Raw genomic sequence first — 71,347 nt, forward strand, 5'->3', positions numbered from 1 at the left:
CATAGATTGATTCAAAAGTTGATGACAGAACCAAGGCAGTGAGCATATAGTGATTTGCCTGAGGAGAACCCAGGCCCTTAACTCTAGACATTTTATACTATGGAGAATTCACAGTTCTGGACTTCCTTACCTTGAGGGTCATTACCTCTCATGGTTTGGGAGCAAATAAAATAAATGAGAAAATAAAAATGTTGCCTAGGCCATGACAGCCTAATTTATTTCTAACCAATTACCCAGGCACAAGAAAGAGTTGATGGTGACAACATTCAACTTTACCTGAGCTCAGAAAACAGTGACATTAAATCTCTCCAACCTTTTTTAAAAAAAATTTTTAACGTTTAGTTATTTTTGAGAGACAGAGATAGAACATGAGCAGAGAAGAGGCAGAGAGAGAGAGAGAGAGAGAGGTACAGAATCTGAAGCAGACTCCAGGCTCTGAACTGACAGCACAGAGCCTGACGTGGGGCTTAAACCCACAAACCACGAGGTCATGACCTGAGCCCAAGTTGGGTGCCCCACCGACTGAGCCACCCAGGTGCCCCCCTCTCCAACCTTTTGTTTTTTGAAATCCCCCACCCTTTTATGTTCTGGAAAAGAGTTTATCCAAAAGCATCACCCCTCTCTAAGTGACTTAAACAAGATTAACTATTGACCCTCAATTCTCCCTTGTTCACCTGTGACAGGGCCCAACACATCTTTTCCCTTTTTTTTTTATAGTTTACTTATTTTTGAGACAGAGAGAGACAGAGCATGAATGAGGGGAGGGGCAGAGAGAGAGGGAGACCCAGAATCTAAAGCAGACTTCAGGCTCTGAGCTGTCAGCAGAGCCCGATGCAGGACTCAAACCCACGAACCATGAGATCATGACCTGAGCTGAAGTCAGACGCTGAACCGACTGAGCCACCCAGGCGCCTCAGCTTCATTGCTTCTTAAGTCCCGCTGCCTATATTAGAATGCACTCATTTTGAGCCACGAGTCCAAGCGACGCTCAGTGGCACAAAAGAAGAGACAGCTGTGCCTTGGACACAAGAGAGCACCATGTCTCTCTGGGCTGCTTTCCCTGTCTTTACATGATGGAGTACGTCTGGAGGAGGAAGGAGACAGGGAACAGGAGAGGAGGGAGAGGCAGGATAAAGGGAGGAGGGGGAAGAGAGAGAAAAAAGAGGAAGGGGGAGAAAGGGTGCAGGGGTAGGCAGGACAGGGAGAGGTGCAGGAAGGGCGGTAGGAGGAGGAGTCTCCTGAGAGCAGGTTAAATTGGAAACTGCTATGGTACTTTCTAGTACAAGTTTAGAAGAGTAATTCAAAATGGCAGCAATAACAAGGTCATGTGTTTTTATCTCAGGGATGACATCCTTAGCTAGGACAGGTTCAGGAAGGGCAGGCGAGCAGGGCTCTGGCTCCACGCAATGGCTACTACAACTTCTGCTCGGAGGAAGAGGGACCTTCACCTAGATCTCTTTCTTGGAAGTGAAGAAACCTTTTCCCAGAAGCTTCCCTACAGCCTTCCCCTCTGATGTCTCAGGCCAGAATGAGATTAGATTAGGCTAGGTTAGATTAGCTTAGATTAGATTAGATACCCATTACTAAAGCTCTCACAGGCAGAGGATAGGATTATCACAAATAAACCATTCATATTAAGTGGGGTCTACCTTTGGAAATGGGGATGGGATCACCTTCCCTGAGTCAGGGGAGGGGAGGGATACACACAGAAGCACTACTTATTGTGGAGCATGGGTTGTGTGGTGCACAATGAGGGGGGTTGGGGAGCCTTCACCTTCACTCATTGCCACTTGTAAGGTTATTATGATCAATTTTCAGCAGATGGCAGTAAAGGGCTTGGGGAAAGGTTGTCTTTTTTCATTCACACAAAGTCATGGTGAGCTGACAAGTTTGGTAACTAACAAAAAATCAAGCTTAGTTAGAAGGAAGGCAGGGGTGAAGGTGGGAAATGAGTGCTTAGTAGATACTGCAGATTTCTGTAACATAAGGGAAATAATCAAATCTGCTGAAAACCTTTGAAAATTACACAGTAAATTCCATTTTCATGAAATAATCCATTCCAGGCTTCAGAAAAAATTTTCAAATCTTTATTCAGTTTCATTATAGTTGCTCTGAAAAAAAAAAAGATACTAGACAGATATTCTAAGCTGAAATCACTAGGTACAAAACGCAGTCAATACCAATAAAATGTTTAAAATAAGCTGTCAAGATTGATTTGTACAAGAGCAGCAGCATTTATACAGCAAAGACCCTACCCACCCTCCACCCACCCCCATCATATCACATGATTAAGGTAGACAGGAAATAACTACACCTTGAGAAAAAATACCAATTGAATGGATGAAATATTATCACTGAAGAGTAAAAGTAATCACATTATAAGGCGTGATTCATTTGAAGAAATCTGAGATTTAAAGAAAGCATTACGGTTCCTTCACATTCCTGTCATGTGTCCACAGAAAGGAAATATGACCAGAACTGAACAGGAAGGCAAAGTTGGGAAAACAGAGTGATATGTCAGGAGATATTTTTTAAGTGAGACTGGGTGATCAATTTTCTTGTCACTATAATCTTGCCAGCTTCTCTTAATATCAAGGCACAACTGTATAAATGATTATGGGATATAAAAATGCAAGGAGTTTTCTTTGAATCAGTTTACACTTTGGATCAGTAATAAATGCAACGTGTGTGATGAAAAGGAATTCCCTTCATATCTTCCCTGTGGTCCCGGGCGTAGTCCCACAAGTAATAATCCAGAAGAATGGAATTGATCTCTCCACTGGTTTTTTCACCCTTCTTTTCAAGAAGCTCCAGAAGACAATCCCGGATCAGCTCAACACACCAAAGTGAGCACCCTCTGATTTCCACCTCTTGCCTATTCCCATACGGAAGCATTTCTCCTGCAAGAGGGGAAAAACAGAGCAGGAAGTACTAAGTCAGTGATATAAAATCTACTCAGATTTACACCACTTCTAAAATAGGCATTGATTCAAAATTATAAGTTCTACAAGGGAAGGGGCCATGTCTGGCTTGTCCCAATACTCCTGGGACCTAGCATAGCACTTTGCACATGCGAGCTCCCCAATAAATATTTGCTAAGTGAATATGGGGTAATCATAAATTTAAAAATATGATGGCAAGATTATTAACATCTTGAAACCAAAGGGTCTAAAATTGGGTTTGATAGCCAGGGGAAAAAATTGCAAAATTTAAAGGATTCCAAGGGTACCAAAACCACAATACCACCTTCTCCTCCTTGAAAATTGAACATTGTTAGGGCATCTGGGTGGCTCAGTCAGTTAAGCGTCTGACTTCAGCTCATATCATGAGCTCACAGCTTGTGAGTTCGAGCCCCACCACTGGGAATCTGTGCTGACAGCTCAGAGCCTGGAACCTGCTTTGGATTCTGTGTCTCCTTCTCTCTCTGAGCCCCTCCCACTCCACTCCTTCACATTCTCTCTCGTGCACGCGAGTGCTCTCTCTCAAAAATGAATAAATATTTAAAAATAAACCAAAACAAAAAAAACCCCACTGTTGAGTCCAAACAAAACACATCTACGGGTTACATTTGGCCTCTGGCCACCACCTGGCTCAGAGCTTCAGAGTACCGAAAAAGCCCTGTGATCCACTGAAAAGTAGGATAATGCCCCAGACCCACTAGGTTCCACTCTGTCACCTACGGTCTCAAATGGTATTACTTAGGGATTGCGTGGGTGGCTCAGTCGTTTTAAGTATCTGACTTCGGCTCAGGTCATGATCTCACAGGTTCGTGAGTTTGAGCCTCATGTTGGGCTCTGTGCTGATAGCTCAGAGCCTGGAGCCTGCTTCGGATTCTCTGTTTTCCTCTCTCTCTGCCCCACCCCTGCTTGTACTCTGTTTCTCAAAAATGAATAAACGTTTTTTAAAAAATGGTGTTACTTATGTCCACTCCATTCAATAAATAACTATGTTGAACTGTGTCCCCCAAAAAGTCACATTCAAGTCTTAACTCCTGGTAGTGTGAATGTGCCCTTACTTGTAAATAGGATCTTTGCAGATGGAATCAGGTTAAGACAAGGTCATACTGGATTAGGGTGGGCCTTAAATACCATTACTGGTATCAGCCCCAGAATCATAGTGAAGCATCTAAGTTTAGCCAAGTTGCACTATCAGTATTTATAATTGGTTAAAAAACATGCCTTTGATGAGGAGGGGTTAAAGATAAAATGGACAGAAAAAACATCTAAATTCATACTAAAATAAAAGTGAAGAGACTACATTTATTAAAAAAGAAAAAAAGATAAAATGGACAGAAATCTGGGTAGGTGTTCCAAGGGCTGTCCTGGAGATATCAGAAGAAAACAGAGGAAAAACAATATAAGTGTGTAGCACAGCTCAAATTTGGAAGAAGTATTATTGAAGGCCAGTTAAGGAAGGTTCTACCTCACCTAGTCAAGCTACCTGGTTCTAGATTTCACTTAAGATCCTTCTTAAAACTTAGTGTACTCTACTAGCATGTACTCCTTTAAGTGTATAGTCTGTTTCTCCTCTAGTTTGCTAGTAAAGGACTTTTTGAAACAAATCCAACTTTGCTTAAGTAAACTAAGAGGCAGAGAAATTAGTCCGTGCTGTGTCTGACTGGCTAAGGAAGAAAGAACAGCCTGACAGAAGCTGGGCAGCTGCAGCTGGACGCCTGGGAACCAGCCTCAGGAGTGGAAGCAGCTGCTGTTCCACGATGCCGGGGATCCCTCCTCACCAGGGGTTTCCTCACTGTAGCAGGGACAACTGGGTGCTACAAACACTCAGAAGGAGATGGGCGAATCATGAAGAGCTGGGAAAAGCTTGGCGGTGGAGGCAGCCTTTGAGCTAAGCCTCTAGAGGTGTGTAGGATTTGAACTGGAAAAAAGAGAATTTGGGTGAGGGAAACCAGTAAAGAGAATGTTTACGGGTAGGGCCAAGCAGCGTACACACCAAAAAAAAGATCAGCTGCATATGGCTGCGTGGAAAAGCAGCCGTGAATGCTTGGCTGTTTAAAGTATCCAGCAATTAATGATCCAGGACGTGAGCATTAGGACATAAAATAGCTTGTGATGTTTCAAATGAAGAAACAGAGGGACAAAATGGGTGGCCCAAGGAAGCATAAAACACTGGTAGAAACAACCACAGCAAAAACGGTATCTTGATATTCTGTTTCCTGTTTTGGGGGATTGACATTTACTTCACAAGAGAAAATTAGTCAGGCATAAAAACTACTTGCTTTTAAAAATAAGGGTAGCTGAAAATACTGCACCCCAAAGAGAGAAATTAATATGAAAATTATATAATTATGTAATTATTTTTCTTACACAAAGAAATGCTTAAGACACAAAAAGCTGGGGTACCACTGGGTGCCTTAGTTAACCATTCAACTTCGGCTCAAGTCATGATCTCACGGCTCATGAGTTTGAGCCCCACATTGGGCTCTCTGCTGTCAGTGTAGAGCCTGCTTCAGATCCTCTATCCCCCTCTCTCTCTGTCCTTCCCCCATCCTCACTCTCTCTCACTCTCTCAAAAATAAATAAACATTTAGGGGTGCCTGGGTGGCTCAGTCAGTTAAGCATCCGGCTTCGGCTCAGGTCATGATCTCGCAGTTTGTGGGTTCAAGCCCCGCGTCGGGCTCTGTGCTGACAGCTAGCTCAGGGCCTGGAGCCTGTCTTCCCATTCCGTGTCTCCCTCTCTTTCTGTCCCTCTCTTGCTCATGCTGTCTCTCTCTCTCTCTCTCAAAAATAAATAAAACATAAAAAAATTTTTTTAATAAATACTTGAAAAAGTTTAAAAACCCAAAAAACTAATTTTCACACAAACACAATTATCTATACTCATCTATTATACTAAGGCTCCCACTCTTGAGAATGGATAATCAAATCCAATACTGGTAAATAAATGAGCGTAGAAAAGTGAGTGACTCGTGCAAGGTAACCCAGTGGCAGACCCTGGAGCCTCCTCACGTGAAATCCACTGCATACCACCTATCTCTCAGCCCACCTCATACTTCACATGTAGTGTGCTCTTCACCGCCTAACTAACGCTCTTCAAATACCGCACCTGATGGACGTCAGTGTTGCACACCTCCACGTCACAGAAATTTGGGCTTCATTTTACTGCGAGGCCCTGAAATTACAATGTCCAAACAGCACAATTTCCTACCACATCCATATTCCGCAGTGTAAACAAAAAGCAATTTTCTCTATATTTCAATTACCCTGGCATTTTTCTTTCTATGTGCTTTTAGCAGTAAGCAGTGCTTTTTTTTTTTTTTTAAGGAGAGGAGAACTTCTATGAAAGAAACTAGATAACAAAGAATGTCTTAACTATGGCAAACCTTTGAGAAGCTTCTCCAGTAGTTCCTCGGAGTACTTCAGGGCTCCCAGGTGAACAAGAACCTGAGGTAATCTATAGTCAGCAAACATGGTGATACTGGAGATGTCCGTAAAGCAGCCGTCTCCTTTTCCCTCTAACACACTCCACGTATCTGCCACGAGGATTTGGGCCCGTTTGTAAAAAGAAATTTTTTTCCCCTGATGAATGAAAAGAATATAAATGCTACCTGGGTATCTGAAAGCTTTCTGTATGCAATAAAAAAAATTGAAAACATTTTTCAAGGGTGTAATAATATTACTGTTGGTAAGAATTTATAGGCCTTTCCTAGAAAAAAAAAGGGAGTCTAATAAATATTAAATTATCTCTTTCACTCCAAATTTTACTTCCTATATTTTTCAAGGCACATAAAATATAATTGCAGTAATTGTAGTATTATTTAGTGTTCTTTTTCAATGACATTACTTCATATTCATATTTCTGTGTCACTGTAACACACCTTATTCTTTTTAATGGCTAAACAGTACTTACTTAGGTACTTTCTTAAATTTTTCTGATTGGAACAGAAATGTAAATTCACATTAATTGTGTAAAATACAGAAGAGTATAAAGAAGAAAATAACCATCCTTAAACTCACCTCTGATAAGAATCACAAGAGTCATTATATTTTGACTGTTACCTTTCATGTAATAAGATTAACTACTTCAGAGATAAAGACATAAATGCTCAACAGCCAGAATTGATCAAGCCTACCTTTCTGGAAATAGTCAAAATCAGTATGTAAGACCAAAGAACAAAATTAACTTCTAATTATATTTATACACGAAAGAAACAAATTTAACCATGCATTTTAGGATACTGGGTTATAATTTAACTAAAAGAGTCTCTATAAAAGTACAAATACAGATCAGCATAAACTATGAAAAAACACAGATAACTAAAATCTACTCCTAGTCCTAGTACCAAAGGTAATAATCTCAAATCATCTTTTATAACTGCTTGTCTGCTAAAGGAAAATAATCAGTATTACTGGCTCCCAAAATTTGTCCTGATCACCTTGGAGAATGTTTTAATAAGTAAATGAGGTAAGCAAATAATGAAATTAAATTCTTCAAGGAAGGGCTCCCTAGGATGATAATATAGATTCCTTTAATTATAAGCAAAACAAAACAAAACCAAAAAACACTTTGTCCCAAACACCAAACACCAAAAAATACTTTGTCCCAGTGAGAGATAACTTAACATCGCCTAACCTTATGGTATACCCACTGCAATCAGTCCAGACCTACTTTTACTAATTGTTTACGGCCACCTTTAACAAAGTCACTATTTTGTTTTCCAGGGCAAACACATATGCTCATTTTTTGGCATGATATAAAGTCTGTAAATTAAATTAAATGCTGGGGGGAACAAATCACCATTAAGAAGTATCCCTACATCATTTGGAATAACATTCCCAAACCTATCAAAAGATGACAGGCTGTCAATTGCTGGACTGGACTTACATTTGGGAACTAGATTTATAATTAAGTCTAGTGTATCAATGAGCAAGATCTAAAACTTAATATACAAAATATAATTGTGGGGGTACCTGGGTGGCTCAGTTGGTTAAGCATCTGACTCTTGGTCTCAGGTCATGATTTCACAGTTTGTGAGATTGAACCCTGCACTGGGGTCTGTACTGACAGTGTGGAGCCTGCTTGGGACTCTCACTCTCCCTTTCTCTGCCCCTCCCTCACTTGTGCACACATCTGCAAAATAAAAAACATTTAAAAAAATGTAAAAACAAAACAAAATCCAAAATAAAATTGTGTATCAGACATAATTATTATATCATGTTTTCTGTAATAGATAGAAGCTTTTATCTGCTATTTTTAACAGGATTCATAGATCAAACTAGGAAAAATACAAGAACCAGACTTATGTAACAAAAGTGGTGCTAGTATCTAACAAAACATAAATTGTCACGTCATGACCACTGTTTCCATGGTAGCCAACTAGGATATCACAAAGATTAGATTACAATACCCTTAAATTGAAAAAAAAAAAAAAAAACATAAAAAACCCACAAAAAATAATATTCAAGCAAGGAATCTAAAAATAAATTCAAGTCATTGATAAGAGATTTTCTTAAAAAGCTGATATGGTTTTATAACCAAATGATTTTAGTAATCAAATTCTTCATCTCTAAAATATTAACTGATATCACTAAAAACACCAGCAAATCCAAAATAACAATTCCCTATGTGTTCTATAATATTTCTTTGTGAATATTTTTAAAATAGTAACTTCATAAAAAATTATCAATGAAAAAAAAATCCATGACCGGGAGTTGATTTTCTTCAACAAATTTATCATGAACAAATTAGAAAGGTGAAGAATCACAAATGCTTACAAGCAACACAAAATGTTATTGATTAAAGTATCAAAAAAGCTCTTGTTTTCATGTATATTTTTCAGTATGTCAGAGTAAAGACCATCAGCTAAGGAAGGCAATTTCTTCATTAGGACTTTTACACAGTTACCACATACGCTAAATCAGAGTTGCTTTGGAAGTACGTACACAGTATTTGAATTGTAAAGCTTCTTGTCTGATTCTGGAATACAGCCAGGTTGGGAAAACACTGATCTAAATCTGTCTGCATTTAAATTTTCTAACTTTTTCAGTTTGTTTATAACGTTTAAAAACACAAATGGTAATCTCAGTAAATAAATAAATATACACAAAAAACAATTATGACTATTTTATGCAATTTGTTAAAGACTTAAAAATATAGCAACCAATACCATAACCATGTTATAAAGAGGCTGGGAAAGAGGACTCTCATATGCTGCTGCTGATCATCTTTGTTATTATCTTTCTGGAGAACCGTTAGCATTTTTATGTATTACATTCTGAAAATCCAGGCCATGCTCTGCCTCAGCAAGTTGACTACTAGGATTCCATTCTAAGAAAATAATTACAAGTGTTAAATTATTGTGTAGTATTGCTTATTATCACATACAACTGAAAACAACAAGAGACATACACAATTTAAACAACAAAACTGTATCCAATACAATTACTGCGATAAAACAGTTGGGCATATCAATATGGGATTGGACATCCATTCAGTGGAATACTGTGAAGTCATTAAAAATGGTACTATGCGGGGTGCCTGGGTGGCTCAGTGGGTTAAGCATTCAACTTCAGCTCAGTTCATGATCTCACGGTTTGTGGGTTCAAGTCCCACATCGGGCTCCCTGCTAACAGCAGGGAGCTTGCTTGGGATTATCTCTCTTTTCCCTCTCTCTCTGCCCCTCCCCCACTCACGCTTTTCTCTCTCCTCTCTGTCTTAAAAACATATTTTAAAAAACGGAAAAAAATTGTGCTGTGGAAGAATTATTCACATAGGAAAGATGTTCATATGTTGAATTTTAAAAGTTTATACAGTATGATCTTAACTGTCCCCAGCCCATAGGTACAGACATTCATACACACACACATACATAGAAAGACCAAACTGTGAATGAACAGTGATCACCTCTTGGTAGAAGAGAGACTTCTCTGTACTTTTCAAGTGCTATAGTTCCTCCAAAATTCCTCCAGATTTGGAGTTAACTTCCCAAAGTACTTCAATTATTTATGTATCTTTTATTTAATTAATTAACTTTTGAAGATTTTACTTTTAAGTAATCACCACACCCAATGAGGGGCTCAAACTTACAACTCCAAGATCAAGGATTACACGCCCCAGGGATCCCTTATTATTTATGCATCGTTTATTTTTTTATGTTACTTATTATCTATTTTTACTTTAGAAGGAGCAAGCGAGTACAAGTGGACAAGAGGGACAGAGGCAGAGAGAGAAAATCTTAAGTACGCTCCACGCCCAGCACCAAGCACAACATGGGGCTCCATATCATGACCCTTGGATCATGACCTGAGTTGAAATCAAGAGTTCAATACTTAGTTAAGTGTCAGAGTTCAGCTCATGTCATAATCTCATGGTTTGTGAGTTTGAGCCCCGTGTCAGGCTCTGTGCTGACAGCTTGGAGTCTGGATCTTGCTTCAGATTCTGTCTCACTTTTCTCTCTGCACCTCCCCTGCTCATGGTATCTTTCTCTCTCTTAAAAAAAAAAAAAAAAAAAGAGTTGGAGGCTCAACTGAGACACCCAGTCGACCTTATTTATGTATCTTTTAAACATATAAAGGTAACTGTAAAATGGACTAATCAAAGCATTTAGTGAGCGCCCACTATGTGCTCAGCATCATGTTAGAAATCATAGGAAATATGTTGCTTCTGGGTAACACTAATGACAATCTTTAGAAAAAAACAAATGAAAAGGTATAATACTCCTTTAAGAAAGTGTCAAAATCCTTAAGTATGATTTTTGTTACATTTTGGAATTTTTCTATAAGAATATTTTTTTAACTTTTTTATAATTTTTTAAATGTTTATTTATTTTCTAGAGAGAGACAGAGTGCGAGCAAGGGAGGAGCAGAGAGAGAGACACACACAGAATCCAAAGCAAGCTCCAGGCTCTGAGCTGCCAGCACAGAGCCCAATGCGGAGCTCTAATCTTCGAACCAGGAGATTATGATCTGAGCCGAAGTTGGACACAAGTGACTGAGCCACCCGGGAGCTCCTATAAGAATATATTTTAGAAGTACTGATAGGAAATGGTTCAGGTACCAATATTCATTTAAAATATATCAGCCTTAAAATTAATCCATATCCTGGTACAATTTTTAAAAACTGAGGAGCACCTCGGTGGTTCAGTCAGTTGATCGTCAGTCTCTTGATTTTAGCTCAGGTCATGATCTCACAGTTCATGGATGGCTCTGGGCTGACAGCATGGAACCTGCTTAGGATTGTCCCCTTCTCCCTCTGCTCCTCCCCCGCTGGTGCATATGTATGAGTGCTCCTGCGCTTGTACTCTCTCTCTCTCTCTCTCTCTCAAAATAAATAAATAAACTTTTAAAAAATTTTTGAACTTTTGGGGTGCCTGAGTGGCTCAGTTGGTTAAACGTCAGTTCATGATCTCACAGTTCAAGAGTTCAAGCCCCATGTTGGACTCTGTGCTGACAGCTCAGAGCCTGAAGTCTGCTTCAGATTCTAAGTGAGTGTCTGTCTCCCCTCTCCTCCCCCACTTGTTCATGTGCATGCTCGCTCTCTCTCTCTCAAAAATAATATCTAAAAAAGAATTTTACAAAAACAGACTCTAGGTGTACACTGGGAGGGTATACCAAATGTTAACCATTTTTAAAGTACACTATTTAAAGGGAATAAAGAAAATAACTCTTAATGTACTCTGTGTGTGAAAAAGAAAACACACAGTATGTGTATATATTAGGAACACACAAAAAAAATTTTATTAAAGAGAATTTAGAGAGGCACCTGGGTGGCTCAGTCAGTTAAGCATTCAACTTCGGCTCAGGTCATGATCTCACAGTTCATGGGTTTGAGCCCCGCATCAGGCTCTGTGCTGACTGCCAGCTCAGAGCCTGGAGTCTGTTTCAGATTCTGTCTCCCTCTCTCTCTGACCCTCTCCTGTTCATGCTGTTTCTTTCTCTCTCTTTCTCTCTCTCTCTCAGAAATAAATAAAACATAAAAAAAATTTAGAGAGAATTTAGAAATACTTTCTGATTTTCATCCAATGAACTAAATTTTTGGAAGTTCTAGAATGACCTCATTATTCCTGAGTAGCAACATCATATTGAAGGTCCAGTGTTTTTTAGGTTTGAAACATTTTATAAAGAAAAAAGAACAAAAGAATAAAGGAAACATACTAATTAGAAAACATTTAAAAAAAAAACCTCTTTGAAACACTACTTAACAATTTTGTGCCTGTTCGTTGTCCACAAGGAAGGAACCTCAACTTTTAAGTGTTTATTCTCAAAAGTGTTTTTGATCAAGAGCACAAGAGTTAACTATGAAAAGATAATTAAGAATTCTAAAATCTCCAACAGAAGCAACTCACCTCATACTGAGTCACATCTCTATAAGAAGGAAAGCTTTCAACTACCAGGTGCATTAACTTCTGCGCGCTTTTTTCACTTTTTCGGACACAGTTAAGAAAAGAGCCTTCAAACTTCTCAAGCAGAATTTTCCCGGTTTCGTTAAGAATCCGATGCCTCTCTTCTATCAAAGGCATGGGAACATCCGTGTCAGAACGGAGTATGTGCTTAACCTGATCCAGGGTCACTGAGGCATAGTAGGAAGCACTAGTTATCGGTATCCCTTCGGGAGAAGAGAAAATGCAGAGGAACAATGTCATACTTTTATATTCATTAGACCCTCGCTTGTACAACATACAATAATAGGAGAGCAAATGAGCGTTACAGGAACGCACGAAAAGTGGATGAAGAATTTAAAAATCAGAAGCATACCCTTCATTTTTAATTTACTCATCTGTATTTATTCATCCCTTTCTAACCATTGTCATACTACCTCAGATGTATCTTGGCTGCATAAAATGTTATAATACGTCTCCCTTGGTTCTTCGGATGTCATCCAAGTGGCATTCTTTAGAAAACTGACTTTTATACTTAGTTGTGCTGGTGATAAGCATTGGGATCATAGTTCTCACTAAGGACTTATCGCCAGCCTCTTCTCACCCTTTTATTTTAAGCAGAGAAAAACGACTTCGCTTTAAGCAACGAAGAACTTCAAGTTCCCCGCATTAACCCAGACGCCGGACTCGCTCCTCGGGACCCTCCCGCTGAACCGAAACCTCACAGGCTGCAGGTCTGACAAGGGGCACCAACCTTCGTCGAGGGCTCTGTTGACCGCGGCGCACAGGGACCAGTACCCGCTGTACGTTTTTCCCTTGTACCTCACCAGACATTTGTGCTCCTCGCGCTCCGACCAGAAAGAGAAGTTGAGCGTGTCTGTCACGAACACCCAGTTGACCGCGGCCTCGTCTGCTGCCCTGGGATTCAGCTCGTGAAGGGCCTTCCAACCCTCCAGGCGCAGCTCGGGCCCCGAGGCCTTGGCGAGCAGCAGCTTGGCCACCCTCTGCACGCCTCCGCCGTCAATGAACACGTCCCGACTGTTCTCTGCAATGAATTTTGCAGACTCCCTGGGAGGAAGGGGCCCGTCCATCCTGTCGCTCCCTCTGGGGCTGGGGAACTTCTCTTTCACCCGCCGGCTGGCCAAACTCGCTTCCCTCCCTGAGCCGGGAAAGAGCGCGGGTCCCTCTGCAGCTCTCCTTCCCCACCACCGTGGAATCGCTGCCCTAACGGGGTACCGGCCCCACCCGGCTGCACTGAAAGCCCACAGCTCGGCCGAGGTCTCAGCCCACTCCCTCCAGGGCGCCCCGGCCGGGACCGCAGGCACTTCCTGGAGAGCGGCCCCGCCCACTCTCACCCGGGCGCGCGCCTGGGACCCGTTTCCGGTTCCGAAGATCGGGGAGCTCCCTGGAGGGTCCGGCGGGAGCAGGCGTACGTCCCCGCCATTTTGTGCACGTTTGCACCCTCTCTTCGGGCGCGTGATACTGAGGCTTGCCGCCGTGCGAACGCAGTGCAGCTTTGCCTCCACCTCGGCTCCGGCCCCTCAGCTCTCCCCGGTGGGCGAAGTGTGGGCAAGACGCCCTCGGCGACGCCGTCGGCGACGCCCGGCATCCGGGTTCCTGGGCCGCTACGAGCACGACGGCGCCAGTCTGGTTGCAGGGGGCCGAGCCGCCGCCAGGCTGCGACACGGGTTGGCGGGTCCCCCACAGCTGTATTTCCCAGGCAGGCCTCTTGTGCTAAGTTCCAGGCTCATTTGGAGACCCTATGGGCGTTTAGGATTAGTTGGGAAGTTTGGAGAAATGGATGAGAAAACAAGTGTATTAAGTTGTTAAATTAACATTGTATGCCTGGAATTGTGCTTACTTACTGAATCCCGTCTAATCCTGGCTGTGACAAAAGCGGTGGCTGTGTTCCTTGCTTTGGGAGACCTGCGTGGTTCAGTCGTTAGTCCCTGGTGAGAGCAGTGGTCTGGGTTGAGATTCAAACCTTTATTCATCAATCCCCAAGTCTCGGGCACCAGACTGAATGCCAACCATTCGGGTCAAGTAGTGACTATGTTAGTGGCCCTCCTGAGAAGACATTATTGGAGGAAGGAAGTATCACCTTACAGCCCCAAACTTAAAAAAATACTTTTGGGGGCACCTGGGTGGTTTAGTCGGTTAAGCATCCAACTCGCGATTTCGGGTCATGATCTCACGGTTTATGAGATCAACCCACGTAATGGGGTCTCTCTCAGAGGGCACCGCAGAGCCCGTTTGGGATCTTCTTTCTCTCTCTCTGCCTGTTCCCTGTGCTCCTCCCCTGATCATTCTCTCTTTCTCTTTTCTCTCTCTCTCAAAATAAATGAACATTAAAAAAGAGAGAAGGAAAAGAAACAGTGGGTTAAGAGGTACTCTGGAGGAAAAGTTGCAAAAGTTGGCTAGAGCACCAGATGGACAGTAGACATTGCTAGAGAGGAGGCTGTAGTTTTCATACATACGGAAGGAGGAATGTAAAATGGATTTTTGAAGATAGGACATCTCTATTATTTTCATTTCTCCTGACTCAACTAAAGTGATCAATAAACTACAGCCCCAAGAATGCTTAGCAGAAAAGAGATATGGTCCACTAATACATAAATTTCTTGTTTCTTTTCTTTTTGATTAATCCAGTTAAAGCATTTAAAATTGACCACTTCCTTGAAATTCACTCTTGGCTCCTCAGGCATTTTATTATCCTGGTTTTCTTAATACCATTCAAAGCTCTTTCTCTTCCTCTTCTCTTCTTACTGTGTGTAAAATGTTCCATCTATAGGTTTTGGCTTAGGAACAGAGTAAACCCTTTCTGGTGAACACTATGACCCCTAATTCAGTTTCTGTTTTAAAATATTTAGTTATAGGGGCACCTGGGTGGCTAAGTTGGTTGAGTGTCTTGATTTCGGCTCACATCATGATCTCATGGTGGTGAGATCGGATCGAGCCCCACACGGAATTCAGCACTGAAAATGGATCCTGCTTGGGCTTCTCTCTCTCTCTTTCCCAACCCTGCTCTCTCTCTTAGAGAGAGAGAGATAAATATTTAAAAGGGGCGCCTCGGTGGTTCAGTCGGTTGGCATCCGACTTTGGCTCAGGTCATGATCCCATGGTTCGTGGGTTCGAGCCCCACGTCTGTGCTGACAGCCAGCCCAGAGCCTGGAGCTTGTTTCAGATTCTCTCTCTCTCTCTCTCTCTCTCTCTCTCTCTCTCTCTCTCTCTCTCAAAAATAAATAAAAAATTTTAAAAAATAAACATTAAAAAACATTTAGTTATAATAGATTAAGTATATCATCTTTATGATATATCATTAACATTATTACTACAATTCAAAACCAATTTAGAATTTTGAACCATGGGTTGCTTTTAACAAGTGAAATGTGTATTTCCTACTTAGGAGAAAGAATTCAACATCATAAACACCAGTGCAGAGCTGCCAGTTGATGAACATTTAGAAATTAGGGGGGATGGGGCGCCTGTGTGGCTCAGTCGGTTGAGCATCGGACTTCAGCTCAGGTCATGATCTCAGGGTCGGTAGGTTCGAGCCCCACCTCAGGCTCTGTGCTGAACGTTTGCTCAGAGCCTGGAGCCCACTTTGGATTCTGTGTCTCCTTCTCTCTCTGCCCCTCCACTGCTCATGCTCTTACTCTGTCTCACAAAAGTAAATAATTGTAAAAAAAAATTTTTTTTGTAGAGATTCAGGTAGAATGACATGCTCTGAAAGCACAGAAGCTCTGTGCTCCTCTCCACATTACTTGCCTTAGATGTCTCTTCTATCTGGTTGCTCCTGAGCTATGTATCCTTTTATAATGAAGCAGTAATCTATTGTTTCCCTTGGTGTCTAAACAAACCACACAGTCCTTGAGAGGTTCTCTGAATTCCATTAATGTTCCTTTACAAGGCTATGCACTATGCACAAGACTTAAATGTCATCAAAGAGGTGACTTGAGTAATGTTGGTAATCCTCAGTTTTCTGCCTGACTGTCTTGTGCCACAACCCAAACTTGGTGTGTGCACTGCTTGACAAATGACTTCTCTTTGAATAATCTTGAACTCACTACTTCAGGATATAATGTGAAATATTGATCAAATAGTCACCTTCTCTAGCTCAGAGTTGCTAGAAGCTGAAGCTGCGCTGGCAGTGGAATGGGTTCTGGAAGTTGTCAAGCGAGAGGCTTTGTACAGACAGCTGAAGAAATTTCCAGAACCCAAATTCAAATATGTGGAAGAGGAGCAGCAGGCCTTCTAGTAATTTTATTTCTGGGAAACAGAAGTAGATAGATTGCCTGGTGTATTTCTATTGAGGATCACACAAGTGTGTTTCCCTTGCACACTTTGATCTGGAGAATTGGTGCCAGTTGGCAATAAATCACCCAGCTAGACTGTAGGGTAAAAATAGTGAGCAGAGCAGGGCGGTGGGGAGGAGGGGACCCTCAACAATAATAAATGTGAAAACCTGCTTTTTAAAAACACAAAAAAGCAAACAGATACAAAGGAATATTTATCTTGAAGAGGGGCAGGATTTACCTGAGGCAGGGATTAAGTGCTGATGTTTTATCTATGAGGTACAATCTGAGGACATTGACAGTGAAGGAAAGGAAAAAGGAAGGTTCAGATGGAAAGTACAATATGGGGATGTGGTGTTGTGCTAGCCACTGCTTTGTGGTGAGCCTCGGAGAGACATGGCTAGTCTTAGTGGAGGAGTGTGGCCACAGTCCACGTTACATTGGACCAACTATATGGAGAAACGGCCTCAGAGCAGTTTATGAGAGAGAGAGAGAGAAAAAAGAGAGGAATTTCCTATCTGTCTGTTTCTGTGTCTCTCCCTCTTTTTACATATTTTAGGATTTCAATGTCCTTCACACATTCAACATAAAATACTGACCATGGATAAACAATACGGGAGAAGACTCTTAAGCAAAGATCTTCCAGAACTCACAGTATCATTCTGGTGAAACACTATCAAGAGAACAAAGGATAAGGAAGTTTGACAGAATTTGAGTTCAATGGCTTACCTAATTTTTAAAAAAAAAAATTATTCTTGAGAGAGAGAGAACGAGTGGGAGATGGGCAGAGAGAGAGGAAGACCCAGAATCTGAAGCAGACTCCAGGCTCCGACCTGTCAGCACAGAGCCTGACGTGGAGCTCAAACTCATGAACCGAACCACTAGATCATGGCCTGAGCCGAAGTCAGAGCCTCAACCAACTGAGCCATCTGGGAGCCCCTCAGTGGCTTAACTAAAACGTAAAGAACCGACCATCCAACCGTCTCTTCTACCCATTGGAAGGAAAGCAAAAGTGAATTGGAGAACTTCTAAATCATTTTTGTGAAGCAGCTTAAAAGGTGTGGGGAGGGGAAGGACCACAACTGTTGCTAAGGTAATGTTATAATGCACAATGTCAAGGACGCTGAGAACTGTATTCTTAGAAATCTAAATGCACAGGGGTGCATGAGTGGCTCAGTCAGTTAAGCATCTGACTTCAGCTCAGGTCATGATCTCACAGTCTCACAGTCTCACATGAGCTCAAGCCCTGCATCAGGCTCTGTGCTGTCAGCTCAGAGCCTGAAGCCTGCTTTGGATTCTGTGTCTCCCTCTCTCTGCCCCTCCCCCACTCATGCTCTGTCTCTCTGTGCTTCAAACATAAATAAACATTAAGAAAAAATTTTTAAAAAAGAAATATAAATGGATAAAGGTATAAACTACTTGGTATTAAAAACAGATTTTGCTATATAAAAATATGTCTCTTTTATCTTTATGAGAATAACAGGATAAAGAAAGATCCCCAGTTTGCCGTTTAGTTTAGGACACCTAAACAACACACAGTCAGTGTAGACTTGAATTAACAGATGTAGAACCCAGGAGACCCCACTATGTCATTTTGGAAAGGATCAAAATTCAGTACCCAGAGGACCCCAGTCACCCTCTGTGCTGTGTCTTTGTGTGTCTCTGCAAGCAATTAATTGCAATTTGAATAATTAAGTCCACAGATAAGTTTGAATACTGGGATCTACTTAGAAAAAGTAGCAACAAGGACACCATTAAAAAAAAAAAGACAACATAAGCTAGATTTTATTAGCAAAGCAAGAGGAAGATTCTCTTAAATGTTTCCAGTTCAAGTCAGAATTAAGGTGTCTGTTAAGTCCCACCAACTTTGCAGAGCTGTGAATGTTTTCTTGTTGTTCTTTGAAAAAAGAAGACTCCATAATAAAATTTTCATTCAAGAAAAATACCATGTTTGTTAACTTTTTGTAGCCATTCCCAAGTAGCTTTAAATTTTGTAGCTTGTTCAAGGGCAGAGTATATATTAGTTAAGATATGTTCATAGCTGATTCATCTCCAAAGAATTTTTCATGAAGCGTGCCAGATTCTGAACACCTTCTATCCCGTCAGCCTTATACAGAAAGACCGGATGCCTCCCACAGACCCACACCCTTTCAAGGAGATCACACTGGGTTCAAGAGCTTTAGCGCGTAATCTTTTTTTCTAAAGCATTGTCTCCTTTGGCATTGCCAATGCAGAATGGAATATTCGTCTTGCTTCTATTCTGGGATCCACTGAATATACACAGAATCCTTGAGACCTATCAATAATATCATAAATCATTTGTGCTTTGATGGAGATGAACTTCCTCATGGCTGCTACACCACCGCTGTTCTTAATCATTTCAGGACCAAGCCCATGACATAGATGCTGAAACACAGAAGTGTGTTGGATGTGGAGTTGTTTTGGGCCTATACTTTGTATTCTAGGACCGAGGGGTACTCCATTCTCTGAGGGTGAAACCCAGCGGGTTATTGCCAAGGATCGCAAATGTGATCCCTTCTGAGCCACCATTCTAAGAACCAGCAAAAATCACACCAAACTAGGAAACATCCACCAGCTTGGATAGGAAGTTTGAGGGCATGTGACAAATCGGCTCTGCTCCCTTGACATCGGGAATCAAGGCAAACTCTACTCTGTGCACGGTCTTGTTGGGGCAGTGATGCACATAGGAGGTTCCAGGGGCTTAGATCTGGAATTTTCGCATGACTCCCTAGTTTAGAGTAGGCAATATTCACATCCCTAAACTTTTAGTCTTCTTCTGCTGCCTTAGCTAACCAAGCTCCTATCATCTCCTATGTAGCACACCTTCTTGATTTTCCAACCAATCAGGTTTAAGAGGACAGCAGTGACCTGGCCTTCACATGGCTCTTTGCACAAAAATAACTTTACAGTTGCCACACAAGATTTTCTGTGTTGTTAATAATCTTAGCAAAGACTGATGGCCTGTGGCTCATTTCAAGAACACCACTGCTAACTCCAATTGTATGCTAATAATTCTTCTTGTGTCTCTAAAAACACTGAGCATGACAGCTTGGTGGCTGGGGCAAAACTGACCACCTGCCTGGGGCAGTCCTTGGGCATCTGATCCACTGGGCGAGTTGGCCAAAGGTGACCGATCACCCGGCAGCGCATCTCTCTCCTTGCTCTCATTTCCCTTCGGTCAGTGTTCTCCCCTCCAGAGTTGACTCCTCTTTCATTCCAGATCGCATCATCCAGCCCCTTTGGTAGCTGGTCCAGAAGTCAGTTCCCTTCTCTGTGACATGTGGCATTGTATCCAAGTCTGAAAGGGGAGGAAAAGCCAGAAACTTGAGGCATGTTATTGTGCTGGATGTTCAGTGGCAGCTTTGAGAGAGAGCCTGGCAGTGATTGTTTTATGTCCCAGATGGCAAAACTGTGAAGGCCCAAGTGACACTGGTTGGCAGCAGTGGCAGCTGAAACCCATGCTTTTTATTGGCGCCCCCTACCGCCCCCCACGAAATTAGCAGTGCTGCTTGTACAAGATAAGCCTCTTGACTGATGGACAGCATGTAACAGCAATTGTCAAATTAATTTAAGCAAAAATAATGTTTTGAAAAGTCATGAGAAATTAGAAGGGAAGGATGGAAAAGAGAAGGCTGGGGAACCAGTTCAAGAAACTGCCCAGTTTTCTTCTACTAGTGCTGCTGAAAAAAACTCACCATGATCATTGTAACTTGGCTTGCAATCGATCGTTCTGCTCCAGATTCAAATTCGCAAGTCAGGCAAGCCTTGGTCAAATGCCTCTTCTCTTGGTGTGATAAGGACTCTCCCAAGGACCAGGATATAAACAGCTGGGAGAGAAAACTCCAGAAGCAAAGCTGGGTCCTATTAGAAAAGTCAAAGTGAAGCTGTGCTGTTTAACAAAAAGGTCCATTATAATTTATTCCTATGGCTATTCAGTATCCAAATACTTTTGTTTGCATACGTACACTTTCAAGAATACTGCTAACAGAATGCAGTTACTCTTCATAAAAAATTCTCATCCCTTCCCACAAAGGACATAAATCAATGTCTCCTTACTAGTATACTGCATCAAAGTCTAAGTCTAGAATGTCTCAGTGATGTAAATTTCTGCTCTTGCTCCAGCTCAACTGTCTTAGACCAAGTCTCTAGAAACAGAACCCTGGTCAGGAATTCTAGTGCAAGTGGCTCACTGGAGAAAGGTTCTCAGATGAAAGGAAGCCAGGGAAGCAAGCAAAGGAATCATGAATAAAGCCATGACGGCTGGAGATTAGAGTTAGCTCGCTCCCACAGAGTTCTGGAGTCTGAATTGTACACAAAATTGAAACACAGGTATGGATAAATGATCTAGATGAAGCTACCTGATCTACCAAATAAAAGCCCCACCCCACTAAGGCTACCTCCACCTAGAACTTACGGTTTGATTGTATTTGCCTTACTTTTCTTGCTTTTTACTTCTTGACTTCCAGGGCTCTCAAACTCCCATATGCCCTCTTTCTCTATATGTTCCCATTCCCATTGATGGTAGAAAAACACACACATAAACTTGCCAAATTAAATGTAAGCTGATCTTTTCCAGTTTTAAATGGTCTAATTTAAGGGAAATACTTATTCAGTTAACTTAAAGGTCAGACCCCTTTTTAGGGCTGTTTTTTCTTAAAAATTTTTTTTTTTTTCCTGAGAGAGAGAGGGAGACACAAAATCTGAAACAGGCTCCACGCTCTGAGTTGTCAGCACAGAGCCTGACACGGGGCTCGAACCCACAAGCCGCGAAATCATGACCTGAACCGAAGTAGGATGCTTAACCAACTGAGCCACCCAGGCGCCCCTAGGGCTGTTTTTTCTAAAAGATTTTTTCACTCCACCTTTCCAAGACCTCCCAGAGGTCTTCTGGGTGCAAAGGATAGGTGTTCTGATAAAAGGAGTAAAGAGCCTTTAGCATCAAGCGGTCTCTACTCAAGCTGAGGTATAGGTCTTTTTTGTTGGGGTCTTCTGGTGTCTGAATTCAGATACCACTGACTGACTGACGCTAGTCTTAGCTGGTGGTCTGGTTTCTCAGCACTCGGCCTAGCTTTCTTCTTTGACTAACTTGGTATCACTTTGGCTTTCATCACTAGTACTGACAATCTTTTGAGATTTTGCTGTTTCTGTCCAACCTCTGATAAGGCCATCAGTCTTACAGACTTCCACTTCACCGTGGTGACCTCATGGCAAGCAAGCCCATTAGTACTCAACTGGTGTCCCTCTGACGCCATACGGGAATCAAAGGAAATACTGTGGAGTGTGTGTGTAAAATCTCAGGGTCTCTCTGTTCCAAAACATGATATGCCTCCATTTCTGTTGTGCTTTTCTAGCCCATGTGGTCATGGGGATACTTTGCAGGGTTCCAAATAGAAGTGAGGCTTAAGCCTTCTCTTTTAGCTTCCTATTCAACCTACCTGGAGTTGCTTCCACTAATCATCTTCTACTTGGCCCAGCCTCAGGATAAACCCTAAATCTGAGGGACCCAGCTGGTACCTTCTACTCTGTTCCTGCCTAATCTCTAACTAAATGACTTTGGCTCTGATGAGCAGCTGTCATATGGCGAAGGGCGCCCCCCCTCCTTGGGCAGACCCCACATTTTTGTTCTAGGTGTAGTGGCCCTTCCCTTCCATGAAGCCTACTCCTTAAGGATAGGAGGACTTCAAGAAAGAAGGGGGGGGGAGGGCGGGAGAGGGATAGGATGACAGGAAAATATTTCTGAAAAGAAAGGTTTATAGTTCTGGTGACACTTTTTCTCTCCTAAGTCTGAGGAGTTACAGGTCTGAGTTTGGGGGAACAGGGGGCAGTAGGAAGAGCAGATTCTGGACATAAAATGAGGTGAAGACTAGGAAAGTTTGAGGTCACAGGACAGCTGGTCTATCAGTTAACCACAAACTTGTTGCTAGTGCCTGTTACTCATTTGGCAAATGAGAACCCAAGCCAACACAACATTAGATTTTCCAATGTCCTTGACTCAGATTAGCTCCCCGTTTTAAATATAGACAAGTGAAATGCTTCATTTTCTAGGTATTCTTTTCCCTTGGGTCAGATTTCTTCCCAGACTGGAAGTGCTTAGGCCTGGTTTGGGCCAGCTGTGCACACAAGTGGTCTTATTTTTCATCTGCTAAGAGGTGAAAGGGACAGAATTGAGAGTCAATGCACTGGGATTTTCCTAGCTTATAGAGTTTCAAATGTGCTTGTGATTATGTATAGAGATGTACACATACACATTGGTTTCTGCGTTCCTAAGCACATCTTTTCTCCCCCTAGTACATTGTAACTGGACTGTCTCTCCAAGTAATGGTTTCTAACCACTGCATCCTTAGGGCCTACCATTGTGCCTGTATACCTTGGAAACTAAATAGGAGTTAATGAGAAGGCATGGAAACATACTACATATTGCTGTATTACATTGGTCTTTAAACTATTAACTGGAGTTTGTTAAATACTCAGATTTCTGGTACCTCTTTCTAGAGATTGTGATTCAGTAGAACTGAGGTGTGGGGTCTAGATATTTTTATGTTTAACCAGCACCATTGACGATTTTAAAGGTGCTCCTACAAACAGTTTGAGAAACACCGAGCTTTTTGTTAAGTTCAGTGCCTCCATGAAAAAACCGAATTCATTTCACCTCTAACTTGCCAGTAATGGGCAAACCTTGATAATAGGAGACGCGAAATAGACTTATGATGGAGTTAAAGTTACATTTAGCCACCATAAAGACTGAAATCTCTTTCCCAAAAAATTCTAATAGCAGTAGACACTTAAAAATCCAACTTTGTCAACAAAAACATTTTCATCTGCCTAAAGAGAAAATTTAAAACGTCACTTTATCTAGTAGCAATCTTCACCTTCCATTTGTTTGTTGAACAGTAATTCCATTTTGAGTACTAACAGAAGACACCAGTTCATTTTCCTCTTCAGTCTCTGCATTCCAGTAATATCGGCTACCAGATCATTTAACAAAATTGACGTATTTTACAATATAGTCTCATTTTAAAGGCAAAATTTGAATGGCGGGGAAAGGTTTTAAAACCTTTATTTCTGAAAAAACTTTGGTGCAACATGATTTCCAACATGTTGGCATTATGGTAGTAACTTCAGAATGTTAAACTGAAAACATTTTAGAAACCTCTTCAGTTTAAATTTTTAAAGCTTCAATAAATCAGCATATGCACTAGTTATTTCTTATAAAATTGGTTCAACGTTCCATTTAGTGAATTTTAAGCTTCATTTTCACTTCCGAGAAGTTTTTAACCTAATTTCTGGCCCATATTCAAACACCATTTACAAACAGCGGCAACACAAAAGACCTCTCCCCCTTTCCAAGTGGTACATTTAACTTTTCAATGCCAAATATTCTCCAATGCATTTTTTTGTAGGTTTATGGGTTTAAGGTCAGAATTGTTTGTAAAAGTCAAAAATAAACTCTTTCCCACTAATAATCCAGAGGTAATTTTTGAATGACCAATTAGTACTCTGAAAGCCAATGCTCTCCAGGGATGTCTTCCTCCAGTAAGAGTAACAATTTGACCAGCACAGTAGCATTCTGTAGAGCAAAGGCTCATTTCAACAGAAATGGGTCATACTGAACAACTCCCAATCATATATAAAATACCCAAGAGGGATGCTTAAATAACACCCGTGGCACTACAGCCTAATTTCTCCTTTTGGGAAACTACACACGTAGCATTCAGTAGTTTTAAATGTTGTGACACATTTTTCTATTAAAAAACTGTTTTAACGTTTATTTTTCAGAGAAAGACCAAGACACAGAATCTGAAACAGGCTTCAGGCTCTGAGCTGTCAGCACGAAGCCTGATACAGGGCTTGAACCCACAAACCACAAGCTCATGACCTGAGCCAAAGTCGGATACTCAACTGAGCGAGCCACTCAGGTGCCCCAATTTCTTTTATTAAGGGAACTCTCAATTTGTCTCCAAACTAAAAGGGAATAAAATTCTGCCTTTAAATGATGCTTGCATGCATGTACTACTTATGTATACCCCAGAAACACTCCCTACTTTATTATATACAAGTCTTTCCCTAAACTGAAAAAAAATGGAATATTCCCCAAAGACTTGAACTGTTTTCATGCTTCCTAGACAGCTGGAGGTTAATAGGTAGAAATTTTGGAAATTTATGATCCAGGAACCATAGTAAGGGAGTTAACACTATGTCGGTATTTTCAAACATCAAACTAGATCTTTTTAAAGATAAAAACCTAAGAAATACAAAATTTCTCACAAGCAGTGTGAATACAGACTGTAGGACTGGATAATGACTCAGCTCATTACCCTCATCTCCCCCTTTAACAAATTAAGTGCATAACAGACTGGGATTTTATATTTACCACCCCTACCAGACTTCATTTATAAATGCTAGAAACACACTTCACACATAAAAAACATAATTTAAGATTACTGTATTTCCTTACAAGAGGAACGTTTGAACAAATTTTACAGGTAGTCAATCAACCCTTGTTCAAATTGGGCACACATCAAATCTAGCATTATGGGAGTTTTATTTATTTGGAAGTGAACTTTTAACTATCAATACAAATGCCAAGATACTACACAAAACATCCACAGGAACTTTTTTCATCGTTTTTTTGAATTGTTCACAAACATTTCCTACATAATCCAACATACAACAGAGAAATGGTACATCTTTTTCCTTCAGTTTGCATACAACGGAAAAACAAGAATATATATATATTTTACAAAGTTTAACTAATAGACACTAGCAGGCTGACAGTTTGTCTATAGGTGAGAAATTATCTAATAAAAAATAATAAGAATTTATTTAGCATCAGTCACTTCCATAACCGAGTATTATTCTGATTAATAAAACTTGTTGCCATTAGGCTTCTGGCATACACTTAAACCATTACTGAATTTGTAGTATTGCTCCCCACCTTGGTTCTCCTTCACAATTACTAACATAGAAAAACTGTTGCAGAGTAGGGGCAAGCATTTGCAAAAACAAAAAATCCCCAGCTTATTTTAAGCATGAATGTGTATGACAGAATTTTCCCCCAAGCAATGGACTTTCAAATCAAGAAATCACCAGAATGGAATTTGCCAAGATATTATATGCCTATGTCCAAGAGATGCATTTATTTATTTATATCCAACAGAGGAGCTGAAAATCAAACTTAGTGTTTAGTTTGGGGTGGGTTGGGAATCCAGTCATTTGAAAAAATGACTGTCTTAAAAAAAAATGACCACCAAAAATAGGTTCACTAAATTTATTTTAAAAATCATAAAACGTTTCTTACAAAAGAGCATTACATTCTGCACACTGCTCTGAATAGATGCCAGGGACATATGGACTATTATTGTTACTTTTCCTCCCTGTCCCACCCCCCAAAATGTTACAGTGACCACAAAGCAAAGTGTTCACAATAATTACATGGGGGGAATTTTTTTTCCTTTAAACCACCAACAATGAACAAAAATTAAAATTCACTCACTCTGCTGCTGTTTCAAAATTTCAATGTTAGTTTTTGCACGCCCTTCCCCCCCCCACCCTGTTTGTAAGGAACTAAAACATTACATCTGGTGAACAGCAAAGATTTCACTACACCTCAAATGCAGAACACCTATGAAGCAGAGGAATGTTGGCTTTTTAAACAGAAGCAGATAAAAAAAAAAAGATGCAGGACTCCTTCAGTTCTTCACTAGTCTTAGAAAAACTTTCCAGAATACTGCTTCACACTATAAAAAAGAAAAAATATCTTGCATTAGAATCCTTCAACATCTGCATACTGCTTCACACTATAAAAGAAAAGAAAAAAAAGTACGAATTAGAATTTTTGTTCGTAACATCTTAATCAACATTAAGACAATTTCAATGCTAAATTAAAATGATAAACATGTCCATTACAATTAGAAATAAGAATTAAAACATTAGCAATTACAAAATTAGAGCAATGTAAAATTCAAGAAAAATGATTAATAGTAAATCAGACATTAGTAGAGCAGAATTAGGAAAATGAAATTAAAAGCTGTTAATATTTGGTAGAAAAGACAAAGAAATGCCAGTAAGGTGTGAAATGCTGCATTTTACAGCACCAATCATTTGTCCTGTAGAGGCATGGCCTGTGCCATATGGCAGACTGTGATTTGTTGTCGATTTAGTTATCTAAAAACAACAAAATCACTAGTCTTCCACACAGAACTAGACCAACATCCACTGAATCTTCTACATTTTCTACAGGCTCTGTATAATTTATAACAAGTGGTTTTGGCAGCAGTTTTCACCAGAGAAATGAGAAGTTTGCTTGGTTAAGGCTTCTTCCAGCAAGATTAGTATTGAATGTCTTCGTTTTTAGTAAGAAAGCAGAAGAAAATTAAAGCAAAGCTATTAGAATGTTTAGAAGTTAGGTCCCCAAAAGGTTGAGACACCATGGCTTCTAAAAGAAAAATCAATTGAGAAGAAGGCTGTTTAAAGTTTTAGTATGTATAGGCTAACATAAAGCTAAACTCAAACTGACCTGTTCTGCAGCAAATACTGTGCATTCTGTATCTGGTCCTGTGTTCCTGTAATGGTAATGATCCGATCTTCCGACCCTTCTAAAGGTTCATCAATTTTGATCGAAGCTCCTGACTCATGACGGATTTGTTTAATCCGCTGACCACCTTTGCCAATAATAGATCCAGCCAACTGAAAAGATTTTAAAAACCAGTATTTATAATATATTTTCAAAGCAACCACATTACCTATGTTTTCAATAAATATCAAGAGCATTAACTTTGCACAGATTATTCGAAGATTACTTAAGCCCCTCTAACCATTCAAGGTTTGAATTATGATGTATTTACACAGCACACATTAACATTCCCTTTAATAAACAAATCAAAGACTTCAAAACCCTCAGCTTTTAAACAGTATTAAGACTCAAACCGGAGAAAGACATCTCCCTGAAGTCCATAATACACAAATTTTAATCCTAAAATACAGTGGTTTTGTTAAGACCTTTTATTGAAAGCCAGAAAACTAAAGAAAATAACTCATTAAATATTTCTTGTAACATTTTAAGAATTAAGAATTCAAAGAATACTTACATCTTTGGGAATAGTTACTTGTGTAGTAATAATAGGTCCACCAAGATCACCATATGAGCCACGACCCCCTGCATAGGAATAATCTGATTTAAATAATGAGCATTAAGTTCATTTAGAAAGCATGAAATAATGTTTTGATTTCACAAAGAAAAAAACTTACCATATCCGGAGCCACCCTAAAAATGGAAAGAAAAAATAAAAAATTAACTTTGCCTTCAAAACTACCCTTCACGTATTTTAATATTCCTAAAGTCTCAGTTCAGGAAACTAGAGTCCTCCCATATTCTCCCTAAGTTTTATAAGACAATCCTTGGGGAAGAAAACACTTCAGGTACATAGCACAAATACACACACAAGAAGGGAAAAACACTTACTGGCAAGGAGGCAAACATTTTAAGTTCTTAATGATATGAATGCAAACACCCATGATACTCAACCTGTGGTTCATAAGCCATTTGCCATTCTGATGGGCTCCATGTATCTATTGCAGAGTCCCAAGTTTCATCAGCACTGAAACCAACCTGTCAGAGAAAGAATTTATTAACATAACCTGGACTGTATTCCAACCATTTTATAAGATTAATTTCTATTTCACTTCAAATATTTAATATTGGCACCAATCATATATTGTAGGCTAACAAAAGTGGCTCAATAAAGTCATAAAATTTCGGCAAACAATGGACAATAATTTAACTAACTAGTTATCTAACAAGTCAATTTGTAAAGCAAGCTTTTCAATTAACAATCACCTTCAACAGATTGTCAACTATCTGACTTTAAAACTCCTTATAGGCCCTCACATATACACTGATGAAGAAGAATTCTTACCATGCCATCATAGCGGTCTCCAGGTCTTCCTCTTCTGTCATAAGCCATTAGATCTCTGCAAGCATAGTACTTGTTGTAATCTCAGTTTGTTTACATGTCACATACAACAAATAAATACCCATAAAATGCTGCCGGTTGTAGGTTAACAATGTGTTGATATAATAAGAAACTTACCCTCCTCTAGGTGGTGGGGGTGGAGGAAGAGGAAGATTCCGAGCTCTGCTACCACCACGGCCACCTCGTCCAGGAGGCGGTGGAGGAGGTCCTCGACGAGGGCTCATGTCGTCATAATCTCTTCTAGATGGAGGCATAGGACGCCCACCCCGACCAGGAGGCATTCTGTCAAAACCGCCTCTCCCCCGCATGGGAAATCCCACAGGACGTCCACGGCGGTCATCAAACATCATTGTAAAACCGCCATAATCGTAGGTTTCATCGTAAAAATTGGGATCATAAGGCTGTGCACGTCCTTTGATGGGAGACTGAAACAAAAATGTAGCAACATTAAAAAACAAGAAAAAGAGCCTTATTTTATACTAAATGTTAATAAGCCAAACATTTCAATAAGTCCCTTATTTCTCCTTAGATACTTGTGACATGGAAAGCAATGTAGACAAAAGGTTAATAGTAAGAAAGCAAGCATTAAAAAAAAAAAAAAGCAGTATTTTTGGCAAGTCTGAAACAAAATTTTACTATTTGTGGGGGAAGAACCAGCAGCCTGCTTTTACCCTTGGATCTCAAGGAAGAGACCACTAAAACACTGTTCACACAGTTCACAATGGGGTCTATTAAAAAAAAAAAACAACAACAAAAAAACACCATCTCAAGGGCTGAAGGGATCAGTATCTTGGGTAAGCCTTAACTCATACTTAAGCACATCAGTTGGGAAGTTGTACAATGTAGTACCATACATAAAAAATTTATTCGAAGGATCAAAGGTTATTAAAATTCTCACCAATATTCAAATAACTACCACCTCAAAGAACTTTTAAATTAAAAACAAAAAACTGAAAGCAGAAGACAAAAACCAATTGCCTAAACATTATGATGCTACTTTAGAATAAAAATCTGTTTCACAGAATTAAGTGTAAATAAAGTACCTCCGAAATAAGATCAAGGATGATCTTGATGCACTCTACAACCCTATCAGGTTTTCCTCCAATAAGAACGACTCTGTCAGTGGAATGAGGACAACATTCCTGGAAAAGCTTGATTGTTGTCTGTGTGTTCTGTAGTAAGTTTATAATAAAGAGAAGTATTAATCAAAAGACATTTAAAAATACAAGAAATACACCAAAAAAAAAAAATCATAGGTTCAGATAAATTTACATTCACATTCAGCAACAACCTCCTCCCCCACCCCATATAAAAACCCTGTTAATAATTCTAGGACTTTGCTAGTGTATAAAAAATTTGGTAAAAGAACTCATTCTAGCATGTCCAGGCTGTTGTTGTATTTAAAAAGCAAACTACATGAGCAAAGAGATAATAAGGAATCTTAGTGAGGGAGGTCAAGTGGGAGAAGGAGAGAAGTCCACTGATCCAACTCTGCATGAAAAACTATTCTCTAGTAATACAGTAGAAGAGAACAAAAGCAATGCCTTTACCTCTCGAAGTTCTTTGATTTTAGCACCTTTGACCCCAATAATTCCTCCTGCCAGACTCTGATGAATCAACAGTCTCAACTCGCAGTCAAAGTCGCTTCCTTTATAGTGTTGGTACTGCAGAGGGAGAGTTATAAAATTTTAGTCCCAAATCAAGGAATCCCCAATACACACTTATCTGCTATAAGCATGACAATATACTGTTGCAGTGAGCAACCTGAATTTATATTTCAATAACTTTACCAGTTATGTGCTTATTATCCTCAATAGCCAGGCCCAAAAAGGACATTCTGCACCACCTTAAAAAACTATTTTATTTTCAGGTCCTGCAACACCATACCCACACTGCAGCCATTTAGCATGTCGCTGTTACCACAAATTATTAACATTCAAATAACACCATAATAAAAATGACTGCAAAGCACTTTGCAAATGTAGTTAATTCCCACTGCAGCATGGAGCAGGGTCAACAGTGAGTTGTAAGACCATTCACTTCTCATGTTTTTTAAGCCTTTTTCTATAGAGACGGGAAAAGTACACTATGTTAAAAATAAAATTGATCCTATGGGCCAGGCTCCATACTTCAGTGGGGTTCAATGGCACTATGACATACATTTAAGCATTCCACAGCATCAGATTCGAGCGGGAGCTGGCTGGTTGCAGTGGGTGATGGCAACTGCAGGCCCTGAAAGTAGAAAAATAAGAGTAATAGGTTAAGTGTCTAGTGTGATCAGGCTATTGTCGCATATATTGGTAAAGCTACTACAACATATTTCATATCTATACCATTAAATGAGAAATTGCTTATCTAGTCTTAAGAATCAAAAAGTAAATTTTTTCTATATGCCCAGTAAATACGTGAATACGTACAATTAAAGTCCTTGAACTAAATCAAACACAGTCCTTTCCAACACAGTCCCCACAATCAATAGTCTACCTGAAAAACCACCTCTTCTAGGACTAGGGCCCATTAAATACATGCTAAACCCATGTGCATGACCACAGGTAGCTCATATATACTCTGGAGTGGCCAGACTACTTTTTCCTTCCAGGTTACACTTTAAAATGCACACATGGAGTAGTAACCATGTACAGTTATGTAGCAGATTACATGTTGCTGCTACAAACTGTCACAGCCACTCTCTCCACCTCCCTTTTTAAGCCCAATAATACATTTTAAACATTCCCCCCTCAATTGCCAAATATGTTAAAAAAAAAAAAAAAAAGAGCCTACCTCTTCCAAGGTAGGGATGATTTTCTTCAGAATTTCTCCAATTGTTTCAATGTCAGCACTGATACTCAATATGCTGTCAAACATCACAAATACCAGATAGTACAAAAAAGGTGGAAAAGAAAAAATGAGTTTTGTGTTCATCACCAGTAGTCATACAAACTTTTACAGAGAAGTAACATACAATTATTTAATCTCCCCATTTAAAGTAGCCTATTTATAGATTTTTCACATGCATTTTGTTTTATGCCCAATACAGACATGATAACAATATTAGGAGACTTGCAGAGAGACAGAGAGAATGGGCTCTTGGAAGGGCTCAGATTAAGTGGGCAATAAATTGACCAGAACTGAAGCAGAGTTGAATATTTATGTTCCCCGCCACCACTAAGTTAATTGAGGATACCCTCGCTGTTACATTGGTACAACTGGCACACCTTCTCTTAGGCAAAAGTGGGGGAATATGCAAGTGGTGAACATTATATCTGGAGTAAGGTTATGGACCAGTTAGAAATTAGATCACTAATGGGCTCTGCAAGAAAACAAATACAAATGCAAGACAAAACAAAGACAACACAAATGAGAAGTGAAGGAAAGTGAACCAGAGTTAGCATTTCATCAGAAAAAATTATGAACAGGCAATGTTGGGAAGCAAGGTGGGCCACAAAGACAGAGCGAGAGACTATTTTGGTAACAATTTGATTTACAATGCAGCAAATATGCAACACTTGAAGCTGTGCTCCTTCCATCGAAATAAAATTAGTGGATCGTTTGGGTGGGCAACTCACGGTAAAAGTTCAGTGACAAAAAGACTTAATGGGGAAAATAAGACAGAAACTTGAAAAACAATACACCGTCTAAAGGGGATACTATTTAATTATATAAAAGGCAGGTAATAAAATACATTTCTCTCTTTCTAATCAGGCAGTGAGGCATAAACTGTTGGGACATACCGCTCGGGGCCACTGCTGTCTGGGACTGAAACACTGGCATTGTACTGCATTGGTCATTGGCGTTCGTGGATGTTGGCATTGGGCATGGGCATTCAATCAGAAGTTGTCAAGTATGGTACCCGTTTGGCAACGAGCACATTTTTGGGCATAGCCAACCAGGGTTTTCACATGGGCGTTCAGGGGCGGATGGGCCAACGTCATGGTGGGCAACGCAGGGGTAAGTCGATCCAGTACATGGGCAACGGAGATATATGGCCAAAAAAACAAGGAGAGGGAAAAGGGGGAAAAGCAATAAATTTTAATTTAATACAAACTATACTCATACTCTCAATTAATGAAACAAGCTTAAGTTGTTCTGAAGACTAACACAATAATGGACTTCTCTAAATCTGACTGTGGCTTAACATTTAAGGACCTTAAATGATGGTACTAGCTCTGTTTTTTTTTTTTTTAAACAAACGATGTTTCAGTAGCAGGCTGGCTCATGAGGGTAGACACAAAACCTGTCATGACTCAGTTTACTAAAATTCTTGAGGAAATGGGGAAATTAATAACCCAGATAACTATATAGAACATCTGGATTAAGAGGAGAGAGGTTTATAAAAGACAAAACAAAAATTCCCACACCACCAAAAACCCTAACTCTTAAAAGACCAGTTTGGTTTCCTGGAGGTTAAAAACGCATTCCTAGATCCTAGCAGGCAAGTTTGTAAAATTTAAAACAAATTTTCAAGTTCAGTTTACAGGAGGAACATACAAAGATCTGCGACCAAGAGAGAAATGAAATACTATCAAATAAGTATTCAACACAAAGTTATTATTTGCCTCAACTTTAGCAAAGAAAACATTAAAAGAGTGTGTACACTAGGAGAAAAAAATTTAGGAATTTTGGTGTAGCCAAGTCCTATAAATATGCTCACTTCTGGTGATACCAACATTTAATGTGTCTAATCACAAGAGTCAACCCACTATAAAATATGAAGACTCAAACAAATCATTGGCATTGACAAATGGTTTCCCAATTATTAAGCGTCTACTCTTCTTTACCCGTATTTAAATCATGCAACCTCAACATTAATCTTTGTGCTCCATGTGCAAGCTGTTAAACAGATGGACGATTAAAAAGAGGAAATAAAAATTTGAGTTTAATCAGCCACCTGCAATGGTTTTTGTAATACTGTAATTGATTCACACACGGTAACTAGTGCAATTAAGGGCTTTTACACTGTCGTTATTTCTAATTAAAATGTTATCTTGAAGTGAATAACTTGGTGTCAAGTTATCAGAAAGTGAAGAGGTTTAATACAGATCCCTCCTCCCCAAACTCAATCTGGGCTTTGTTAGATCAGGAATGACAAACCTTGAAATCAACTATGTATTCAATTATTACAAATGGCTTTGTATCTAGACTATTAAATGATTTCTATGATGCAAATCTTTAAATTTCTACAAACACATAACTGAAGCTGCTTGTGTAGTTTAAACTCTTTAATACTTACGTCTGTACGGAGAGCCTTAATATTCTTGCCTCCTTTTCCAATCACTGCCCCAGCATTCTAAAGAAAATATGAAGAGAAGAAACTTACTTTCCCTTCTACCAACAGGTCTCCCTATGTTTTAAAACTACAACCCCCCCCAAGCAAAAAGCTAACCTCCCTTTTATTGTTATAGAGGTGAAAATCTATTTGGGTAGCAAAATCAAGTTAAAATAAAAGGAAAAAAAAATAAATAAGGAAAATCAAGAGTCTGAGTTTTGGGAACTAAACACCTAGACAGGTTTGCAATATTAAGCATGCCAAAAATACATCAAGCATGAAAATTATGCACTGATTAACTTTATGGTATCCTTCTGAAGAAACAGATAAATACACTAGATATTTATCTATCTAGTATAGATATTCTGAAGAACTAGGTAAATATAAATACCTTCACATTGTGATAATACCCATCAAGTCAGCTGCCAACTAGGATATTTTCCCCACAATGCAATCAAGGTATAATCTTTAATCCATTAATCCTTTTATCATCACCTATGCCCTTTCTCCTACTTTTACTTGTAATGCTCTCACTAAATATTAAGGGCTTTCATTTTAATTGTCATCCAAATAACCTGGTTCACAAATCTGTTTAGAAAGAGCCACACACATCTTTTATACTCCTTAATCTGTAAGGCTTAAAATGCTTTCCAGTGGGCCAAGCCAGAACTTATTTTTAATTTCTATTTTAGTAAGAACTTCTTTAAGATTTTCAAGAGTAAAATTTATACCTTGCTCTGAAGCAGAATGCGTAATTCAACCATCTCATCAGTGTTTCTAGATCTTTTAAAAGCTTGTTCCTCTTCCATATCTTCTGCAGGGCGTTTACCTAGAAATTAACAGTTCAAATTTCAAAGAAAGCACCAGTTACGATAAAAAGCTCTTTAATTCAATTACATTTTAGTTTTAACCCACAGGACAGAGAAAGCAACTCCATTCTGCTTGGACATTTGTTACTAACTGAAAAGGCCAAAGCCGCTCAGATTCTAACTTTTAATTATGAATCAAAGCACGGTCCCTTCCAAGAAAACTCTAAACACAAAGCAATGAATGGGACAAAATACTTCGAAAAGATTAAAAATTGTAAAAAGCAAAGAAAAATATTTTTTACTGTCTTTATCTTAATTTTTCGGTCAACAACACAAAACACAGTTCTATTTAGTTCAGAAATAAAAGTCAAGAAAAAAACTGACATGGATGTCACACTAAACAGTTCTAAATAATGAAACTAACAGAATAGAAAACAAAAATTGCTAAAAATGTCTTCTCACCAAATTCACCGTTGGTTTCAGTGTTGGGGAAGGTTTCCTCTGGTTGTTCAGTTTCCATCTTCTTGTATTAAATGGACACACCAATCTGTTGAAAAATAAAGAGGCTAGTACATTTGGTTTACTGGAAAGTAGGCTTTGGGTCTTGCTAAATAAAAAAGGCAAAGAAATGACTCTGCTTCTAGAACGTACCAGGTATTATATATCCTTGCAGAGCAGAACTGAAGTGTTCTGGGCGGGACCAACTGACACCCTAGTGCTGCAGTAGCCTATAAAAACCAACATAAATCAGTTTTGCTTTTTGGTTGCTTATTACTAAACACTAATGAACAGTGATTTGAACACAAATAAACTGAAGAGCTCTTTCTAAAACTTTAGAGTCTTACAATCAAGTGAGTATAAGCCTTAGGAAAAAAAGTACCCAAAGGACTCTTATTTTTTTTTTTTAAAAAAGGAAAACTACCAAATTTTAGCCATTGGACTGAGTCCCACCACGGCAACTAAACATTTTATACAGTAAGTACAAAAATGACCACGGGTCTGTGAAACACATATATAAACTCAGGAGTATCAATTTTATACCGAAAGATATAAATTTATAAACACACAAAATTGATTATATTGGAATTTTAAGTTGCTCCTGGGCTTCTTCCCATTGGTGACTTGAAATGCCATTCTCTGAAATCCCTAAAGTTTACAAACACGGCAAATTCAAGCTATACCCAACAATCGGGTCAATCTACTGGAAAATTAAATCTTAAAAAACCTTATTCGGGAGCAGTCCAAACCACTAGCACTGTTCGATTACTCGTATACAGCTAATTGAGACCCAGATCGCTAATACTGGCCCTATAGAAATAACTGAAGTTACGTTAAAAGTCTCTGTACCCTAACAATTATTCCTTTAATGCGTGATAGGACTGCAAAGAACCTTTCACCAGCCCTCACAAGACTAGCAGAAATAGGCAAGTGGCTTCTGCTAGACAGCCTAAAGCTCAAGAATACACGCTTTCTGCCTATTCTTTCATAACGTTCGACGGTAAGCTTCTCTTTTAACGACTAACTGAAAGCTATCCTTACAGCCCATCCCTCAAATAATACCAGACTATGCCGGAGAATTTAAATAAAAACAGTCAAAAGACAGCAGAGTCAACTTTGTAAGAAAAACGTTGCCGCGGCTCATCGTTCAGTTCCTTTAGTCCGCGTTCTTCAGACCGCGAAAATCGCTAATTAGGGGCGCGACTACCCGAACGTAAACCTGCCCCCAACCCCCACACGATACCAGGGATCCGCAACAGCCGAGTAACCGGAGTTGAAAAAGCCGAAGGCGAGACTAGAAGCGCCGCGCCGCTCCTCACCCGGACCCGACAGGAAATGGCGGCCCGCGTAATGGCGACTACGTGCTACTAGGCGGAGCCGAGCGCGGACCCCCCTCCCCCACCCACCACGCGGTCCCGAGATCTCATCCCCCGCACCCTCCCCCCACCGCGGGAGAGACAAAGCAACGGAGGCAGCCCCGACCGTTCCATCTACCCTGCTCCAGCTCCGAGCCCGGGGCCGTGAGGGCCTAAATGCGGGGGACCCACACAAAGAGAGCGGCGGCATTCTCCACCGCCCTGGGTCCCGCCCGCCGGCCGCTTCTTCCTACACAAGGCGCCCCGTTCTGAAGCGTGCAAAACTACCGATCATCCTACAGGGCTTGCCTGGCAATTCCCCCGAAGCCTCTAGCACCACGACGCGGACTGCGGATACACACGCTCAGGGAAATGGCGGAGGTGGGGGGAGGGGAAAGCGGGCAACGTTCCCTTTCGGGACTCGGCCAACCACCAAGCGGCCCCCAAACGCCTCCCTCAAGCGGCACACTTGGTCTCCGATCCTCGCCCCCACGCGCCGTTAGCCCAGCCCCGCTCCTCACCGCGCGAGGCCGTCGTCCCCGTGCCGCCGCGCCTCAGCCGGTCACAGCTAGACAGAGAACGAGCGCAGGCCGCCGCCGCCTTCCCCCGCCTCCCCGCGCTCTCCTACCCCGCCGCCGAGCCCAATTGGTTGTCCAGGCTTCGGCGGTGGCGCGAGGGCAAAGCGATTGGCCCAAGGCCGCGTCAATCAAAGCGCCGAAGGAGGCGACGCCACGCCTCGCGCCGGCGCCTCCCTTAAGGTTGTGAGGCCGCTAAGGGCCCGAGAAAAGCCGGGCTTGGGAGAAGTCAACGCAACATTTAAGGGAGGCCAAACCCCTGCCTGAATCTATAATACCCTACCGCCGAAAGTCCCAATTACCTATAGGCCGCAAAAAAGCGGGACGTAGGCAAGACGTCGAGGTTGCAGCAGCAGAGAAACAGGGGATAATGGCGTCTGCAGCGCTTTCGCCTGAAGCGCCCTCCTCCTTTCTCGTTCGCGCACTCGCTAACAGCAGAGGGGAGGGGGGAACCTCTCGCGAGAACTGCAGGCTACCTCGTTCACGCGCACAGGGAGGGGGCGGGGAAGGGGCGTTTTCGGGGCCTAAGGAGTCTTTTAGGTTTAGAGGAGTGGCGTGAGCGCGCGGCAAATCGGGCGGGAAGAGGCAAAAAAGGATTAGGGCGCGCGCCGTGGCGGTTCCTGTTCTCACAGTCGCACAGCCCGGGGACCGCTGTTGCGCGAGAGGAAGGCGGGACGCCCAGGTCGGTGCTAGGCCCAGNAGGTCCCTGGCGTCTTCTCAGGCTTTCTAAGGAGACCATTCTTTTTTTTCCCCCCCGTCTGTTCTTCTTCCCCGCCCCCCCCATTTTTGTTAAATGGGGCCTGTCGGAAGAGTATTCTGCAGTGTCGCCGCTGCAGTGTATCTGAAAAATTTGCTGGAAGTATTAACATTCTGTCTCCTGAAATGAAAGCGAATCGCACAATAAGTTGTAGACATCTGCGTTCTGTTCTCAGCCGTTTCAAACGGCGACCGAACGAGTGGCGGTATTCAGCAGTGATGAAAACACCCCAAAAGCTCGTGCTCGCAAATGGCACTGATGTAGCGCAGTCAAGTTTGTAGTTGCTTTGTGTTCGGTTACTTCTAAGGCCCCCGGGCCAGGCTTTGATGACTTCTTTTGTTAAGGCCCTTAAGGTCATTTCGAATCGGTGACGACCCGGGGAAATCTCCTGGCCTGGTCGTAGCCAGTAGCCCCGTCCTTACTCTTCTACCCTCCAGCCTTCACCCACAACCCCAACTGTGAGCTGAAGCATAAAGATGTCATAATTTACATATCATTTTAACGCCACCATTTGCAGAATACAGATCTACAGTTCGTAATGACGAAATGTGCCGATCCCTCTTACTGGAACTTGATTTCCCCTCTTGAATAATTTGCAGAATGGATGTAACCAGCACCTTTTTTTGGTATGATTGCGTTCATCCATGATTTTTTACCTGCCTAATTAGGAAGAAACTCTTGTTGGAGGAGCTAAGGACTTAAGCATGGCCAGGAGGATAGTTAAACACTTAAGGGCATAGTGTCCGGGATTGTGGAGTTTATAGAAGGTCTCTTTAAGTGGTAATGTAATTTTTTAAAATGCCTTCCTCTATGATGAATGTATCTTCATGAAGAGCCTTGTTGGGAGGGTAAAACTTAGTTCACATATTGGTTTTATATTACAAGGTTCAGATCTTTATTTAATATTCAACCGAGAATTGATGCGTGTATTTAGGGGTTGAGAATACTTGGATTATAGAAATTTAATCTGCCAGTCAGGATTTGCAGTATTTAATTGACTGCCTTACAAACCTGGGACATTTCACCAACACTTAAAGGGGAATAGAAGGGTACTGTACTTATGCTGCTATCTTTCAATCTAGTATTTCTAGTGTAATCATCATTTTCTCCCCTGATAACACTAGAGTGATGAGCAGGAATGCAAAGCAAACGGCCGCATCTAAGAACTTCCTCCTCCCAGTTTCTCTGTCTTCTGACTGGACCTTAACTGGTGAAAGCTGTTACTTAACTTCTAGATACTATTGCCCGAAAGGAGTTTTTTGTTTTGTTTTGTTCTTCTTTTTCCACGTGTTTCCTCCTTACCTGTTTTACCTAATTTTTAGTTTACCCTTGAACAGGAAAGTCTATCTTTACACCATTTTTTCATCCTCTGTTGTTTTCAACCAAACTACTGTATTGTACTTTTGCTCAGTTAAGGACTTTGGCAAGTGGTTGCCAAGGTACCCATCAAGTTGGATACATCAGTGGCTCCTATCTTGTGTAATTAATTTTATGGTCATTTTGAACTCCCAGTAAATTTAGGGCTAGTATTACTTACCCTTGGGATTTACTTTAGATAAACTAATATAATAGAGATTTTGCGCTAGCCAGCTGGATGATTATTTAAAATACAAGTATTATTTCTTGAGGCTCCCAACTATGTGCCCTACCTTGTGCTGGCAGTTTAAAGCTTACTAAGAGTACTGTGAGTAGGTTGTGGTTATCTGTTTTATGGAGAAGAAAACTTAAGACTGAGAAGTTAAGGAACATGCCTGAGGTCACATAGTAGAGGTGGAATTCAGACTCCTAAACCTATTCTCTTTTCCTTACAGTAAGTTATGGAGGATCCACGAACAATCCCACACAGATAACTTCCTTCTAATTTCGATCATTAAATATAATTCCCCCCTCTAATTTTCAGAGAATGTCTTCTCAAAATTTTGAAGTTACCCTTAATAAGTTAAGACACTTATTTTTTAGATGAAGCTTGTGTAAACGTGAAGTGGTTATGATTTCAACATTTGTTAGTGCTTTTAAGTTTCAGCTATTGGTTGAATGTCCAAAAGGATGGTACTTTTGTTACATTTTTTAAAAAATGGAAATAGATGAGGCTGGCTGAAAATTAACTTATAAATCAAGTATGCCCAAATCTTTGTGGTGAATGATAGGATTTTCCTACTCTGTTCTTTCCTGGTCAGTTCCTGCAGTCAAGAGATTGAATGTAGATTATTGGGTTAAGTCAGATTTAGAGAGTCAGCTTTTTGGAAAACATTTTTCCATGATTGTAAAATTAATAGGGATTAAGATATATATATATACACACATAGTTTTATAACTGGGCTTTTTCTTAGCAAAATAAAATATGAACATATTTTCATGTTATTAAATGGGCCTGTAGAAATTTTTTTAAAGACTACATAACCTTCCATTTCATGGATCCAGTATAGTGTATTTAATTTCCCCCCCACTGTTGTTGAACACTTACATTGTTTCTGGTTTTTTCCACCCTATACAAACACAGTGATAAACACTCTGGCACATAAATCTTTGTCTTCCTTTCTGATTGCTTTCTTGATTCGTTTTGGAGAGAAAAATAAGTCATCATATGGTATGAACATTTCTTAACGTACAATTTAAAAAACATACCTTTCCATGCTTTTCTTTTCTTGGACAGTGATATTCATGAGGATCAGGGGCTGTTCTTTGTGTATGAGGAGTTGGGAAATTGTGCTCCCTAGCTCATACCTCCCCTCTAAGTTGTTTCTACCTGCAGTGACTATGATTACTCAATTTTTTCAGAAAGAGAGGAAGGAAAACCTTAAGAATTGCTGAAGGAGTAGATGCAAGTAATAACAATTTATTAAGTTATGAAGAGGCTCAGTTATTGAAACCCAGTCTAAACTTTATAATATAGATCCCACATGATAATACTTTTCCCATTTAATTAAATTTTTAAATAAAATTTTCTTTTTAATCTATAGGAAAAAATCCCATTTTATATAGAATTCTCTTTATACTACAATTGTTATAGCGTGCAGTTGGGGGGGGACTACATCTATGTTTCTGATTAGTATACCCTACACTTACTTTGCTTTTAAATGAATTCTGTCTAACAAATATTCATTTAGCAGTTTTTCCCCCAAACTTCTTGACTTTTTGGTAAAATATTGGAATTTAGCTATGTTTGAGTGCTTGCACAATGTTAAATATCTCATCATATTTGTGTTTTATATATATCATGGTTATCTTTTAGGGTTTTAATCATCAGAAATTTCTTTCTTTGCCTAGTTATGGTAACATTGTTATGAACTTATAATATGTCAATTAGCTTGAGAAGTGGAGATTTAAATCCTAGAGGATAGTACTTGGAGAGAATTATTAATTAGGACTGCCACACATTAATAGAACAATTTAGTTGTGGTTCACTGAGCTGTGTTTCTCAGAATTTGTCCCAACTGTCATTTAAAAGGAGTTTGTCACTTGCCATGCTCAATGCTAACAAGGAGGTACATGTTTGAAATAAAGGAAAAATGAAAAAAATAAGTGGATACATTAAGACTTAAAATATCAGTTTGTAATTTTAAAAATTCTGAAATTATTTTATGCAATATTTTAGTAGCTATAGCAAATAAAAGTAGTACTTAACCATGGTGCTGCTGTTTTGAAGCTGTCACAAAGGTAGATGCAGTGAATGATGTTAAGTTTTTCTTTCTTATTATTTAAATGAGATCTGAGAAATGTCTGTTCGTTATAACAACAGTATAGTGCTCTTAATAGAATGACTTTTTATGAATGTATTTTATTTGTAAGTGGGATTTTATATGTAAATAAGGGACTGGCTATACTTTCTCTTTTTACATAAGTCAACAGGGTCTAGCAAAAGGCATAGAAATGGAAATTAGAAGAATTTATGTTCTAGTTCTGCGTTTGCTAGGATATATGATCTTTCTGTCTTAATCTCCAAGCTTCACTTTTATTCTTCTTGAACAGATGATGGAACTTACTCTTTCTATCATGTTATTATTTTGAGGTTTAGGTAGTATTACAGATGTAAAAGTGTTTTGAAAAAAGCTAAACCTCTTACAAATAGGTTTTAATTTTTATTTTCAGCAAACCTTTATCTTTATCTCTGTTTATGTAGTTGTACCTGCTGGGATACAGGATTGATATCTCTGAAATTCATCCTTGTTCATTTCATTTCCTGTCCAGCCTTGACCTTTTCAGTTCACAACCAGTCCATCTTTCTTCCTTTCTCATTTTTTCCTTCCTTCTCCTAGAGGTATCCATAAAATTATCTCCTAGTATTTAACAGGTTCAGCTAGAACATATTATTTGTGTTATGTGGGTGCATGTACTATAATAATTTTAGGGGTATATACTGTACCTAGAGTGATTTATAGTACAAAACATTCTGCAAACAACTTAATTGTAATTGTGGCATTTATGCTTGATAATTCACTTAATTTATAACTCTACTGAAAGTACGCTTTGTCCTGATTTCCGTTTACTTAATGACTATCATTACATTAATACAACCTTTTGCAAATTATACGAGATCCATCTGCCAGTGCTGTCGTGGAGGAAATCGGTAACTCACTGAACAAACATACCTAAGACCCATGGACCTGGCTTCTTTTTTGAGATTAAAAAATATGACAACAGATGCAATAAAATGGCACTTTGGAATCTTAGGTTATGTAAGTACAGTTGACCCCTGAACAGAGCTGGGATTAGGGATGCTGACCCCCACCCCACTGAAAATCTGCTTGTAACTTTTGACTCCCCTATAATTAGCTACCATTAACTTATTGCTGACCACAAGCTTTGCTGATAACAGAAGTAGTCAATTAGCACATATTTTATGTTACATGTACTGTATATACTGTATTCTTACAGTAAAGGAAGTTGGAGAAAATATTAAAATCATAAGAGAAAATACAGTTCTATAATTATTGAAAGAAATCCGCATAAAGTGGGCCTGTGCAGTTCGCACCTGTGTTCAAGGGTCAACTGTACAGATCTCCCAGTCTTGTGGATGTCCTTAAGCTATGGCTTTATGGAATCATGCTTGGTAGTTTTAACATGCCTTTATTTTAATTAATTTTATATTTGATGTTATCTTGTTTTAGGTCTGTCTTTTAAGCATACAACTGGATTTGGTTTATTCATTTTGGGAGTATCATGTACAGGTAAGTTAATCTATATTCATTATTATTGCTGATATATTTAGACATGTTTCTACCATTTTATTGTTTCTATTTATGGTGGTTGGCTGTTCCTCTGTGCCTTCTGTTGGATTGTTCTTGTTGTTTTCCTGAGCTAGTTTAAAAGTTATATTTTTAGTTTTTTGGTATTTACCTTCAGTTTTTTTTATTGAGATAAGTTTTTTTTTCAATTGTTTTTAAATGTTTATTCTTATAGAATGAGACAGAGCGCAAGTGGGGGAGGAGCAGAGAGGAGAGGGAGACACAGAATCTGATTCAGGCTCCAGGCTCTGAGCTGTCAGTACAGAGCCCAATGTGGGGTTCGAACTCATAGAACTGTGAGATCATGACCTGAGCTGAGTCAGACGCTTAACCAGCTGAGCCACCCAGGTGCCCGGAGATATAATTTACATACAATAACATTTATGTTTTTCTTGGTGTATATCTCTGTGTATTTTAACAGACATAGGCATATCACCATCACTGCCAAGATCATGATAGAGAATACATTTTTGTATGCCCCTATAGTCAGTCCCTCTCTACACTTAGTCTTGGGCAATCATTGAACTGTTTTCATTGCTAGTGTTGCTTTTTCCAGAATGCCATATAAATGGAATTGTACAGTCTTTGGCTTCACTTCACATGTTGCATTTGACATTTGACTTAGTCTGTTCAGGCTGCTCTAACAAAAATACCATAAGCTGGATGGCTTGGAACAATAGAAATTTACTTCTGTGGAGGCTGGGAAGTAAGTCCAAGATCAAGGTGTCAGCAATTTTGGTGTCTGGTGAGGAGGACCCACTTCTGTATTCATGGACAGGCGTCTTTTCACTGTAACCTCCTGTGGTGAAAGGGGCAAGGTAGCTCTGTGGTGGTGGTGGGGGTGATCTCTTATAAAAGCCATAATCTCTTTCATGAATGTTCCACCCTATAACCTAAGGGTAGAACTCTCTCAAAGGCCCTACTCCTAATACCATCACATTGGGCATTAAGATTTCAGCATATGAATTTTGGCAGGGACACAATCTATAATATTACAGCCATGATATTGCATCTTTTAGTAGTTTATTCCTTTTTATTACTCAGTAGTATTCCATTGCAATGATGTACTATAATTTATCCATTCACCAGTTGAAGGACATGTGGGTTGTAAAGCTACTATGAACTTTCACATAGAGATTTTTAATTAGTTTAAGTTTTCATTGCTCTTGAGTACGTTCCTAATAATGCGATTGTTGGGTTATATGTTAAGTGTATGTTTTCCTGTCTAAGAAATTGCTAATCTGTCTCCCAAAGCAGCCTTTGCCATTTTGTATTCACACTGGCAATATATGGAAATTCTAATTTTTGGTATTCTCAGTTAGTTTTTACTTTAGCATTGCTAATAGATGTGTAGTATCAAATGTGATTTTACTTTTCTATTTTCCTAATGTCTAATAATATTGAGTATTTTTTAATGTGTTTATTTGCTATCTGCATATCTTCTTTGGGGAAGTGTCTATTCAGATATTTTATTCATGTTGAAATCAGTTTGTTTTCTTTTTATTTTTTTTAATGTTTATTTTTGAGAGAGAGAGAGAGTGCATGAATGCATGCGCTTGAGAATGGGAGGGGCGGGGGGGGAGACAGTTTCTGAAGTGGGCTCTGTGCTGACAGCAGAGAGTTGCTGCGGGGCTCTAACTGACAAACCATGAGATCATGACCTGAGCCAAAGATGGACACTTAACCAACTGAGCCACGCAGGTGCCCCAAATAAGTTTGTTTTCTTATTGAGTTTTAAGTATAGATTCTTTCTATATTCTAGATACAAGTCTTTTGTCAATTATCTCTCTCAGTTTGTGGCTTATCGCATGTGTGTGGCTTTATATTCTTTACGGTGTTTTTCAAAGAGCAGAATTTTAAAATTTTGATAAAGCCCAATGTATTAATTTCTTTGATGAATTGTAGTTTTGATGTTGTCCCCAAGAAAACTTTTAAAGTTTACTTATTTATTCTGAGAGAGAGAAAGCACAAATGGGAAAGGGACAGAAAGAGAGGCAGAGAGAGAGAGAATCCCAAGCAGGTTCTGCACTGATGGTGCAGAGCCCAATGTGGGACTTGAACTCACAAACTGTGAGATCATGACCTGTGCAGAAGTCAAATACTTAGCCGACTGAGCCACCCAGGTGCCCCTCCCTAAGAAAACTTCTAAGAAACCAAGGTCACAAAGATTTTTTGTCTTAACTTTTCTTACAGCTTTTCTACAGTTTTAGTTTTCATGTTTAGGTCAATGATTCATTTAGAGTTAATTTTTATATATAGTGTGAGGTATTGGTTGAGGTTCATATTTTTACATATGAATTGTCCAATTGTTTCAGCACCAGTTGTTCCAAAGACCATCCTGTTTCCATTGAATTGCCTCTGCAACTTTGTAGAAAAATCAGTTGACCATATTATGTGTGGGTCTATATCTAGACTATCTTCCCTTTCCATTGACTTGTTTGTTAATCCTTTTGCCAGTACCTCACTGGCTTGATTATGAAGTTTTATACTAAGTCTTGAAATCAGATAGTGAGTTCTTCAAATTCGTTTTTTGTTTCAAAATTATCTTGACTATTCCAGTTCCTTTGCTTTTCCTTATAAATTTTAGAATTAGCTTGTCATTTTTTACAAAAGACAGATGTTAGGATTTTGAATGGAATTGCATTGAATCATCGCTAGATCAGTTGGAGAGAATGAAACCTTAAGGTAGAGTCTTCAACACAGCTGGTCTCTTCATTTGTTTTTGGTCGTCTTTGATTTCTTTCATCAGTAATTTGTAGTTTCAAGATAAATATCCTACAGTATTTTGTTGGATTCATTTTTTCCCATGTGACACATTGCAGCTTTTATGCACTTACAAACACTAGACAGCACTTCAGCACTATGCTGGGGACCATTTTAAACAGTGAAATCGTCAACAAGAAGCACAAAAGTGTGAAAATGGAGCAGGAAATGGACCAGGAAAAAGATGCATCTTGCTAACTCATCAGGCAGTGTTGCTATTTTGTAGATACTTTGATGCTTTCTTGATAAATATTCATATCATCTTTATTTTAGGAGGAGTTTTCTTTTTTCTCTTCCCTTTTGATTTCTCTCTCTCTGTCTCATTGTGGAAACCTACCCTCTAAGCAATTTTTATTTTAACATTTATGATATTGTTAACTATATACACGTTGTTGTACAACAGATCTCTGTAACTTTTTCATTTTGCGTGAATGAGATCCTATATTCATTCAGCAACAACTCTGCATTTTTCCCTCCCCTGTCTCTGGCAGCCACTACTTTCTATTTTTATGATTTGATTACTTTAGATACTTCATGTAAGTGGACTCAGTATTTGTCCTTTGTGATTAGATTATTTCACTTAGCATAATGTCCTTAAGGTTAATGTATGTTATAGCATATGATATAATTTTCTTCCTCTTTTTTTAAAGGCTGAATAATATTCCTTCTTATCTATATAACACATTTTCTTTCTTCCTTTTTTTTAATTTTTAAATGTTTTTATTTATTATTGAGAGACAGAGCATGAGCATGGGAGGTGTAGAGAGAAGGGGAGACACAGAATCTGATGCAGGCTCCAGCACTGAGCTGTCAGCACGGAGCCCAAAGCGGGGCTCAAACTTACAAACTGTGAGATCATGACCTGAGCTGAAGTCAGATGCTTACCTACTGAGCCACCCAGGCGCCGCCCACATTTTTTTAATCCATTCATCTATTGTTGAACAATTAGGTTGCTTCTATACCTAGTCCGGTGTGAATAATGCCACCAGTGATTCGTGGGTGTGCAGATACATCAAGATTCTGTTTTTGATTCTTTTGGATATATACCTAGAAGTGGGATTTCTGGATCATATGGTAGTTCTATTTTTCATTTTTTGAGGTACTTCCATACTGTTTTCCTTAGCTGCTGTGCCATTTTTCAATCCCACCAATAGTGGGTAAGTGTTCTAATTTGTCCACATCTTCATCAATATTTGTTATTTTCTGTGGTTTGGTTTTGGCTAGTTGCCATTCTAAGGGGTGTGATATGATATCTCATTGCAGTTTTGGTTTGCATTTCCTTTATGATGGTGCACATATTTTCATATGCTTGTTGGCTACTTGTATATCTTTGGGAAAATGTGTTTTTGCCCATTAAAAATTTTGTTTTGTTTTGTTACTGGGTTCTTTATATATTCTAGGTATTAACCCCTGATCACATAATGGTTTGCAAATGGTTCTCCTTTTCTGTAGGTTGCTTTTTCATTGTGTTGTTTGTTTTGCTGCACAGTTTTTAAGTCTGATGTAGTCTTATTTGTCTGTTTTTGATTTTGTTACTTGTGGCATATCCAAGAAATCATTGCCCATTCCAGTGTCTTGAAGTTTTTCCTCCTATATTTTTTCTAATAGTTTTATAATTTTAGGTCTTATGTTTAGATAATCAGTTTTACCTCTGTGCTGACAGCTCAGAGACTGGAGCCTGCTATGAATTCTGTGTCTTGTTCTCTTTCTGTCTCTCCCCTACTCATACTCTTGTCTTTGTCTCTCTCAAAAATAAACAAACATTAGACCTCCATTTTAATTTTTTAATATGGTAAAAGATAAGGGTCCATTTTCATTCTTTTACATGTGGATATCCAGCTTTCCCAGCACCATTTATTGAAGACCTTATCCTTCCTTTGTTGTGTAATCTTGGCACCCTTGTTGAAGATTACTTGACTGTATTTATGAAAGTTTAATTCTGGGTTCTGTATTCTGTTCTATTGGTCTATATGTCTTTCTGCATGCTTTTTTTCCCTTCTGTTTTAATCTATAAACCTTTTCTTTTTCTTGCTTTATTGCACTCACATAGGCCTCTTATAAATGTAAAATGTTAGAGTAGACATTTGCTTTATACTTATTGTGTGTGTGTTGTTTAGTTTTTATTTCATAAGAGTATGGTATGCTTCACAAATTTGCATGTCATACTTGCAGAGTCCTGCTAATATTCTCTGTATCGTTCCAATTTTATTATATGTGTTTAAATGAGTACATCTGCTTTCTTCTTCCTTTTTTTTTTTTAAATGTTTATTTATTTATTTATAAACGCAAGCAGAAGCAGAGAGAGAAAGGGAGAGAGAGAATCCCAAGCAGGCTCTGCACTTAATAGCACAGGGCTTGATCTGTCAACCGTAACATCATGACCTGAGCTGGAATCAAGATTTGGATGCTTAACTGACTGAGCCACTCAGGTGCCCCCATCTGCTTTATTCTTGACATCAGGAGGACAGTATTTTTTCTTTTTAATTTGAATGTAGTTGATACACAATTGTACATTAGTTTCAGGTGTACAACACCTCTCTCTGCCCCTTCTCTGCTTATGCTCAGTCTCTGTTTCAAAATAAATAAATAAATATTTAAAAAAATTTTAAAAATTAATCTGGATAGCTAAGTTAAAATTTTTGTCAGGTTAGTATTCAGAATGTCTGTTATGACTACACATGTTATTAATAACTAAGCCTAGTAGTATATACTAGTGTTGCTTTACCTTTCTAGTACATTTTTTATTCTCTTGAATGGCCTTGTTTTGTTTTCTCTATATTTTTCATCAGTTTAACTCCCAACTCCTACAGTTACTTAAATCTCTCCTCTGCATTGAGATATATTAATGCTCTAACTAACAGAGGTGTAAACCAAGAAAAAGACATGAAATCCTGGAAATAGTGGTCTTAAATGATTTTATCTTCTTGAAAAATAATTTCTCTTCAGGCCTTCTGGGCTCTTCACCTTTACATCCTGCAAATACTTTTTGCTGTAATGCTTTTCCTCTCATTTCTTCCTCTTTCTTGGTTTATTTCTTTGTTATAATAGAGCACATCCTCCTTTGCAAAAATTGCTTTGGACAATGCTGATCTGAAAATGTTTAATTTCACTCTCATGCTTGATTGATACTTTTCCTAGGTAGGAATATATAGGTTGGAAATAATTTTTATTAAGAAATTTGAAGGAATTGCTCATTTACCTTTCAGCTTCTATTGAGAAATCTAAAGCCATGTGCATCCATTGATGTTTGTCATCCTTTCTGGAAGCTTGCAGCATCTTTGCCCTGTATTCTAAAATTTCATAAAGATAATGCCTTGTTATATGTCCATTTTATCCATTCTATTGGGTTCTTTCCATCTGGGAGCTCTTATTTTTAAGTTCTAGAAATTTTTAATTTATTTCTTTGATTATCCTTTCCTTCTCCCTCTGTTTTCTCTCTTGTCGTTCTGGAACTCCTAGTCTGTTAGACTTACTGGGCTATTTTTTGTTTTTGTTTTTTCTTTTTCTCCTTGTGTTTCATTGATTTCTTTGGAAATCAATGTTTTACTTTCGGAAGAGATTTTATTAACTTTATCTTCCATTCACTGTTTTTCGTTTCTGCTATCATTTTAAATTTCTAAGAGTTATTTTTGTCCTATGAATATTTCTTGTTAGAGAACCCAATTTCATATTATCATTCTGAGGATAGTAATGATAGCTTTTTTGAAGTTTTTGTCTCTTTTCCTAGTCATTTCATTGTAGTTTTTGCTTACTGTGTCTGTTGTTAGGAAATTGTCTTAGAGGGGTGCCTGGGTGGTTCAGTTGGTTAAGTGTCCTACTTCGGCTCAGGTCATATCTCACAGCTCATGAGTTCAAGCTCTGTGTTGGGATCTGTGCTGACAGCTCAGAGCCTGGAACCTGCTTCAGATTCTGTGTCTCCCGCTCTTTCTGTTCCTCCCCTGCTTGCACTCTGTGTCTCTTTCTCTCTCTCAAATATAAAGGAATGTTAAAAAAAAAAAAAAAAGATTGTCTAAGATATCTTGTTATAGTTAAGGAAGGGGAACTAGAAGGCTGGTTGGAACTCTGAGTCTGGGCGCACCTGGGTGGCTCAGTTGGTTAAGCATCCAGCTCTTGATTTCAGCTTAGGTCATGATCTCATGGTTCGTGAGTTCAAGCCCCACATTGGGCTCTGTGATGACAGTGGGGATCCTGTTTGAGATTCTCTCTCTCTGCCTCCTTCCCCCACTTGCACTCTCTCCCCTTCTCTCTCTCAAAAATAAATAAACACTAAAAAGAAAAAAAAAAGGAACTCTGAGTCTGTGGATGCATTCTCAAAATGAACTGTTTAATTTGAGAACCTCTTATGGTTCAAATTTTAACCATTTTTAATAACATGACCACTTGTTTAGGGTCACAGAGTTTATAAGTGTAAGATAATTTGGCTCTAGAGTTGTATTCTGAACCACTAGATTATATAGTGGCACTCCCATCTATTTTGTTTTCTTTATTATTTTTTGCACGATAGTCTTTACTTTTAAGTGATTATCAGCATACCAACTAATAACATGTAGCCAGTTCTTGAATTCTGTCATCTAGTAATTTTGATTTAAGAGGAACTAAAAGCAGCCCAAACAATTATACTAGTGTTTATTGTTCTAACCCTTAGCTGGAAAAGACTATTTTAAGGCTGTCTGCTGCTTAACACAGGTTACAAATAGCTATTTACTACTTTCGCGTAGATAAAGCCCCTGACCTTCAAGAAAACTTTTGGGGGGAAAATATGAAACCCTTTTCTTTCTTTTAAACATTTTTTTTAAAACTACCGGTAATAAAGGAAAAGTCAGTATTGATATATGTTTCTTGAGCTAAAAGACATAGGGGAACAGACAATGTATACCCATTAAAGTTCTAAGAAATATGAGGTAAAAAAATGAAATCTTTGGGTACGCTTTTTTTGTTTTTTAAAAATTAAAGTATAATTGATGCAAACATTCTGTTAGTTTCAGTGGTTCAGCATAATGATTTGATATTTGTGTACATTGCAAAATGATCACCACAGTAAGTCTAGTTAATAGTTAACATTCATCACTATATATAGTTACAGATTTTTTTTTCTTGTGATAAGAACTTTTTAAGATTTACTCTCTTAGCAGCTTTCAAATACGGACAGTATTATTAACTATAGTCACCATGTTGTACATTAGGGTAAGTTTTTAGTTCATACAAAGAAGCTAGCTTTGTTATTCTCCAAAAAAATGAAAGGACCTACTATATAATATATAGAAATAATTTAATGCCTTTTCATGAAAATATAATTCAAGCTTTGCTAAAATTTCATATTCCACGAAGGCATCTAAAATGCCAATCCTTGGAATAAGCACTTCTTTCTTCTTCCCCTATCCATTTATGTGGTAGTTTTCATGGATTTCTGCTTGATATCTCAAAGTCCAAGAGGTTTTCTAGGACTTCATCTCTGTTTTGCTAGAATTAGGTCTGGAGGATGATCATCATCTCCTGGGCCTTCACTGCTGCGACTACCATGGGATCCCAGAGCTGCAGTGTCCTCGGCCTTAGACACTTCTCTCTCTCTGTATGCTGTACTGTTCTATTTCAGCTTGAGCTGGTTTGGCCTGCTTCAGCTTTAGTTTCTTCTACATGTGGACCTTGGACACTTTCTGGGCTCCCACTTCTCAGCCTACAGAAGCTTCTGTAAGCCCTGTGACTGACAGGCCATGGCAGTAGGGATGCTGAGCTCAGCTGGATCTTTCCTTTGGGTCAGCTCACCCAGCTTCCTAAGATACGTGCTTGTGCCAGTGCCCTGTGGGCCATCCTCTCCTATCTTTAATTTTTACAGTACCCCTGTGAAGTTAAGCACATAGATAAGGAAATACACTATGGGAGTGTATAAATTTCTCATGGTCACTTGCTTCTATTTAGCTCACTCAGAACCTCATGTTTTTATTATTTTACTTCTACCTTGCCCTGATTGATAATAGGAATGCTCAAAACCATACCACCGAACTCTTACACTCATGCAGATAGATCAGTGATTCTTTCTGTGGCTTTGCCTTGTAACCCTTACCGCTTCTCGTCCCAGGGCCATTTCTGAACAGTAGAGGTTACACTTACTCCACTGAACAACCCGTTCCAAATCCTGTCATCAAATCCTATATGTTCCTGTTCCAAATGGTAAGTTTTCTTGTGGACATGTTAAAACTTTTATAGATTTTAACTCTTAGATATTTTGATCTGTGGGAGAAAAAATATACTTTGTGAACACAGGGTTAATTAGTGTTTAGTGTTTTGCTGCTACTTTTATATTGAGAAAATCAGAAGTACATTTATCTGGTAGGACTGTTGAGATTTATTTAGCAAAACAAATAAGATACTTTATATCAGCACAGAGTCTATTGTTATTTGTTATATTTTTATTCATAGACCACATATTTAAGTGCTAAGTGGACAAACAGAATGGTAAAAGTGTTTTTTTTTTTAATTTTTAAAAAATCTGTATTTTTGAGATAGAGAGTGCGAGCAGGGGAAGGGCAGAGAGAGAGGGAGACACAGAATCTAAAGCAGGCTCCAGGCTCTGAGCTGTCATCACAGAGTCTGATGCAGGCTTGAACTCACCAGCCCTGAGATCATGACCTCAGCCAAAGTTGGACACTTAACTGACTGAGCCACCCAGGCACCCCAAATGGTAAAAGTTTTAATAGAGCATTAATCATGGATAGAAAAACAACCTTAGTGACTGTTGTTTCTTGACTAAATTTTAAATTAGAATCTGGTTATCAATGTAATAACTACCATTTACCGAGTGTCTTTCATAGGTCTGACATTATGCTTTAAAAATGTTAATTGTATAATCTTCACAACAACTCTGGAAGATAGATGGTGGTATTGACATTTTACAGATGAAAAATTGGGTTAGAGAAGTTAAGAAATTTATATTACGCCACACAGCTTGTAATTTGACAGAACTAGCTCTCAAATTTGAATATATCTGTCTCAAACCTTTTGCTTTTCTCATTATATCATCTTGATTACTTGTGGTATTTGAATTTTGGTCATGTAGAAAGTCAAAGGATTTTAAGATGCTGAAGAGAGAAAAATCTAAGGGGTGTGGTTATACCTGTGCATTGTAGAGAATTGTAGAAACTATATTTAAATATACTGAATTATCATTTTTTTGTTTTTTGTTTTCAGGTAATACGTGCATAATATTTCTTTTATTTTAAAAGAAATGAGTGTAACTAATATTGCATTAAGAGTTGAAACCTGGCTTTCAGCTACATGGCATGTTAAAGTACCTCTAATGTGGTTGGAAGCTTGTATTAACTGGATCCAAGAAGAAAATGATAATGTTAATTTGAGTCAGGCACAAATGAATAAACAAGTGTTTGAGCAGTGGCTCCTTACTGATCTGAGAGATTTGGAACATCCTCTTTTACCTGATGGCATTTTAGAAGTTCCAAAAGGAGAACTGAATGGATTTTTTGCTTTGCAGATTAATTCATTGGTTGATGTAAGTCAACCTGCATATTCCCAGATACAAAAGTTGAGAGGAAAGAATACAACAAATGACTTAATTACAGCTGAAACACAAGTAGCCCCAAAACCTTGGGAAGCAAAGCCTTCACGAATGTTGATGCTGCAGCTAACTGATGGGGTTGTACAAATGCAGGGAATGGAATATCAATCTATTCCAGCTCTTCATAGTGATCTTCCTCCAGGTACAAAAATTTTGATTTATGGAAACATTTCTTTCCGTCTTGGTGTTCTCTTATTGAAACCAGAAAATGTGAAGGTTTTGGGAGGAGAAGTAGATGCCCTGTTAGAGGAATATGCCCAAGAAAAAGTACTTGCAAGATTAATTGGGGAACCTGATCCTGTAGTTTCAATCATACCAAATAATTCTAACCAAACCATCCCTGGAATTACAGATGTTCTAGATCCTGCATTAGGACCTTCTGATGAAGAACTCTTGGCAAGTCTTGATGAAAATGAGCTTGTAGCAAATAATGACACCTCCTTAGAAAGAAGGTGTTTCAGCACAGGTAGTTCCTCAAGTACTATTGCCACAAGACAGTCAGCTTTTGAATCATGGCATATTTCTCCAAAACCAAAGGGGAAACAACCAAATCAACCAATGCATTTCACTGATGGGGAATTAGATGACTTTTCATTGGAGGAGGCCTTGCTTTTAGAAGAAACTGTCCAGAAAGAACAAATGAAGACTAAAGAATTGCAGCCATTGACTTTGAACAGAACCTCAGATGAAAGCATAGAGAAATTTTCACATAAGCCTAATACTCCAAATAGTTTTTCTTTGATTTGCAAAAGTGGAAACAATAATTGGAATGGAAAAAATGTATCTGAACGAATGACTAATGAAGACAAATCATTTAGTTGTCCATCTGCTGAAGACCAAAACAATAGTGTTTTTTCAGTTCACAGTAATGTACCTCTACCCCATGACTTTACAGATACAGATAAGGACTCAGAGACAGATAATAAAGTAAAACAAACCTTCAGCAGTGCAGATGGCCATTCCTTAAATAAAATATCAAAGGGAGAGCTGGTAAATTATGTACCAAAAAGGAGTTCACACATTTCTAATGAAAATGATCACCATTTACAGTCTTGTTCTTTACGATCATCAGAGAACAACACTAATCTTTCTATTGCCATGGACTTGTATTCTCCACCCTTTATCTATTTGTCTGTTTTAATGGCCAGCAAACCAAAGGAAGTTACCACAGTGAAGGTCAAAGCATTTATTGTAACCTTAACTGGAAATCTTTCAAGTTCTGGTGGCATTTGGAGTATAACAGCAAAGATTTCTGATGGTACTGGCTATCTAGATGTAGACTTTGTAGATGAGATACTTACTAGTCTAATAGGGTTTTCAGTACCAGAAATGAAACAGTTAAAAAAGGATCCTCTTCAGTACCAAAAGTTCCTGAATGGTTTGCAGAAGTGTCAGAGAGATTTAATAGATTTGTGCTGTCTAATGACTGTTTCATTTAATCCCTCCTTGTCTAAAGCAATGGTACTGGCATTACAGGATGTTAAAATGGAACACCTTGAGAACCTAAAAAAGCGGCTGAATAAGTAATTTACTAAGATAGCATCAGAAAACAATTCAACAAAAGGAAATATTTACCATTAAATTTAACCTTTTCTGTTTGAGACTTTTTTTTTTGTAAAAGAGATAAAGGAAGTTTTATAACATTTCGGTTTAATTTTAAAATGTTTAATCATGATTGTATACTTAGGTTTCTTAAATAAATTTTTTTTTATGGTAACAGACGAAAGAATTTGGTGACCTGTTGTTATTGAGAGTTTTGTTTTTCACTTGTCATTTCACATAAGATGATTGCTAAAGTATTGTGTTAGTGTTTTGATGAGTCATATTGTTGGAAGTTGGCAGTTATAAATAGGTAGTTGTATTCTAATATGTTGAGTACCCAGAGATATTTTTTTATATTATTATACTTAGGAAAAAATGTAAATCCAGTGGATCAGGAATGTCAGGCTCTTAGATGCAAAAATACTTTGCTGGTTTTTATTTTGCTGACAGTAAATATTTGGTATACTTAAGGCAAATATTATGTTAACTAGGTACTATTGCAGAGATTATGTTGAATGGTTTAAAAATATTGTTTTCACGGCTAATTTATTTCATATTGTATATTGAAAACTTGAGTATAAGAGTCAGTAAATACTTTTTTGGGGGGGTTAAAATATAAGGGGGTTGTCCATATCTTTAGGTACTCTCTGAATTAGCTCAACCTGTAAGCTTACCTTTAGTTTTGCTGGGAGTATTGATTTTTTTTTTTAATGGAGACGGTTTACCACTTTTCTACTTTGTGTTAAAAAGTCACATTTGAAAGGCAAAGTTAATCTTTTGTCTTTAGAAACTTAAAGCATTTTCAGTGTTTTTCTTTTAAATGTTTATTTCTGAGGGAGAGAGCTTGAGCTGGGCAGGAGCAGAGAGAGAGGGAGACAGAGGATCTGAAGCAGGCTCCATGTTGACAGCAGAGCCTGATGTGAGTGAGGCTAGAAGTCATGAGCCACAAGACCATGACATGAACCAAAGTTGGATGCTTAACAGACTGAGCCACCCAGGTGCCCCATGTTTTAAATTTTAAATAAGAGCTACACCCAGTGTGGGGCTTGAGCTCCCTACCCTGATTTCAAGAGTTGCATGCTTGGGGCACCTGGGTGGCTCAGTTGGTTAAGCAACTGACTTAAGTTCAGGTCGTGATCTCACGGTTTGTGAGTTCGAGCCCCATGTTGGGCTCTGTGAAGACAACTCAGAGCCTGGAGCCTGCTTCAGGTTCTGTGTCTCCTTCTCTTTCTCTCTCCCCGGCTCATTCTCTGTCTCTCTGTCTCTGTCTTTCTCTCTGGAAAAAATAAGAGTTGCATGTTTTACTGACTGAGCCAAATAAGTACCCCTAAAGTGTCTTGAGTTTTAAAACCTTAATTAAATACTTAAGAGAAAACATGGTTTTGTTTTAGTTAAAATAATGTAATAGGAAAATATCTGGAAGTTAAGATAAATACTTATATATAAATATGATATAGATGTTTAAAAAATTTTTGCCGTTAAATTTGAAGGATAATTGGAGTTCAAGGCATAACACAGATTTTACTGATATGTGCTCTAATAGTAACCTCTTCTGTATACTTGCATAGTTTTTTTTACTATAAGCGATCTAAATGAGATGGCATTATCCTACACTATCTTACTTCTAAATGTTCTCCTGTACTCTTATCTCTGACTAGTGCTTGAAAGCTGGAATTAGACCTTATTTTCTTTTCATATTCAGTCCCTGAAGACTAGGAACAGTACTTTACCATATTAGTATATCCTTCTGTATTGGTGCTGTGATTCTGGCTCTGGTCTTCTCTGGCCTTGATATTCCAGTAGGTTTACTAATTGATTTGTGCCTTATTTTGTCCTCATACCTTTCCCATAATTTTGCCTGAATGATCTTTCTGGAATAAATTTACCATTTTTTCTTTGTTAATCTCCTTCTTCCTTATAGGGTGAAGTATAAACTCTTCAGGTCTTTTGTGATCTGGCCCTTGCCTTCTTTTTTTAGTCTTCCTCCATTACTCTCTACCTACTAGTCTGCCCGTAAATTTTTGTCATATCAATATATAATTCCTCAAATGTGGGGCAATATACTTCACGTTTTTGTACTTAAGCTCAGAGTGATCTCCCTTCTTCCCAAATTCCTTCATGTGGATTTTCAACTCAACCTAAGCTTTAGGTGTCCATTGAAGTGTTAAATGAGTTCCCCTGCCTACTTTCATGCCATCCTTTACATTATACAGACTACTGTTGTGTATGTTTTACTGTACTTTTTTTGCTTCTCTCTTATTCTGTTAAATTTTAGGTAAAATTCAGCAGGGAATTAGGAATTAAAAAAAACAAAGCTAAAATTAAGAATTTAGTAAATGAGTTTAATACCAGGTGAAATATAGTTGAAGGAATTGTGAATTAAGTTTGGCAAAAAGAGGGGATGCCTGGGTGGCTCAGTTGGTTAAGCGTCCGACTTTGGCTCAGGTCATGATCTCACGGTTCGTGGGTTCAAGCCCCGCGTCGGGCTCTGTGCTAACAGCTAGCTCAGAGCCTGGAGCCTGTTTTGGATTCTGTGTCTCCCTCTCTCTCTGACCCTCCCCTGCTCACACTGTCTCTCTCTCTCAGAAATAAATAAAACATTAAAAATAAAATTTAAAAAAAAAGTTTGCTCAGAAGAAAAAATTTGCAATAATGTATAGAGGGTCCAAAAAAGATGGGAGAGAACCAGAAAAGACTATAATACAAAGATGGGCCAACATTAGTATAACTGTAGTCCCAGAAAGACAAGAAGGAGAATATTTGAAGTTAATACTTATGAAACTCTAAATTTTATGAAAATCATCAAGCTATAGGTTTTGTAAGTCCCACAGACCTCAAGCAAAATATATTCAGAGAAAGTCATAATTATGTAAATATTACCATTTTTGAAAACTAGGGAAAAAAGTCTAGAGAGAGCAGTGGAAGAAATAAGGCATGTTTCAAAGGATTAAATATATGACAACTGACTACTCATTAAAAACAGTGACAATCAAAAGACAATGGAGCAGCATCTTCAAAGTGATAGAATTAAAATAACTGCAATTCTAGATTTCTATACAAAGCAAAAATATTAACAATAAGTGTGGAAGTTAAAATTAATATTTCATTTTCTCCACGCTGAGCATGGAGCTCACTTGAGATTCTCTCTTTCTCTCTCTCTCTCCCTTCCTCTCTCCCCCTCTCTACCCCCCTTCCCTCTGTCCCTGTCCTCTGCTCACGTCCTCTCTCTCTCTCTCTCTCTCTCTCACACACACACACACACACAGAAATAAATACATGTATTAGACAAAAGGTGAGAAAATGTTCCTAACCACAAAAATGGTGTCATTAAGTAGGAGGGAAATGATGCCAGATAGAAGCTTGGAGATGCAAGAAGGAATGAGGAATAACAGAAAGGGTAAATATGGGGATTTAAGTTAATAGTGATTTTAAAACAGGGATGCCTGGGTGGCTCAGGTGTTGATTGGTGCAGAGTATGGAGCCTGCTTAAAATTTACTTTCCCTTTGCCCCTTCCCAACTCTCATTCTCTTTTTCTCTTTAAAAAAATAGTGATATTAAAACAAATACAATGTCTCGAGCATTAAAAAAAAAAACCAAACAGGACTAAAGTACATAAAAACAATTTTATGTAAGTTGAGAGGAGGATAAATGGAAAAGTGTTTTAAAGTCATTATGTCTGAGGAAGGGTTTAAGCTATCATTTTATATTAGACTTGAATATTCAGAGTAGCATGTCGTAATATTTAGGGTAACCCCATTAAAAGGTTTGTGAAAGTACATTACTGTATACTAGTGGGATAAAATGGAACAATGGGGAAAAAAGTACTCAACCCAAAAGAAAGCAAGACAGAAAAAACAGGAAAAGTGACAGGGAAAACAATTGTCAAGGTGGTATGTTTAAATTGCAATGGATCAGAAATTACAGTAAGTGTAAATGGGGTAAAATCCTCCAATGAAAGACATTTTCAGATAATGATACAACACAGTTTTATATACAAGAGAGACACAACATGTAAGAATACAGAGTTGAAAATTGAAAGGATGTAGACATATAAACACTAAATGGAAGCTGCTGTTGCTATATTAATATCATAATTTCAGGCAAAAACTTGTAGAGAAACAGTTGATCATGAGAAAGGACTAATTCGCCAGAACAATTTTAAATTTATAGAATTCAGCAGCTTCTAAATTTATCAGAAAATAAGAAATAAAAGAAATCCACAATCATAGATTATACAGTCATAGAAAAAAGGTTGGCATGGTTACAGAAAATACAGTAGACCTATATACCATGTATAGGCTACTGTATCTGACAAATGTATAATACATGTTTTTTTCATGTACATGTGGGACATTTACAAAAGTGGACCACCTGCTTAATAGAAAGGAAGTAAAAAGAATCAAAAAATCATTAATCTTACAGAGTACATTCTTGGACCATAAATAAATAAGGAGGAGATGCTTGGCTTAGTCAGTGGAACATGTGACTCTTGATCTCAGGGTTGTGAGCCCCATGTTGGTCGTAAAGCTTACTTAAAAGAAAAACAAAAACAGGAAAATAATCTAGGAAAAACAAGTTTAGAAATTCTCATATTTAGAAACTAAAAAACAAGCTGCAAAGTAATCTTGAGTTAAGGAAAAATTCACAGTGGAAGTTAGAAAAATTTTTATCATAAAAATAAAACATCAAAATTCATGAGGTATAGATGAAGCTGTGCTTAGAGGGCACTTTATTAGAAGAGAATAAAAGCTAAATGAATGATCTCAAGTTATTAAAAACTATAAGCACAAATAAGGAAGAAAAAGAGTAATGGAATAGAAAGCAAACATTAGGGTTAACAAAGTTGAGTTGCTTTCAGAAGACAAATCCTCTCAGCAAGACAAATGAAAAAAGTATGAAAATACAAGTGAAGGGGTGCCTAGCTGATTCAGAAGAGCATGTGTCTCTTGATTTTGGGTTGTGTTAAGTATAGAGATTACTTAAATAAAAATTTTTTAAAAATGAAATGGAGACATCACTCACTGCTTCTACATTAAAAATCTTTCAAGAAGGTATTATGAATAACTTCATGCTGATGCATTTAAAATTTTAGGTGAAGTGGTCAAGTACCTGAAAAAATACAGATAAAAAAGAAAATCTAGGAGTCCCTGGCTGGCTCAGTTGGAAGAGCATGTGACTCTTGATCTCAGGGTTGTGAATTCAGACCACTCTGTGTGTAGAGATTACTAAAAAAATAAAAATCTGACTAGTTCCCTATTTGTTAAAATAGTTGAATCTTATTTGATGAGCAGAAATAATAGTCTTTTCAATAAATGATGTTGAGACAACTGCATAGCCTCATGCCAGAGAATGAAGTTGAATCCCTCCCTCACACTGTGCCCCCAAATTAACTAAAAATGCATCAAATACCTAAATTTAAGGGTTATAGCTATAAAACTCTTTGGAAGAAAACATAGTTGTCTTTGTGACCTTGTATGATGCACTGGTTTCTTACATATGATGTGAAGTACAAGCAACCAAGTCAAAATAGATAAATTGGACTTTATCAAAATGAAAAACAACTTGTGCTTTAAAAGACACTCAAGAAAGTCAAAAGAAAACTCTTAGAATGTGAGAATGAAAGAATGGAGCAATGGGAGCAAATCACATATTTGTAAGGGATTATTATTGAGATATGTAAACAATTCTGCAACTCAACAGTAAAAAGACAACTCGGTAAAAATGGGCAAAGTATTTGAATAGATATCTTTCCAAAGAAGATACACAAATTGCCAGTAAATAGGTGAGATGATGCTCTATATCATTAGTCATTAGTCAGGGAGATCTAAATGAAACCACAAGGAAATACTATTTCATACCCACTAGGATAGCTATAATTGAAAAGATAGCTGTAATTGAAAAAATTGGCAAGGATGTGGGGAAACTGGAACCTCCTGTATTGCTGATGGGACTATAAAATGGTACAGTCACTTTATAAAAACAGTCTGGCAGTTCTTCAGAAAGGTAAACATAGTTGCCATATGACTTAGCATTCTTCCATTCTTAGCCAAGAAAATTGAAAACATCTCCTCACACAAAAACTTGTATGTCAATGTTCATAACAGCATTAGTAATAATAACCCCCAAATTGAAACAAGCCATATGTATATCAACTTATGAATGGATAAATAAAATGTTATATGTGTATGATGGAATGGTATTCATCCATCCAACAACATGGGCGAATCTTGAAAAACATTCTAAGTGAAAGAAGCAACATAAAAGACTTCATAGTGTATTGTTGCACTTAGATGAAGTAATTTTTTTTTTTTTTCTAGGAGAGAGAGAGACAGTGTGAGCAGGGGAGGGTCAGAGAGAGAGGGAGTCACAGACTGAAACAGGCTCCAGGCTCTGAGCTGGCAGTCAGCACAGAGCCCGACGCGGGGCTCGAACCCACGAACCGCGAGATCATGACCTAAGCGAAAGTCGGACGCTTAACCGACTAAGCCACCCAGGAGCCCCAGATGAAGTAATTTATAATAGTTTACTCCAGGAGGGAGGATGATTGGTGAGTGACTGCTAAGGGATATGGAGTTTCTTTTAGGGGTGATTTAACTGTTCTGGACTTGGTGGTGATGATTGTACAATTTAATGGATATACTAAGTGCCATGGAATTTTACACTTTAAAATTAAAGGGTGAGTTTTATGGTACATAAAATATATCTAAATAAAAAAGTAATCAAATCTGTTATTTAAAGTCTTCCCACTAATTCCAGGCCTTGATGGCATCCCCAATGAATTCTTCCAAATATTATATCAAGTCTACATAAATTCTAGAAATTAGACAATGAGAGAACATTTCCTAACTCTCTTTACCAAGCTGACATAACTTTGAACATACATAGGAGATTAAAAGAAAGAATTACAGACCAACTCTTTCATGAATATAATTGCAAAATACAAGTTCAACCTAAGTACAGTATTAGCAAGTTAAATATTAAAATATGAAAAAGAGAATAGATGACAAAGTGGTTTTTTTCAGGAATGCAAGGATAGTTTAACCAATGTACTTCACATTGAAAGAAAAAACTATAAGCTCATTTCAATAGATGCAGAAAAAGCATTTGATATCATTAAAAACTCACCAAACTAATAAGAAGGAAATTTTTTTTTAAATGTTTATTTTGAGAGAGTATGAGTGGGGGAGGGGCAGAGAGAGAGAGGGAGAGAGAATCTTAAGCAGGCTCCCACTCTCCACACAGCCTCACCTGGGGCTTGATCTTAAGAACAGTGAGATCATGACCTGAGCTGAAATTGAGTAAGACACTTAACCAACTGAGCCACCCAGGTGTCCCAAGAGGGAACTTTCTTATTCTGATAGAGTATCGAGGCACCTGGTTGGCTCAGTTGGTTAAGCCTCTGACTCTTGATTTTGGCTCAAGTCATGATCTCATGGTTTGTGAGATGAAGCCCTGCCTCAGCCTCCGTGCTGACAGTTGGAGCCTGCTTGGGGTTCTCTCTCTCCCTGTCTCTCTGCACCTCCCCTGCTCATGTGCATATGCTCTCTCTCTCAAAGTAAATAAACATTAAAATAAAAAAGATCTCTGTAAACTCTACAGCAGACATCATACTTGAGATTGGGAATAAGATCAGGATGTCTGCTATTCTATTCAACATTGTTCTGAAGGTCCTATTCATAGTAACAAGGCAAGAAAAAACAAAAATGTTAGGAAGAAGTCAACCTCATTACTTATAAATGACAGAGTGTGTATGTAGAAAATCCAAAATTTATAAACTATTGGAAGTAGTGTATTTGGCAAGGTTCCTATTATATATAGAGTAATATTTAAGACAATTTTAAAAGTTGTGTTTTCATTATGCCAACAACATAAAAATGAAAAGAAACTACTATTTATAGCAGCATAAAAAATCTGAATCTTTGGAATAGATACAGTGAGAGCTATCCAAGACTTGTGCACTAAAAACTACAAAATAGTGAAAAACACTAAAGAAGATCTAAGCAAATTCAGTTATTAACTGAATACTCAGTTGGAGTACTTAATACTTTAAAGCTATCCATCCTCAAATTGATCTATGTATTCAATGCAATATCATTCGCAGGATATTTTAGTGTACATCATGCTGATTCTAAAATTCATATGGAAATGCAAATTGAAGTCATGTTACCTTTAAACGGTTAAGCAAACACTTCCCATAAACAGTTATAATAAATGTACATAATCAGAATAGCACCATCAAATTCAGGAAATATTATGTTACTACCATCTAATTCTTAGACTTCATTCCAGTTTTCCCAGATGTTTCAATAATGTTTTTTTTTTTTTTTTTTTTTTTTTTGGAGCAAATGGATCTGTCCCTGGTTAAGCCCAGAGACAAGCCCTGGCCAGCACCTTGATTGCAGTCTTATGACCCTAAGCATAGAACCTAGCTAATCTACGCCTGACTCTTCACCCGCAGAAATTGTGGGATAATAAATGTGTGTTGTTTTAAGCTACTAAGTTTGTATTAATTTGTTACACAATAGAAAATTGATACTCCTCCCTTTCCAACTGATTTTAGTTGGGTTATTTTTTTAAGTGTGTGTACCTATGTATGTACGTATGTATCTCCTATACCCAACGTCCGGTTCAAACTCATAACCCTGAGATCAAGAGTTGCCCTTCCAACTGAGCTAGCTGGACACTCTGATTTTAGTTGAGTTATTACTTCTGTCTTGATCCCTCTAGCTCCAGGGTGTTAGCAGCTTTTTGCTTTCTTTGCTCCTCTCTGGGTTGCCTCACAATTCTTCAGGCTTGTATTTTCAACTCCTCTGTAACTAGTTCTCCATATTAATTCTATTAATATATGTGTTTAAGAATTGCTATTCTCTTAACCACATTAAAAAATTTAAAAAAGGGAAGGGAAGGGAAGAACAGCTATTATCTATATATCTATAGAAGTGGTTTGATAATAGGTAATATTCTTTAAATGTTACCTCCAGAACATAGCTCCAATGTATTCACTCTTCCCCATCACATTGGAATTTTTTTTAAAGCTTATTATTTTGAGAGAGAGAGGGAGAGTGAGCACAAGCAGGGGAGGGGCAAAGAGTGAGGAAAAGAGAGAAGCCCTCCTGTTAGCATGGAGCCTGAAGCAGGGCTCGAAACCACAAACTGTGAGACCATGACCTGAGCCAAAAGTCCAGAGTTGGGTGCTTAACCAGCTGAGCCACCCAGGTGCTCCCATGTTGGAATCATTCTAACCATAAGCCACCTTTATCTCTTGATCAAGGATGCTCAGGTAATAGGTTTTCTAACAGATTTTCTCTTTCCCTTGGAAATAGCATGGAAGTAGTTGGAGAGAGAGAGAATTTTAAATATTCTGTGTTGGATATGCTTCATTTAATTCAGAATTACTGGTATAGACCTATCTTTATATAATAGGTTAAAATACTTTTTGACTTTGTTGCTGAACAGTGCACTTCAATTATCTAGTGAGTATGAACTATAATATCAATTTATTTCCAAGATCAATAGTAGCTCAGAGAAGAAATTAAAGTAGAATACAGACTGAACTGTATCCTAAGGAGGGAAAAGAATGAATAAGGACAACTTGTGATTCTATTCTCCAGTGTTGATTACCTTAAGTCATTTTCAATTAGCTCTTTCTAGGGCTTATTTTATTACATGTTTGTTGTGGATATGAATCTTTATAAACTCAGAGATATGAGAAACCTTATATTTATTACCTGTGAAAAGATACTTTTTTAAAAAGTAAGTTTAGGGGCACCTGGGCAGCTCAGTCAGTTTAGCCTCTGACTTTGGCTCAGATTATAATCTTGCAGTTCGTGGGTTCGAGCCCCGTGTTGGGCTCTGTGCTGACAGCTCAGAGCCTAGAGCCTGCTTCGAATTCTGTGTCTCCCTCTCTCTCTGCCCCTCTCCTGCTTGCACTCTGTCTCTCTCTCTCAAAAATAAATAAGCATTAAAAATTTTTAAAACTAAAAAATAAAAGTAAATTAAGGCTTTCATATAAGTGTAAAATTGAACACACTTTATAGATTTTATTTAAGCAATGAAGGAACTAGGCAGATGTTATAACCGGTTGAGGGGAAATACTTAAAAAAACACATGTTTATATGTAGTAAGAAATGTTGAAATTAATGTTAAATGGAGGCAAAACTGGTCTTTCCACAGTGATAGTATGGGTGAATGCATCTGTCAGGATAAAATTTGCATGTCTTTTTCTACATTGCTATCAGTTATCTTCAACTTACAGACTTGTAAAACAGCTCCCATATGTTCATTATAACCAGGAGGGTTATTCTCTAGACAAGACAATTTTCTGTTGGCAGCACACATTTTCTCCTATATTTTTAATTGACTTTAAGCCCCTATTCTTGGGCTGGTGGAAAACTCAGCCACAGATAATAGTTTGCTTTCCATTCCTTAAATTCACATGACATTTCCAGAGGACTTTGGAAAGAGCTTGGTGAGGCCCCACTGATCCCTCACACTGTTTACTGCTGATATATTTATGGCATTAGCCTCAAATGATTCTTTTTGTGCTATTCGGGGTATATCCAGGTTTGCCAAGGATAGAAGCTCTAGAAATAGCCTAAGGAGTATAAATGGTGCAGGAAAATGAAGGAAGGTGCAGGAAGTAGTGGTTTTTTGTTCTCACCAGAACTTTCAAAGACTTTCTTCTTTTCAACTTTCCCATAAATTGGCCATAAGGCTGTTTGACTCCCTTCCCTTTGGTTTCTTTAGGTGTTTGAGCCCTACTGTCAAGCCCAAATTTCCTAGGTCCATCAGGCAGTCATTCCTTTTGAGTCCTGTCACCTCTTAGGGCACTGGCAGGAAGGGGGACATGGGTCTTATTCTGTGGGGCCCCATACCCCACCATTTGCTTGGGGAATTCTCCCCTTTTCAGTTTCTCATTTTTCTCCTTTATCTCCCTCTAGCCTAATTCCCTGAATGGTTTCAGGTACACTCTTAACAAAAACTAGAAAAGGAAGCTGAAGCAAGGGAAAGCTTTCCTGGGTACTTAGGGTACTTAAAAGGGAAAAAATCCAGAGAACAAGATAAAATGCTTATTTCATTTATTTTTTGTTCTTTTACACTGTAAACAAATTAACATTTCATTAAATGATCTTGCTACTGTATGTTCTCATTCATTCACTCAAACATTTTTTTTTAAACATTTTTATTTATTTCTAGGAGAGAGAGAGAGAAACAGCATGAGCAGGGGAGGGTCAGAGAGAGAGGGAGACACAGACTCTGAAATAGGCTCCAGGCTCTGAGCTGGCAGTCAGGACAGAGCCCGACGTGGGGCTCGACCCCACGAACCGCGAGATCATGACCTAAGCGAAAGTTGGACGCTTAACCCACTAAGCCACCCAGGCGCCCCCATTCACTCAAACATTTAACACTTATTGAGCATTTCCAGTATTATCAGCTGGAATTATAACAAATTCACCTCAGGGATCTTAAAGTCAGGGAGATAGTCAAAGGAGTAATCAAAGTGACAATATAATATTTTTAAATGAACATAGAGCAAGGAAATTTAAGCCCTTTAAGAGCTTGTAAGGAAATTTAGCTCTTTAAGAGTTAAAAAGTGTAATTACAAACATCACAAAGTCAGTTTATATCACAGAACTTCTGCTCTCTTGGATTCAGAAGACCAATTTCTCATCTTAAGAGATAACCCAAATTCTAGTTTTTTATTAATATAATTTTGGACAAAACTACTTGTTGCAGGTATGAATCTTACTCCACACACTTGAATGTGTGAGAAATGTTACTTTTTCTTTGTGTTCTTAAAAGCAAATTAAATTTGACTATGAACGCTGCAAAGTCAACTATATGGGTTTGTGACCTGTGTCATCTCACAGGGCTGAGTACCCAGCAGGGCTCCCTTCACTTGGTTCAATGCTCTATGTTGCTGTCTTGAAATTCTTGGTAATTTTATCTTTGGACTTGTGTTTGTAATTGAAGTCCACTGGGACTGCAGAGCATGCACTTGAACACAGGGAACAGGCACAATATGTGTATCTGATGCTGTTTCTTGCTACCCTGCTGCACGTAGCATTTGAGGTGCCCTGTGATTTCAGAATTCCAGTGGATACACAATGCATGAGCCAGTAAGTCTCAAAGGAGAACAAAGTTAGAGTGTTAAATCTACCACTGAGTAAGAGGTGAGGTGGGGTGGCTGACAGTCCTAGAGCCATGCTTTCTTTTTGAACCAGAACTTCCTCTCCAGAAAGAAGGCAATGACCTATTAAACACAACCTAGGAATGCTATCATATTCTTTCTTGCTTGTGTTACTTCCCTGTTTTATCCAACCACTTACCCTGAAAATGATGACACAGAAGGAGAGAAAAAGATAGTGCAACCCATAGATCTTTTTTCCATGTTCTTCCTTATTCATCAGTAAGCTAAAAAGGTAGAGTATTGATAGAATGTGTGCATATCAAATGAAATAAAAACAGATGGCTTTTGCAGTGTTTTCACTGTTCTGGCAAGAATAAGATACATATACATGTATGAGCTACAAAATAAGAATTACATAATTTTGTTGATTCCACAAATGAGTTACATGTTCTTATATTTGCATTGAAAACCATCACTGTACAATATAAAGATGATTGGTAAAGTTCATACTAATAGTTTAACATTTTTCTTTACTTAGAATTACATTAAGGAGTACCCGGGTGGCTCAGGCGGTTGAACATTTGACTCTTGGTTTCAGCTCAGGTCATGTTCTGGCAGTTTATGAGATTGAGCCCTCGCTTAAGATTCTCTTTCTGTCTCTCTCTCTGCCCCTTCCCTGCTTGCACACATTTTCTCTTTCTCAAAATAAATTTAAGAAGGCAAGTAAAAAATACCATGACAAATTGAGAGAAAGGAAACAGCTTTGTGTTCTAGTACCTTTAACAGTATTTAAAAGCATTTAGATAGTGCTTAGTAACTAACAGTATTTAAAAGTGTGAATGGCACTTTTTCTCCTGCATTTTCATTTCTTACTGAGCCCTGGTGAATGGTCCTGAGAAGTCTTACTTTGAACAGACTATTTGGACATCTGGTCAACTGAGTACACTCTCTTGTCCCGACCTAGAAGTAGGTAGGCTTTGAAGATTTTGTGCCGTACATAGATGAAGAATGCGCACATACAAGAATCTTCGCCCAGGCTGTAAGCTCCGTGGTGAATGCCAGGCACTGTGCTAAATGATTTACAAAGATTATTATGTTAAAAGCTTTTCAGAACATTACCAAACCTTTTATCAAGGCAGCACATAAGTATATTTAACAAAATTGCATGGTATGGAAAGACCCATAATGAAAAGTAGCAATCCTCTTTCCATTCTTTTCCACCCCCACTCCCTTCCACTCCCTAATTCCTAAACTTTGTTTTTAGTGTATCTGTTGATATTTCCCTATGCTCTAAATAATTGAGAATTTCCCATTATTTAGATATCCATCTATGAAATTCCAGTCCTGATAAAGTTTTTTAGCTTACTTGATTTCCCCATCTCTCTTACCCTCTCTACTCTCTGGGTAATTATATCACTCTTTTTAGTTTCTTTATTTGCCATAGGAGGGGAGGAAAAATTTCTCCCCTCCTAGGTTATGTGGTTGGGCCTCAGAATTAAACTGGTGTAAGACAGATGAACAGGAGAAAAGCATACAAATTTTTGTTTAATATTTTCAGGTTGTACACAGGAGTCTTTAAAAACAAAGAATAATGAATTTTGAGGAGGTGATAAGACAGGAACTTGGGCTAGGAGCTAGGAAATTGTGGGACAGTGACTAGGAAATATATGGGAGAAAGTAATGGAAGATAAGGGTTATTTTAGTAGGTTTGTACAGGTACATTTTGGTGTTGACCCTCATGGTGTCAGCAAAGTTCTCTTCCTAGTAGAGGGAGGGCAACTTTCTTGTAGGAAATTTCAAGACTTGCTTTTAGGTAGAAAAGGGGAGTTAGGGAATCTTTCCTATATTTGCTATTTCTCAAATGCCTTCAGGTCATATAATTATGCCAACGTGACATATTTTGGGGTGACCTGTTCTTTTTTTTTTTAATGTTTTATTTCTGAGAGACGGAGAGACAGTTTGAGCAGGGGAGGGTCAGAGAGAGTGAGATACAGAATCTGAAGTAGGCTCCAGGCTCCAAGCTAACTGTCAGCACAGAGCTCCATGCGGGGCTCGAACCCACAAACCGTGAGATCATGACCTGAGCCGAAGTCGGATGCTCAACTGACTGAGCCACCCAGGTGCCCCTGGGGTGACATGTTCTGAATCCCTTTATTATCCTTAAAACATGAAACTATGGAGCGCCTGGGTAGCTCAGTCAGTTAAGCATTAGATTCTTGCTTTTGGCTCAAGTCATGATCTCACAGTTTTGTGAATTCGAGCCCCACATCAGGCTCTGCACTGGCAGTACAGAGGCTGCTTGGGATTCTCCCTCCCTCTCTCTCTGCCCCTTCCCCACTTGTGCTATTTCTCTCTCAAATAAATAAACAAAATGATGAACTTACTCCTTGATTTCTTCTTTCAACTATATATTTTTTTAATGTTTATTCATTTTTGAGAGAAAGAGAGAGAGTCAGAGTATGAGCAGAAGAGGGGCAGAGAGAGGGAGGCACAGAATCTGTCTGAAGCAGGCTCCAGGCTCTGAGCTGTCAGCACAGAGCCTGATGCGACGCTCCAACCACAAGCTGTGAGATCAGTTGGACATTCAACCGACTGAACCATCTGGCACCCCTCTGTTTTCAACTATAGGCTGTTTCTTCTAACTGCTTATTACACAGGAGGCTTATTAGTCATAGCTTTCCCTTCCATTCATATCTCCCCATTGCACCTCTCAGCTTTGGGCAATTATACTTTTACTTAACATTATCATACTGATAGCATTTGCATTCTGTTAATTTTATCAGATTTACGACATCTGGTTTTTTCTATAAGCTTACTATGAAACTTCAAAATGAGCAGTGATCACATTGTTACAACTATTTAAGTATTTTCATTGCATGAGTATATGTAGTATATTGGGATTGCCAAGCTTTATATAGAGGTTTAATTTTTTTAGGAGACTTTTGTCTTTCCATTTTTAGGGAAGTTTTCCACCTTTATCTCATTATTAACTTCTTTCAACTTATTAGGGACAGTATCAAATCTTTTGAATTTCCCCTTTTCCTAGATACCTCTTTTTTAAATAAGCATTTTAGATTTACAGAAAAATTGAGAAGATAGTACAGACAGTTCTTAAACATCCTACACTCAGTGTCCCCTATTATTAACCTCTTCTATTATTAGTATGATAAATTTGTTACAATTAATGAACCAATATTGTTACATTTTTATTAACTAAAATCCATATTTTATTCAGACTTTTTAGCTTTACCTAATGTCTTTTTCTCCTCCAGAAAGCCACATTACATTTAGTTGTGATGTCTCCTTAGGCTTTCCTTGACTGCTTTATTTATCTATTTATTTATTTATTTATTTAATTTTTTATCAAAACTTTTAAAAATGTTTATTTTTATTTTTGAGAGAGGGAGAGAGACAGAGACAGAGAAAGAGAGAGAGAGAGACAAGAGCACAAGCAGGGGAGAGGCAGAGAGAGAGGGAGACACAGAATCCCAAGCAGGTTCTAGGCTCTGAGCTGTCAGCACAGAGCCCAATGGGAGGCTCAAACCCTTAAACCATAAGATCATGACCTGAGCCACCCAGGCACCCCCAGGCTTTCCCTGATTGTAACAGTTTCTATACTTTCCTTGTTTTTGCTGACTTTGACAGTTTTGCTGAGTGTTTATCAAATATTTTGCAGGATGGCCTTCTGTTGGAGTTTTTGTAATTTTTTTTTTTTTTTTGCATGATTACACTGAGCTTCTGGGTATTGGAAAGAAAGACCATAGAGGTAAAATGACATTTTCAACACTTCATATTAGGGATACACACTATCAGAATGATTCATCACTGCTCACATGCACCTTGATCATCTGGCTGAGATAAAATTTGTCCACTTCTCCACTGTAAAGGTATTCTTCCACTCGCCCCATAACTTTCCATCCTGTATGCTTTTGAGAGAAGTTCACTATGTGTAACTTACACTTAAGGAGTGGGGATTTATGACCCCTTCCTTGAGAGCAGCATATCTGCATAAATTATTAAGAATTCTTCTGCATGAAGATTGATCTCTCTCGTTCATTAATTTATTCAATCATATCAGTATGAACTCATGGATGTTCATTTTATACTGTGGGTTATAATTCAATATTACTTTATTTTGTTGTTCAAATTGTTCCAGCTTTGGCTATTAGGAAATCTTTCTCTTGACCTCTGTGACATTTTGACACATTCTTTTTTTTTTTTTTTTTTAAACACT

At 38.5% G+C, this 71,347-nt stretch overlaps 3 protein-coding genes and 3 pseudogenes across 11 annotated transcripts; 1 reads left to right on the plus strand and 5 right to left on the minus strand.

The window, feature by feature from the left end:
* Positions 1 to 2,100: 2,100 nt before the first annotated feature.
* Positions 2,101 to 13,688, minus strand: QNG1 (Q-nucleotide N-glycosylase 1). The gene is made up of 4 exons (XM_077749536.1): positions 13,089 to 13,688; positions 12,302 to 12,561; positions 6,341 to 6,536; positions 2,101 to 2,900 (listed from the first exon to the last, which is right to left on the minus strand). The coding sequence occupies exons 1-4, from the start codon at positions 13,423 to 13,425 to the stop codon at positions 2,668 to 2,670; spliced, it is 1,026 nt and encodes a 341-aa protein (XP_077605662.1). The 5' UTR covers positions 13,426 to 13,688; the 3' UTR covers positions 2,101 to 2,667.
* Positions 13,689 to 18,625: 4,937 nt separating this feature from the next.
* On the minus strand, positions 18,626 to 19,800 carry LOC144219528 (phosphoserine aminotransferase pseudogene; annotated as a pseudogene).
* A 5,278-nt stretch (positions 19,801 to 25,078) lies between these two features.
* Positions 25,079 to 37,544, minus strand: HNRNPK (heterogeneous nuclear ribonucleoprotein K). 8 transcript variants are annotated; one of them, XM_077749566.1, is made up of 17 exons: positions 37,428 to 37,544; positions 35,349 to 35,425; positions 35,160 to 35,244; positions 34,620 to 34,717; positions 33,853 to 33,909; positions 32,354 to 32,397; positions 31,404 to 31,476; positions 30,783 to 30,854; positions 30,173 to 30,286; positions 29,666 to 29,794; positions 28,740 to 29,047; positions 28,566 to 28,620; positions 28,175 to 28,258; positions 27,898 to 27,913; positions 27,738 to 27,820; positions 27,167 to 27,336; positions 25,079 to 26,447 (listed from the first exon to the last, which is right to left on the minus strand). In XM_077749566.1, the coding sequence occupies exons 3-17, from the start codon at positions 35,215 to 35,217 to the stop codon at positions 26,414 to 26,416; spliced, it is 1,395 nt and encodes a 464-aa protein (XP_077605692.1). In that variant the 5' UTR covers positions 35,218 to 35,244; positions 35,349 to 35,425; positions 37,428 to 37,544; the 3' UTR covers positions 25,079 to 26,413. The 8 variants fall into 8 exon arrangements, with proteins under 8 accessions (XP_077605692.1, XP_077605697.1, XP_077605691.1 ...); XM_077749571.1 differs by lacking the exon at positions 37,428 to 37,544 and adding an exon at positions 37,072 to 37,175 and having other exon boundaries at positions 25,079 to 26,387; XM_077749565.1 differs by lacking the exon at positions 37,428 to 37,544 and adding an exon at positions 37,072 to 37,175.
* A 115-nt stretch (positions 37,545 to 37,659) lies between these two features.
* RMI1 (RecQ mediated genome instability 1) lies at positions 37,660 to 55,122 on the plus strand. Of its 2 annotated transcripts, XM_077749542.1 has the most exons (5): positions 37,660 to 37,807; positions 42,991 to 43,050; positions 51,947 to 52,038; positions 53,056 to 53,582; positions 53,793 to 55,122. In XM_077749542.1, exons 4-5 carry the CDS (start codon positions 53,093 to 53,095, stop codon positions 54,965 to 54,967), a joined length of 1,665 nt encoding a protein of 554 aa, XP_077605668.1. In that variant the 5' UTR covers positions 37,660 to 37,807; positions 42,991 to 43,050; positions 51,947 to 52,038; positions 53,056 to 53,092; the 3' UTR covers positions 54,968 to 55,122. The 2 variants fall into 2 exon arrangements, with proteins under 2 accessions (XP_077605668.1, XP_077605667.1); XM_077749541.1 differs by having other exon boundaries at positions 53,056 to 55,122.
* Positions 48,000 to 48,100, minus strand: LOC144219563 (U6 spliceosomal RNA; annotated as a pseudogene).
* Positions 51,246 to 51,583, minus strand: LOC144219519 (V-type proton ATPase subunit G 1 pseudogene; annotated as a pseudogene).
* Positions 55,123 to 71,347: the final 16,225 nt, after the last annotated feature.

The sequence above is a fragment of the Crocuta crocuta genome, unplaced genomic scaffold, assembly GCF_008692635.1.
Source record: "Crocuta crocuta isolate KB4526 unplaced genomic scaffold, BGI_CrCroc_1.0 scaffold99, whole genome shotgun sequence".
NCBI classification, from domain to species: domain Eukaryota; kingdom Metazoa; phylum Chordata; class Mammalia; order Carnivora; family Hyaenidae; genus Crocuta; species Crocuta crocuta.

Bases quoted from the DNA above. Each gene is read 5' to 3' on its own strand.
- QNG1 (XM_077749536.1), bottom strand. From the start codon at position 13,425: ATGGACGGGCCCCTTCCTCCCAGGGAGTCTGCAAAATTCATTGCAGAG. The intron at 6,537-12,301 runs GTGAGTTGCTTC...TTCATTCATCAG, and splicing joins GAGATGTGACTCAGTATGAG to GGGAAAAAAATTTCTTTTTA. The intron at 2,901-6,340 runs GTTTGCCATAGT...CCCCTCTTGCAG, and splicing joins ACTGGAGAAGCTTCTCAAAG to GAGAAATGCTTCCGTATGGG.
- HNRNPK (XM_077749568.1), bottom strand. From the start codon at position 35,217: ATGGAAACTGAACAACCAGAGGAAACCTTCCCCAACACTGAAACCAAC. The intron at 30,855-31,403 runs GTAGGCTCTTTT...TTCTACTTTCAG, and splicing joins TCATCCCTACCTTGGAAGAG to GGCCTGCAGTTGCCATCACC. The intron at 27,337-27,737 runs GTAAGTATTCTT...AAATCTTTTCAG, and splicing joins AAGTAACTATTCCCAAAGAT to TTGGCTGGATCTATTATTGG.
- RMI1 (XM_077749541.1), top strand. From the start codon at position 53,093: ATGAGTGTAACTAATATTGCATTAAGAGTTGAAACCTGGCTTTCAGCT.